Source organism: Fulmarus glacialis, unplaced genomic scaffold (assembly GCF_000690835.1).
Source record: "Fulmarus glacialis isolate BGI_N327 unplaced genomic scaffold, ASM69083v1 scaffold4143, whole genome shotgun sequence".
Classification (NCBI taxonomy): domain Eukaryota; kingdom Metazoa; phylum Chordata; class Aves; order Procellariiformes; family Procellariidae; genus Fulmarus; species Fulmarus glacialis.
Window position 1 is genome coordinate 1 of NW_009204847.1, and position 70278 is coordinate 70278.

The 70278-nt window shown below is 38.2% G+C and overlaps 1 protein-coding gene across 1 annotated transcript; it reads right to left on the minus strand.

Annotated features, from left to right (window-relative positions):
• Positions 1-9308: 9308 nt before the first annotated feature.
• On the minus strand, positions 9309-49973 carry LOC104072350 (regulating synaptic membrane exocytosis protein 1-like; the record flags this gene model as incomplete). The annotated part of the gene is made up of 6 exons (XM_009575150.1): positions 49920-49973; positions 49634-49734; positions 45850-46063; positions 44215-44226; positions 13138-13481; positions 9309-10180 (listed from the first exon to the last, which is right to left on the minus strand). Coding segments are annotated over exons 1-6 (1597 nt in total), but the record flags the coding sequence as incomplete, so codon positions are not given.
• Between the last annotated feature and the right edge of the window lie 20305 nt (positions 49974-70278).

Here is a 70278-nt window from a genome sequence, read left to right on the forward strand (position 1 = left end):
AAATGATTCTATGATTCTATGAATCTATATTTTTAAGAAGCAAACATGTACAAATGCAGAGATTGCAAGCATCTCAAAAGTAACTAATTCAACTCTGTTTCTTAACATTTAGAGCAGTTGGGTGTCTGCAGAGGGAGTGAACTTATTAACAGTTAGGCTAGCAGTATGTAGGTCCTAGCTGTCTACTACATGCGTTAGCCCAACAGATAATCACTGTTGCCTTACATTTTGCGTATCCTGCTTGCAGACTTTCTATTCTCACAGCGAACTTATGCAGAAAACACAAAAACAACTATCAAACTGAAAATAAAACTGTAAAATTCTGCCCTGTCCTTATGTGTTTTCAAGCTGAGGGGCAAGCCAAAACAAAACCCCTGCCTCCCTTTGAACTAAAACCTTAGAAGAGTCCTCTACTTGGACCAGAAGAGCAACATGATCAGTTATCAGAACCATTATATTAAGGTCTTAAAAACTGGGGGGGGGAGGGAGGGAGGCAGTAACTAATGAAAAATTAATAGACTAGCAAGGTCCCATGCACACAACCATCAAGCTGTCATATCCTTTAGTGGTGGCTCCATCAGTCAAAAAAAAACCCCACCACCATAAAACAAAATCCAAACCGAAAAAATCCCAACCCAAAGGCTGAAAAAGGCTGTAAGATCTGGAAATCTGATCTGTTTATATGAAAGAAATAGCTGCACAATGTCTTCATAAGCAGTAGGAGTATACATACACGAACCACTTTGTTACTTGATAGGAAAAGCAAGCAGGCAAACAAAAGAGTAATTTAGCTGATTAACAGCAAATTAATAGGTAATGAGAACAGGAATCTAGGCTCAACTGAAACCCTCATGGTAGGCAACTCGCAGTTAGCCACAAGAGAATGCAAGTGTGCCGAGGACTCTTGACAGTAATCTGGAATTCTGCTGGATAACAATAAATGGAAGAAAAAGGTACCTAATAATAATATGTCCTTGTATTAAATAAGCATACTATTTTATTATCATCAAGGCAAGTTGGAGTCTCAGTCATGGACTGAAATCTCACCAAGTCAGGCACTGTACAAACACAAAAAGAAACCCCAGACCCCACTGAACTTGCAATTTAAATGCAAGGCAAGAAAACAGGCAGACAAACAAATAAGAAACAATGACTACATTTATACCAGTGTATTAGTGCCAAGTGGATTATCTTTCTTGCTTTATCGTTACAGTAACCCCTGGAACAGTTGTGCCCTGGGTCAGTTAGCACTCTCCCATTTATTTCTAGGCAGGAGACAGGCCAAGAATAAATCCTAATAGACAGCTTCCATGCAGCCTTTCCCTTGAGGAACGCAAGAGCTTCATCATATGGAAATGCGCCGTGTTCCGTTACTTGGCCAAAGATGTCAAAGAATGGCTCTTTAATTTACTAGTACAGCAAATATAGCCAATGAGACCATATGAGATGTGTGCATTTGAAAATATAACTCTTTTGCTTGGTATCACAGGTGAAATAGAGACAAGAATCAACTTCAGTGATTCCAAAGTGTAGGTGGGGAGCTCCTGATTGTGAAGTTCATATATTGTACAGAAGGAGAAAGAACGAAGGAAGAAAGCGCTAGAGCAATGCAAAAACACACGAGCAAAGATGGGAAAACAGTTTTCAGGGGGACATTCGGAATGGACAGGAACAGGATGAAACCATGCATATTTAGTCAAAGGAAACACAGACATTTCGTAATTATTAACCTTCCTTCTGACACAATCAAGTTTTTCCTAGAAGCCATTTATTAGCACACTGATTTTAGAAAGCTCAAATACGCCAGTCTATCTACTCAAAGTTGTGCTGAAAGAAAGAAACTGGAATGGTTCCTGTGTATTACAGTAATTAAGTGCATTATTATAAGCAAAAAAAGATATCAAAGATATCAGAGAAATATTAACACAAAATATTAACCAATAATACTCAGTACCATACGATATAACCCCTATGTTTGGACTCAATATGATTTAGGATGATGAGAATGAATACACTGAATCCCTGTAACTAAGAAAAGGAAACAGAATGAACTTTTTCAGAAAATAACAGAATCAGATGCTTGTTTGTTCTTAGTTAACTCTACAATTAACTAAAATTAACTCTGAAATTAATAAAAGTGTATGTATTATTCTATAATAAGCCAATAATTAATTTACCTTTTTCTTTCACAGGCTTTCATTTTTCACCCAAAGGGAGGCAGCTTCCCCATACAGGTGGAAAAAAGCAAAAGGTTTGGATTTCAGTCCCAAGACCTAAACTCATCCTTCAATACAGTGCACAGACCATCCACAGTTATGCAACTTTACCAAACACAGTTTGGTTCGTCCTTCACAGCTCACCTTTTCCTCTAAGCTCACAGGTCAAAAGAATAACAATAAATCCTGAGTAGCAGTTCACATAACTTTTATGGTATACCAAAAATATATGCATATACAGAATACTCAACAGTAGGACAGAGTGGGGGAAAGGGTCATCCTCCGGCTATAACACCATGCCATGCCATGCTTCAGGCTAGCTAAGTTTTAACTCCAGTTCACTGCATAGCTGCATTTTAATAAGTGCTCAGCAGCTAAAATTAGGGCAAGTTTTTCAAAAGCTCTCAGCTCCCTCTTAGACCCTTAAAAAGTGTTCCACGACCCACAGCTCCCACTGCTCTTCCCGCACCTGCTACCTCCAGTGGTTTCTGTATGCAAAAAAAAATGAATGCTGAATGTTCTTGAGAATTGGTCTTTCATGGAGAAACCTAGAAAAGTCCTGGGTTTCTCTACAGGTTCAAACACTGTCACAGCTCCTGAAATTAAAGCTACGCAGTTTGTCAGGTGTTAAGTCTCTTTGAACATATGACCCTAATTCCTCAATGCTTTAGTATCCCCCTTTATGTAATGACAATGCTTATCTTACTGCTGGACAAATCACTATTAGGACAAATTCATTGCTATTTTATGAATTAGAAGTGCAGGAGAAAGGTAAGCAACAAAGAACAAACAATTAATAAAATAATAATGAACGTGAAAAATCAAGCAACACAGAAGACAGAGCACATTAATAGTAATGAAACATAATGCCTTGCCAACTGCCAGAGATGTAAGAAAGAACTGAAGATTTAACAGTTTGTGACATCCTTTTCTTCCATGTCTCTTGATAAGTCAAAATGTACATTTATTGTTTCCTTTTCAAGAAACAGATTGTTATTACATAAATTTGTACTGGAAATGGCTATCAAATATCATTACTTAAAGGGTGACAAAAAAAGATAAGCTACAGTCAGAAGTACTGTGGATTTAGCCCCAGATTTCCCCACCTTGGCCCAGAGCCTGCCAGAGGAACAACAGCAGTATTTCTAACATAGAGCAATTTCAGTGCAGGCTATGAAGAAATCGATTTTTATTTCCAGGAATCCTCTATTTCAACTGAGTAAGAAATTATGATTTCAATTATCCTTAATTTTGCTTATCTGTCCTCAGAGTTGACACAGTTTCTGGCACCGAGCTTCAACATCCCTAGCAGTAACTTAACCCTCCAGGGGAAAAGAGAAGCACTCACTCAATCTCTTTCCCCCTCCAGTTTCTTCTTTCCCATTTAAAACCCAGTCCTTCCTCCCTGCCCTTTCTTTTTTTTTTTTTCTTCAGTTTTTTTCTTTTTTCTTTTTTTTTCCCCTTTCTTACTTTCTTTTCTAGACTATTCAACCCCAGTCAATCCCACCTCTTCTCACATATCATGTTTTATAGACCCCGGTCAATCTTGCTGCTCTTCTGCGAACTCCCTCCAGCATGTTCACAACCTTTTTAAGGTAAACTAGAGAAAGGGCTTTATTAGGATTTTAAAGGAGAATTCAGCCACATATCTTCCGCGACATCCCCATTTATCCGGTTATATATCTCCGTGAAGTGTTGGATTTCTTGGCAACAGCATGATTTTTTCCTACTCATGCTCAGCTTATTTCATTTGCATATGCATGTATGCACTTTACATAATTCCATATACACAAAACAGACTTCTTACTGCCCAACGCTAATTTAACAAGCACTTATTTACAACTCCATAAGCACTGTAAATAATTTCAGCTACTCAAAAGCATTGGATATTGACAGCATTGAATAATGTTAGCACTGACCAAAATTCTGAAACTAGAGCCATTTTAGATTCTATTTTCATTAAAGTAGATCTAAATTATTGCACAAGGACTAGAAGATAAATTGGAACTAATTTCTAAGAACTAACAATCTTCCTAGCAAAGGTATTTTATTTTACACTAAGTTAAATCTCAGTCACATTTCTAAACAAATTTAGCTCTTTTTAAAACTCCGTGCCCAACTCTCCACGCGAACAGATGTTAAAATATGCTAGCAGATGTTACAGTATAACTTGACTTGCCTACACTCCAGATTTAAAATACCTCAGTGAAAAAGCTTAGCTAAAAACATTTAAAACTAGCCTCCTCTTCTCTACAGCCTTTTTCTGATGTTTTCTTTTGGTCCATTTATACACCCTGCTGCACAGGTGTGGTTTCTCTCTTACCCCACAAGCTACCTTCCTTGCCAATAATGCTACAGCACTTGGAAGAAATCACTGGGGCCGGGATTTAATTTATGCTCTCCTTCCCCCGGGAGCACCCCTAAGCACAAGCACCCAAAGCGGCACTCAAAACACCAGAGGAAGATGGAGGAAGGGGTCAGATCCTCTCCTCCTGGAGCCGAGCCAGCACCGACACATTCGTCTGCAAACCACAGCATCCCTTTCTCCTTCTGACCTCCAGGTCCTTTCCTCGAGGTCGCAACCCCCCTGCCTCACACCTGGCACATACACCAAGATCCCAGCAAGATAGGGGCAGGGGCCCCTAACACTTTCTAACCAGAAGGGTAATGTCATAAGAATGAAATGAAATTGGGTCACTCTGTTCCTCCTGGTACTGTAAGAAAGGCATTATGAATGAAAAAATCACATCTTCACTGAAAGTAACTGGAATGTCATCTCAGGAGGTTTTTTCCAAACAAGACTCCAACTCTATCATGCTCTCCTCACTCCCGATTAAATCCATTAGCAAGTATACAAAGGAGTTTTACTTAGCTTTTCACCATTTTGCTGACAATATGCGAGTATTAGGCATATTTTCAAGCCTAAATGGTGTGAACAAAATACACATTTAGGTAAATACAAACAATGCAAAATGTAAAACCATTAGCACATCTATTTACATAAAAGTACATGAGCAGTTTTCAGTACCTCCTCACATTGTTCCAATTTCCAACACTATTTTATCTTCCAGTTTCAAAGACTGAATGACAGAAGTCTAGAATATCTCTTGTATCTATCACGGGATAAAAGAAGTTACATACAACCTCGTCTGGACACAAATCTACTAGTTCTACACAAATCATTGATTTTAAACTTTAAAGAAAATATTTTTTTCTCAAACTTACTCAAAATCTAATTTGCATTCTTCATTGGATGGCGGTAGGTAGAAGCTGTTCTTAGTTTTAAAATGAGGTCTGGATTTCATTTGTAATAGTCTGGTTTATGTTATTCTAGCAAGTCTTTGAAGCGAGTACGAATGCAATTTATGCCTTCTTATAGGACTCCTTTTGCCTTGCCAGGACAGTGTTGTCATTGGAAACTCAGTCCACCTAATGTTCAACTATTATGGATTTCAGAATAAGGAGTCTCCTACAGCCTGTATTAATAATAGGATGAAAATTATTATCAGCAATCAGTAATAGCGTCCTGTAAAGGGTGCAGATTTTTTTTAAAAAGAAATTTGAGATGACCTTTTTGGAAACTGCTAAACAATTCTTTCTCTAGATTTACTCCAACATGGAAACAACTCGACATAAATCTTTGGGTCCTCTGCCGAAGAGGCAAAATCCCACTGGATTGCAAAAGACATTTATTTTTTGGAAAGAAAGTATCTCCAGTGCTTGTGAATTATTTTGTTAATAATTTTGAAGAAATACATACTAAATGGTTACAGTAAATAGCAGGGGATGTCCTAGCTAAATTAGCTTGCTTTGTATTTAAAAACATCACTTTTAGAAGGTTTTTTGTGCTCAGAAGACAGGGTAATGCAATCCTAAACAGCGTTTCTAGGAAATGCAAATGTTAAAAACTAACTTTTGCACAGTATCTACTTTATATGTCGTTTTTGGCTATTGATTTTCAATACAGTCTTACCCACTCTACCCATACCTTACATTTCTATGGGGCATCATTTTCTTTTAAACATCTCTGTAAGCTGTTTTCCATAGAAAACTTCTATTTTAGTTGTTCAATATAGAATTGAAGATAGTACATCTTTATTACTCAGTTGCTGATTGCTTTATATTGGCACTCACCAAATGTGAACATTAACTTTAAGATCTTGGTTTTTCTTGGTAAGGCTATTCAAAGTTAAAAATTTTATTTGCTATAATTCTATCTTTCTTGCTCCATTTTTATTACTTCGGCACCAGATTTCTGACTGAGCTGATATTTAGATAAGAGAGGATGGATTCCAGGCCGTCCCGGGCTTATAAACTAAAGCACTATAACTAGGGACCTGTGCAGTATCTCTCCCAAATTACAAGCAAAGCACTGAAGGAATGGTAGGTGAAATTCTGTTTGTAATGATGCTGCTAAATTGCAAAGAATGGGATTCTGACCTCGGTTACAATAGGGGCATTTTTTAATTATTTGTATCAATTTTTTAACACTAAACCCTTTTACTGTGGCATTTTTTCTTTTAAAATATTGAAGGATTTCTAAAAGATTTTCTTAGGTAATAAAATTTCCTGCCTTTCCATCTATTCTTATGAAACACTGCAGATTTTTTCAGCTACTGATGAAAATTTAATTCTAGAAGTACTTGGATACTTTACTACCAAAAATGCTTCTGCTTTCTCATTTGTATTCACATTTCCCAGCTCTTTTTCTGTACTATACCCCCAGCTTCAAAGGCTTTCCACTTCTTTTCCCATGACAAGGATTGTAAAAGTCATATCAAGATCAGGCAAAAAAACCATTAACAGCTACATCTCACAGCTATTAAATTAACAAATGTATTTCTGTAATTAATGTATTGCATACCCATACACACACATATATATACATATATACACATATATATGTGTGTGTATATAAATTCTGATTAATAACACGGTGCTAGCTTACTGACAAGTAGAGATAAGGTCTCAAGGAATGCTCAACAATGTTAACCAAGTACTGAGTTGGCAGTGGTCAGACAGGTCCCTAACATACTCCTATTTATAATTTTTATTTAAATACAGTGAGGTAGCACTGTGATACGATACAGACCAAGGCCTCCACTGTCTAAAGGGGGAGCCTAAATATCTGTCTTGGAGGTAACCAAGAACTTGATTCAGTTATCGAGAACATAAGCATTTAGCGACATTTTAAATCCTCTGGGATTCGTAACACTGAAGGTAAAAAATCCAGCCCTTAATGGTTTAACAATACAATGGGAAATTGGTCAAAAGCTGAGACCAGCGTCATGAGCCTGGAAGCAACCGTCGAAAACTTTTATTTACAAAGGACCATTATAGAGCAAATTACATCAACATATTGGTATCAGTATCAATGACTTTCAGCCTGGACTTGACTTTCACATCAATGACCTTCCAGTTTATAATGATACCCCTCACTGAATATGGGAAATCCTTTCTACTTCATAAGCAACCTCAAATTGATGCACATAAATGAAAGCAAATAACAAAGATGGAAAGGAAATGCTGTATTACAGATCGCTACTACCAACAGAGGAAGTCAAGGAAAATTACACAAATCCAAATGTCAGCATAAAACATTGTCACAAAATAAGGGAAAGACATGTGTTCTCTTAGAAAGACAGAATAGTTGAGACTGGAAGGGACCTCTGTAGGTCCCTAGTTCAAACTCCCTTGCTCAAACGCAGGGTCAGCTAGAGCAGATTGCTCAGGGCCTTCTCCATTTGGGTTTTTAGCATCTCCAAGGACGGAGACTGTACAATGTCTCTGTGTGGTATGTTCCAGTGTTTGACAACCCCCACAGTCAAAAAAGTGAGGGTTTTTTTATGTCTAAGTGGAATCTGGATTAAGATTTCAGGGGCATGATCATCATCCCTCCTTAAAAATGAGCAGAAAAGCAAGCTTCCATATTTTGAATGGAAAAGTTCATGCTTAGAAAGTTAAAACAAGCAGTTATTCAGAGGGGATAAGAGAGAAATGTTGTCGCTTTTTATATGTACACCTGGAGCTTTAGGGGATGTCAGGAGACCACAACATCAGATAAAGACAGACAGACAGGCTAGCATATGTGAATTAAAGACATGTCAGGAAACAGTGCCAGGAACTAAAAGGCAATGCAGACAAGCCGTTGGCATTTTGATTATGAACACCAGCAGAAAACTTTCAAGTTTCACACATAGATAATTAAACTAAAGAGCTAAAAGCTAATTCCAAAGACACAAAAAGCCTTGAGCTTACTGTAGTGTCACTTAAAGACAAATTAGGGTTATAAGACAGTTGGTAGGTTCTACCACAGTCTTTTCTGATGATGCTTATTTTAATCTGTTCACCATTCATGAATTTGATTAACTTCTTCAGCCAGAAGAAAGGCTTTGTTTAAAAGCACACAGAGTACTACACTTATTCCTTACTGCTGAGTGTTACCATCAGCAGATGAAGGCAAACTGAAATAAAAGATTTTAAACATACTTGTAAGCTTGGGAGCAAATTCATTTAGAAAACAAGTTAGGCAATTATCATTTCTTTCCCATATAACACTCCCTTTGCCCCATATCCTGTCCTTGTTAACAATGAACTCTGGCAGATCCTCGGTATTTTATTAAATGTAGTAAAATTTTGCGTATCTTAAGACTGAGGTGTCAGTAAGATTAGGATGCTTTATAATGCTCTTCTCAGATTGTTACAGAACTCACTTTCCATTTCAATTCATTCACAGAAAATTATTCTGCATACAGACAAAAGGATGAAGCAATGACCAAAGGAGTACAGATACCATCAAGAGAATAAACTGGAACCCTTAAATTCTGTCAGTTCTAGGTGAAAGAGGGAAGAGAATGAGAAAGAAAGTCATCAGTTGATGCTACCTGTAACCACCTCATCTAAGAATGCAAAAGGAAACATTGCAACCCAAATGTAAACAGGTATAAGACACTTCTCAGCTGGAAAAAAAAAGAAAGGTAAGGGGAAAAACAAAGGTGTATGTTCAAAAAAGAGGCAAAAGATAGAGAAAAATACAGATTTTTTTTTTTCCCCAACCATGGCCATGTGCATAATATACATAAAGGTCCTTACCTTTTTCACTGACACTTTCACTTTCTATCTCCACATCTTCACAGCTAGTATATTCTGGTGTTGATGCCCCTTCTTCCTCTGAGCTACTAACTGACATCTGCCTTTTCTTTCCGCCTCTTTTTGCTCTATGAGGCTTTGGAGGGGATGGCCGCACTGATTCCGATTGGTCAGAGCTAAGGGAATCATTCCTTAGCATGGTCTCCATTTTTTCCCGCTTTGCTTTTCGCATGAGAATAGCAGAGCTAGGATCAAGGCGGCTCTGTTTTTTAAAGGAATCGTGGTTCTTGTATTCTACGTGTTCTATAGGAACTGGACTATGCCTGGGAGTTGGTGGGCTATGATTAGTTAATTGTTTAGAAACAGAAATTCTTACATCACCTGTTCTGTCTATAGAGTACGACCTCTGAGTTTCCACAAGAGATTTTCTGTCCTGAGTTCCCTGTAATTGTGAGCGTTTTCCTAATTTATTCTCAGGTACCTCCGCTTCCTCCATTTCTGTATGTGGCAAAGCTACATCACTGTGTCTTCTCTCATGCCGTGCTTTAGAAACTTTTGCATGCATGCGCATCTGCTGTTCCTCAGGATGTGGTTTTACAGGATATCTTGCCAGATTGGGGTCACTCCTGTAACGGGTATGATACTCATCTTCCTTCCTCTGTTTTTCATCATCAGGCACATTGCCTTCCTCAAGTTTCTCTGGCAAGTCAGGGTAGTCCTGTGACTTGCCTTTCTCCAGCCTTCTACCTTCATGCCGTTCTTTACGCTCCCTGTCATCTGCTGGTCCTTCTTTCTGAAGTGAGGATTTTGGCACACGCTTACGTTCACTCTTTAAACCTTTGCCATTCTGGTCTGAAACCAATATTGTCTTCTTCCTACAATGAAAGGAGTACAATAATTTGAGGAATTGAAGCAAAATAAAAATACCTGTGTACACTGTTATGGTAAATAGATTGTAAACCAGGATAAGCTATGGCAAAACATATAAAAAGGTACTGGATCCATTAATATGAATCAAATCATATATTAATCCTTCCAGCAGTACTTTTATTTTCCAATAGCAAACAACTTCCAGAGTCCACAAAAACATAAATTACGGCTGGTCCAATTAATGTGTAAAATCACAAAGAATATTAACATGGATAAATGCAGATAAGAATAATTTACCCATGTAAGTAGGAAGACTCAGTCATCTTGGTAGTAACTGCAGCACTATGACAGAGTATTGAAGTATGTTCTCCATTTTTCTGCAGCAGTCATGAGGGTTACAGACTAACCACATATACACAATTCACTTCAAGCACCCTGACAGTATAAATATAAACACCACCAAATGGAGTATCTCCCACAATGACATTACAGAAAGAATTAATATGGATATAAAAAAATGCAAAAGAGAATATATCCAAAACCAATAATACTTGACCTAGTTTGCTTTATCTTATTAAAACTCTAAAAAGAAGTGCCCATTTCATAAGCACATAAAGAAAAGCAAATTGACTCCTTGAGCTAAATTAATGGCATTCCTTTCTCTGGTAATAAAAGAGGATGAAAAACGTAATTTATTTCTCTATACCACCAAAGCACAGAACAATGAATAATGAAGCTGCCTGAAAATCATGGTGTCTCCTCTTTCATCTTCTGCTTTGGGAGAATAAGCAAGCCGAAAAATCATAAAATCCCCTTTTACTGGATATTTTTATTTCTCTCATCATTCCAATTGTCCTTTTGTTTACCAGTTCACATATGAATCCATCGATTTTGAAGAAGGCTGAACACAGTTATACACCTGCACCAGGACAAAGTCACTAGGATTTTGTTTTAATTTTGAAGAAGGCTGAACACAGTTACACACCTGTACCAGGACAAAGTCACTAGGATTTTGTTTTGAATCTTCCCTTTCACAACTGATACGTCTTCAGATTACATATCACAGATTTTCACAGATGCATCTGACAGGCCAGGCAAAATTAGATATGATCCAAGTTAAGCTCCTGTCTCCTTTTTCTCCATCTCCTGAGTTTTTGGCAATAAATGGGACCTGAGCTTACCACAGATGTTCTCCATTCAGAACCCTTGGACTTCATTTGAAAGTCTCAGTGACAAGTAGAGAACATTATTATTGTATAATTAATATAACCATCTCACTTTTGGACAACAAAGCAGAAATAGAAAGCATATTGCTGCCCTAAAATTGTCCTTCAGCTGAGTGATGACTGCTCTGGGGGCCTTCCCAGTGCTGGGGCAAAAAAGTCAACAGAATCAGGGGAGGATACCATATAGAATCATAGAATGATAGAATCATTAAGGTTAGAAAAGACCTCTAAGATCATCAAGTCCAACCGTCAACCCAACACCACCATGCCCACTAAACCATGTCCCTAAGCGCCTCATCTACACGTCTTTTCAATACTTCCAGGGATGGTGACTCCACCACTTCCCTGGGCAGCCTGTTCCAAGGCCTGACCACTCTTTCAGTAAAGAAATTTTTCCTCATGTCCAGTCTAAACCTCCCTTGGCGCAACTTGAGGCCATTTCCTCTCGTCCTATCGCTAGTTACTTGGCAGAAGAGACCAACCCCCACCTCGCTACAACCTCCTTTCAGGTAGTTGTAGAGCGCGATGAGGTGTCCCCTCAGCCTCCTCTTCTCCAGGCTAAACAGCCCCAGTTCCCTCAGCCGCTCCTCATATGACTTGTGCTCCCGACCCTTCACCAACTTTGTTGCCCTTCTCTGGACACGCTCCAGCACCTCAATGTCCTTCTTGTAGTGAGGGGCCCAAAACTGAACACAGTATTCAAGGTGTGGCCTCACCAGTGCCGAGTACAGGGGCACAATCACCTCCCTACTCCTGCTGGCCACGCTATTTCTGATACAGAAATGTTCATGTACATCACACATATATATAACACTAACCTGAGTTTTGGTACAGTTAAACCCAGACAGACCTCACCCACGCAGTAAGTTACTGGCCACTGTTCATCATCCATTTTCAACTTCAATAGCTATGAAAAAAAATCATCAACCATTCTGGCCAAGGCAGAATCTTCTATGGCAGACTCTTGTTTTGTTGCCACAGGCTCCCTCCTCAACTGCTCTGCCGTCTACCAGGCAGCAGCCAAAAGAACAGCAACTGCTTCATCACATCAGCCTCTCTTGATTTGCTACTCCTCAACCCGTTCATCACAGTGAATTTCAGCTCAGGAATTTACTCATTTACTCACTTAAAATACAAAAGTTTGCTTCCGTTTGGCTTTAATCTTGCATACAACTTGCTCTGAATTCAAGATGGTACTATTGCTGATCTTCATGAATGTTTACTTTGCAGGTGTAAATGAGCTTTTTTAATAGTTCCTGGTTTATTATCAAAAATAATACAGTAATTGATAAAAGATAACACATAAGGATATCTGACAGAACTCCACAGGGTGGCGTTTTTGTTCATTTAGACAGGGGTCGGGGGGTGTTGTTTTTTTAAATACTAGTAAACTATTTCATCAAGTTAACGGTTTGCTCTTTGTTTAATAACTTTAAAACACCTGCCAAATTTAAAATTTAAAAGTAACCTACAATGCCATATTAAAAGTGTATACCAAAATGCATTCAAGTACATGGAAATATCCCTAAAATACAATTTTTTTTTTTTCCTCATTTCTGCTGCACATATCAAATCAGACAATGTATTTGCTAGTGAACACTTATCCTTCCCTGGTCAGTAAATCAACTTATTCTTTGTTTTTAGACAGTTCTAGACACACATAAGGGCCAGCTGACAGCCTTGTATAATATTATTGAACTAGCATTTATAATTGTGAGGCTTTATCAAGACATTACCTCTCTCTTGGAGGTTCACTTCTAGACCTTGATGAAACTTGCTTTTGGTCCAGGCCCATAGCTGGCTGCGATACTTCTGCTCCTTTCCTACGGTCGGACTGCACACTGGAAGAAGAGATTTCCTGTGATGAGGCAGTTGCTGTACTTAAAGGAGTCTGTGATCTCGATCGCTCTTGAAGTCTTGCTTTCTTTTCCCTTGGTGCATCCGAGCTTCCACCGGTCGCCGTATCACTCAGTGCTCCGTCCTGGCTGGGTGAGGGCTGTGGTCCACTTCCAAAAAACCATGCTCCGGATTTCGTTAGGATTTCTTGTTGCTTTCGACATAAATTGCATACCCACATAACCTAGTTGAAGACAACAAGAAGAGTCAGTGCAGCTACCCCTCAGACCTTGAAATGCATGCTCACTATCACAGAGCAGGTACGATCTCTCGCTCTCCTCTAAACTGGTGAGGTTGGTGCTCATGACAGGACCCAGAACATGCTTCTCCAAGCAGTGACTGCACTGGCTAGAGCCAAGCATCCTACAGGCACATGCTATGCGAGCTTCTCCAAAATGTGCTGTCAATATACGTCAGTTCTACCTGTAGCAATCCCCCCTCAGCCCAGCCCTAGGCTCTCTTTTGAATAAACACCAACAACACAACCAACGCTTGTTGCTGGTGTTGATGCAGTTGTGGGGGTGGGTTGGGTTGTTTTTGCTGGTGTGGATTGCTGCCAGGATAAGCCTACCAGACTGTAAACAGGACTTGTACCTTGGGTGGTGGAGTCCTGCCCAGCCTCCACCGCCCAACCTCCACCGCCACGGAAAACTCACATGGTATTTCCCTTTAATTAATTTTTCTCATATAACATAACTCAACATTATCCTACGAATAAATTCAGCACTTACTATGCATGGTTTTAGCTACATCCACAAGAACTACTTACCAGAGATGTAAGGTAAGACCTAAAGAAACCTACTAATAGAGAACTAAATGCACCAATGAAAAAAATGCAAAAGTACCATATTTTGTATTACTTGGAAATGATCATTTACCATCTCTCTGAGTTATGGCTGTAAATAATAAATAAATAAATTAAACATGTGTCCCTGGCAATCACAATTAAGCTATGTACATAAACGGTGCTTCTTAAGATTTTTTAACTTTTTTTTTATTTCAGATACACAGATAAACAGGAGCACACACAGTAAAGCGAGACTCTATGTTTCAAGTCTATATATAGTACAAGACAGTCTTATGTACAGGAGTAAATCACCAGAGAAAAATAAAAGGACTCTGAAGTGTGTGAATATTTAAGAAAAAATTGAGACAAAGTCAAAAGGAGTTTTGAGGCAGAAGAACAAAAAAGGCAAAATGCATGAAGAATATACAAGAGGTAGGAATTCTGTCAGAAATAAAAATAGAGAAGAGAGGAAACAAAGCTGACAGCTAATGAGGAAAATGGTGAAGAAAATCTTTTAGTTTAATGTGGAAAGAAGTAAAATATGGGTAAAATTGTAAAGTGGGTAAGAAGGATGACAAAAGTTGGAATGAAAAATATGCTTAAATTATTTTGTGTAAAAACAGGAATGATGCGACAGTCGCAAAATTATACAACACTTAAAATTAAAAGGAACAGAAAAAACAATCACTTTGGGGAAGAAATTGTAACAGGAGAAAGCTCTGGTACTGAGCTCTCTTATTGTCTGGCCTGGGGAGGAAGTGCATGGCTTACATGGTATGATGAAACTTTTAGGCATTTTACATACTTAACATAAATAAACGCCCTAGAATAGACTATCTGTTTAGGTCTGAAGACTACATCAGAACTTTCAATACCATTTCTGCACTGTTTGACCAAACCACGCTGAGAAGACGTCCAACTCTTTTCCCTGTATCTGGATTGTGCCTTTATCAAAACATGACTGTTATATTTCTTCTATTTAAGAAGGATAATAAAATACCTATTAAAATTTTAATTAATTAAAAAAAAACTTAATCAAAAGCTACAGTTATTGCAACAGTAGCATAAACATGTATTATGATAAAAACAGATAACCCCCAGTAGGATAATAGGAACAGCGACTTTGACAAAATAAATGCTAGTCCTTCAACAAAAAAATCCCTTGATTCCAAAATGTCTTATTTCTTTCATCTAGTATACCTCACAAAACAGAGATTCAGTTTATCAGACTATCTGTTCTAACAGAGTAGTTTTTTAGTCTATCTGGTTTTATTATTACAGGTATTTAAAAAACCAGCAAGACTAAAAGGAAAAAAACCCACATTTTTAAATGTCTTTATAGACTCTGACACAATTGTTAGCTCATTAGACAGCAAGAGTGTCCACACACGTGTCTGTATATAAAATCTATGTCAATGCTATAATGTCATTAATGAAAGTCATTAACGAAAAATATGTCATTGCCTGCATTTTATCAGTTCACAGGGAAAGTTGAAAAACATGTTAATAAAAAAATAAATCAGCTAGAGCTTGTTTAAAGGAAGGATAAGGAATACTAAAGTAAAATTTAAATATTCTAAATAAATTACATATGTGTGTATGTATGCAAGCACATTTAAATGTGTAAAGATAACAGACTTCATTTACAATGTAATGTATTTGATCATTTAAAATATGTATAAAGTATGTAATAAACTTCAAGAAATTACCATTAATTTACATAATCACCTTTGATACTGTAATTCATTTTATGCAAAACATTATGAGAACCAAACAAATAGGAATAGCTAATGCACAAATAGACACAGAAAAATACAGAATACAGAAAGAAGAAATACTATACATGTAAATACAAAACCATTTTCTTACAGCTGTCTTTAAACACTGCAGTTTGGACACAACACATACCAATCACCACAGATTACACATGTAGGAAATCTGCATTATACTCACATGAAAGCTACACTACCATCCCTGTTTAGGAATCTCTTCAGGACTTAATAAACGCTATGTTTGCCTTGAGATATATTCAGTCCAAAAGGAAAAATAATAAAAACTTTTCTTTAAGAGGGGAAAAAAAAACAAAACTTGAGGTGACAGAACAGTTTCAGTGACAAAACTGTATATTGAAAAACATTTTTAGAGAAGTATGTGGAGCAAGCAATTTAGCAGCATGCAGGAATTATATCCTGATTGAATATACTGGGATGTGGTCCAAACTGATCTAAACTAAAGCAGGTCTGTGTAATAACTTATCTTAACAATCCACAGATGTTAGGCAACCAAACAAATGCTCTGATGAAGGATTACAGTTCTCTAATGTGGCTTCTGGACCTCCATGTGATGCATCAGTAAAATAAGGAGTGTTAGACAATTTTACTCCGGTCTGTCACTTCAAAAATAGTTTCTGTTTACTCTTTTCTGGATGGTGAGCTCTGATGCAGTGCTACAGTAAGTCACCTAAGACATCCAGAGTCTGGTTTTTGTTGTTGGGTTTGTTTCTGGTTTATTGCATCCTTGCATAGGTCAATGCATATCCACACATGAAGCTATTAAAGAGAACCAGCAAAAGGGTGCTCCTCATTCAAAGGGTTCATATGCATGGCTCTGGAAAAATGTGCATTTTCACAGCATAGCAAAGGGTTCTGGGCTTTACTGCTACGTAACAAAAACAAAGTGGCACATAACAGGACTCAGCGGAGGTGCATCAACAGTTCCCACACAGATTCACGTGGAAACTTTACAGGCTGCGTGAAAACATGCTAGAAGGATACCGTGCTTGCCTTCATGTGGAATATGGGGTATTTCATTCAGAGAAAAAATATTCCTCAAACTTACTCTTACAGGTACTGTTGAATGCGATCCACAATGAGTAGGAACAGTATTCCTGTACTAACACAACATGAAATTCCAACTTGAAAGAGCCCATAGTAAACAATATATGCAACTATATACACAGAGAGAAAGAGCATTTTCATTTACAAAAATAAGAACACTTCTTCATGATTACATATTTCAAAACTGCATTTTAGAATGCAGAAAAAGGCTTTTTTCAAATTCAAATTTGGAGACTTCCAAACATGCACTGGGAGGCTAAAGTCACATTAGGGGGGACACAAGCTTTATACCAAATTTGTGTGACACATGCCAGGCAAACTCAGGCTAAGGTCAGAGCAAGTTCCCCAAATCCTTCACCCAAGCCCGGATTCTGAGGAGAGTCCACAAGGAGCACACTCCTTCACGCTTCATGAGTTTAGAAATGGCAAACCCACAGTTACACTGACTCCCACGCATCCCGCTTCATGTCTGTACAACAAATTAGGTAACAAGCGTTCTAATATAACAGGCCACAAGCTACTCCTTACTTAATCTTCATGCTATCCTAATTATTCCCCTTCTGAAGGGTGTATACACAACATCTTTTCAGTTTATTGCTTTTGTTAATGTTCCTTTAGCCACCTTCTTCTACGCACTTCTAGAAGACACTAGTTATTTCAGACAGATCTAATTAGGCAGACCCTCTTCTCTGCCTGAGGCACCATTAACTTCAACAGAGCTCTGCCACCATCCTACAAGTTATCTCTTGAAGTCAGAGGGAAGAAATGTTACCAATTTGCTCTTATGAAACTATTCATTCACAGAATTAAGTTAGACTATGTATCACTTAATGTTTCTGGAATAACATGAAACATGCAGCAAACCATGAAATTAGTATACAGCACTGCATTTATCTCTTTTGCTATATCAAAATGAATTCTGTAATAAAACCCAAGCTTAAGTGTCATGACGGCTTTACTCCATTAAAATATAAATAAATGAAGCTGAAAATCTACTTGAATCCTTACATTAGTCCAAAATCTAAATAAGTAAACAACTCTACCCTCCCAATGAAAATGTGCTTGTGAATCCAAGCTTTCATTAAACGTATTTTTCAAAATTTTACAGACAGCTGAGTTCATCCAATGGCTTCTGGTCACCAAAAGGGAAGGTCTTCTCCCCACCTCCCTCCTCTCTTGCTCTTCTTTCTCCCTATCCAGGTTTGTCCTCTCCCTTCTTTGTTCCCAGTTTCACCATACTGCATGTTCCCTTGTATCCCCTCCCTTGACTGTCAGGTCCTCCCAAGAGCCACTTGCATTTAAAAACATATTAGAAATTTATCTGTATTTTTAAATTCGATTCATTTTTTCTCACATCTATTTTTCTCATGGAGGGGTATGACGAGTAGTGAAATCATGTGGCCAGGAACGGAGGCAAATGTGGGGAAGAGGATGTTTTCTCTACGGCAGTGGCTCGCTGTCTCCTGTTAAACTACATCTTGAAATGACACCCATACTAGTACATTAAACTTGCACAGAAACATTTTTGAGCACTCATGCCGAATGACATGAAATAACTTGCACCTCTACTAGGATCTCTGCTTGACTTCAAAGCAAGGTGGCTGCATACAAACTGCCTCCTGGAGATAAGCCTCGGAGCACCCCAACTCCCAAACCACCAGGATAAACTGATGAGAAAGTGCTGGTGGGCAGAAGACCAAAAGCGTGCCAAGCAGCCTTCTGCTGTTTTATTACTTAGATACTCTAATGCCTAGGAACAGTCCCAGATTAGGTTTAATTTGTTAGTAAAGAAGTAGCCTAGGAGCCTAGGTTCTGCTTTTGCTGTAGCCTCTCCTCTAGATTGAAGGGTTCAAAAGGACAGTAACTCTGTCGGTTCTCTACTGTTCTGCCTCCAAGCAGGGAGAGGACTGCTTTGCCCACACTGATGTTCATCAGACATATGGGGCTCAGCCATTTCAGGACTGTGATATAAAGCCATTTTAGCACTCTGTGTTCTTCTATTCCTGTTCAGAGCAGTTTTTCTTCATAACTTAGGTTTTCAGCTTGATATTTTTATCCTGGTTTGGCAAGAAAATGAGGTTTATGCTGACAGCTGACGCGTTTCTTCCCTCTTTTCTCCCCACACCCTCCAATAGTGTTTTAACCCACTGGACAAATGCAGTAATATGCTGCACAGGCATGGAATTTTTCAAGGGATTATATTCTTAAAAGTTTCACGAAATAGGCAGTTCTATAAAATCCCTATAAATATTTCATTAGTGCAATCTTTTACTGGCATCACAGAATCTACACAGCAATTCAATCACAAGACATGTTCATAGGCAACAAGGCCCCACTGCTCCCAGAACTACATGTCATCTTAAAGTCTGTGGTGCCATTTACATGTTTGACTGAGAGGATCCAGGAGGGATGTTTAAAAGCCCTTATCAGAATTTTCCACTTGCACTAGAGAGCGCACTTCATACTCTTCCTGCTTGCCTTTCATAGTTAACTGAGATGTTAACTTTCCAAATCAGATCATATGTGTACGAATAAGGATGGGAGTAAGATGCTTAAGTTATTTCTGTCTATACAGAAATGCCTATAGGCATGGCAGGTATTTAAGTTTCCATCCAAAGAGAATCCATTTACTCTCGAGTAGACACAACAAAATAAAATCAAATCCTGTGCCTAATGATAGTGCCATTTGAGGTAAGTCAGCATATCCCACCTGGCTGCCACACGCCACTTAAGAGGGCATAAGCTTGCCACAAGAGTTATGACACATCAGCCAGCCATATGTATATGACCTACGTACTGTAGGGCATCAAAAATGGCATCAGATGCCTACTTTTAGGCAAGTGAACACACAGTTCACACATTGATCCTAATCTTATTCCTGGTCTAAGTTTCTAAACCCACAATTACAAACTGCCAATAGAAAAATGCAGAAAAGGTGCAGTGGAGCAATGATTCAAGGAGTTAACATCAAAAGGGTTTTTTATGCCAATTTTGTTGACACTGCTGCTAGCAACAGTGTTACTAGTCTTCTTCAGGTAAAAATAAAACAAAAAACAACTTTCTTCACATGCCCTTCTGCCAAAATCTCTCAGCTACAGCTGCCAATCTTTCAGAAAGCTCCCAACAACTTCCACAAAAATGAAACATTCTCTAGAATAATCCTGCAAGCAAACTAAGTGTTGGAAGTGATACATTCAGGCAACTATTAAGTTATCATACGACATAATATCTCTAAAACAGCACACAGCCAGGTTCCAGTCACCAATGTACTTCTCTGAGAATGCCTTTGGAGTCCAAGGAAGAAACAAAAATCACTAGCAGAGAAGTCTTTGTTCTTGTCTAAAAATTCACACTGGCACATTTACAAACAGTAATTTGAAATATTCTCCCCCTGCAAGTTTTTTTTCTAAATCTACTACACAAGTAAATTAATTAATACACACCACTAAAAACATACTACAAAAATTGTATTGCTTGTCTCAGTTACAGTTGTGACCTCCTAAAGCAGGACTATACCTTGGACAAATCTGTGAAACCTTGCACCTGAACTTCCTTGCAGCTCTGGTTTTAGGTCTACTACTAATTAAAATGAACCAAGTTTACAAACTTACGATTTGGAGGGAGACAGAAGAGACAATCACACCAAGAGAAAGGAGGGGTTAAAAAAATCAAAGAGACTCAGGAAGTATTAATTGTTTGGGCCGATTTGTCTGGGCTTGAGAATTTAATTTTTGGGAAAAAAGCAAACTCTCAAGAAAAGTTTATGGAGCATCAGACAGTACAGGCTTTATTTATCCACAGTTCATCATGATGAGGCTTAGACCACTTTTTTTGAAACTCAGCGATCCCAAATATCCCAATGGTTTGATTCCTCCACAGGCCCTGTATTTAAGCTTACCCCATTTAAATCCATTTTCCATATTGCTACGCTCACTCCCTCCTCACTCATCTTGTCCACTCTACCCAGTGTCACCCTCAGTATTTTCACTTCCTTGGCAGTGAAAATAGCAACAATCACAGCTTCAGAAAGCTCTGCTTTGGTTTCACTCTTTCAGTTTCTTTTTCAACTTTATTTATCTTGCCTGAATTTTCTTCAATTTCTTAATATATTTCTGATAATGTAGTAGCCATGAATTGCTAGTCACATTTTCTGTAACATCAATCTCCATTTTTCATAGACCATTAAGCTACATTAGAAATCATTATCTCATAGATCGTTTTTGTATATTCTTCTAACCTTCTTAAAAACAAAAAGTTTTGTCTAACTATTTGAACATTTGGCTGTCTTGATGAGCCACAGAAGCATCAACTGTACTCCTCTTAATCACTTCATGGTTTCCATAGTTACAGATATACATGGAACATAGAAATAGTTTTTTAAAAATGACAGAAGTCTAACAAAATAAGGTAAATGGCATGAAACAGCTTACAGTCAGGACTGATACAACATTTTAGTTGTCATTCAAAAAACAGACAGAACTCACCAGAAGCTTTCCACTCCATTTATCCACTTATACATTTACAAACTGTAGTAAAAATATACAAATGCTCAGAACAAGACTGTCTTTAATAGTGCATGCATGCGTACATCATCTCAGCATGAGCCTGCACTTCAACACCATTATTTATGTTTCTATACTATTTTCTTATGTAAATATTCTTTCATACAAACTGTGTCAAAAAAATGTAGTAGGAGAGGCAAGAGAGATTTTTTTGGTATAGGATGGAAAATAATTTATGACAAAAGAAATTGGAAAGTGTAGCTGTAGAGAAGTTGTAAAGAAGATTAGTCAAAATGGAAACACAGTTGAACTGCAGTCGAATTCCTGAAGTTAAAAAAAAAACTCATGGAAGGAAAAGTGAGTGGGTCAACTGATGGAGGTCATAGGGGACTTGATGGGCATGAACTAAATTCTGATTTCGTATTTTCAAACACAAAAAAAATAAAAATAGTGTTATGGACTCTCCATCCTTGGAGACATTCAAAACCCAACGAGACACGGGCCTGTCAACCTGATATACTTGGGCCTGCTCTGAGTAGGGATTCAGACTAGAGGATCTCCAGAGGCCCCTTCAAATCTCAACCATTCTGTGATTCTGTATAGAATAAAGCACTGAGAAATTTAAATATCTTGGCCTTATGGTTCTTCAGCTACATTAAGTATTACTATGCTTGCAATGCTTTACTGCTAGAAGGTCTACCTCTCTTTTGTCTCACTATCTACATAGGTTTCTGCCCTAAAGCAAAAAGTACATAAAATTTAAAAAGTTCTGAGTTGGAGAAGCACTGTACTGACACAAGGGACTATGGAAAGCCCACAGCATATTGACCTATTTTCTTCCAGGAGCATACAACAGTCTATAAACATAGCTACTTCCCTCAACTATCTGAGAGTTTAAGATTACTGCCACCAATGCTGGTGGAGTGACTTCGTGCTTGAAATCTTCCACTATGAGTAAGTGAGAACCAAGTTGTCTTATATTTATCATATATAAATGTACCTCCAGAGATTTCAGAGATTAAGTCTCTCTATCCTGTGTTGAAGTAAGGTGTTAACAGCTGATGGTGTTCCCTCTAGATTCGAAAGAGATTGCCTGCCTAAAACCTGTATTTGGGGTTCCCAACCTGTGAAATGCATGTCACTGCTGAGTTACTCAGGAGAACATACTGGCCTTGACAGACACTAGGATGGGATGACCAGGAGATCTGTTATGGGCGCTTCTGTCTGCAGAGACAATTCAGGAAGAGACAGTGGAGCTGAGCCTAACAGAGCACTATGCAGACATGATGCGGAAATCCAGGGGCTGTGAGGAAGAAGAGGATGATTACTGGCTCTGTAAATACGGATGGCTGGCAGTTCAGGAGTATTCCCAGTGGGAATGAGCTGAATATACAGCAGAGTGACAATCATGTTAGGACAAATATTTTTATGGATGACATAACTAGCTGCCCAGGGAACGTAAGGGAGCGTGTGCAGCACACTCAGATCTGTCAGTTCAAACAAATGCCCAAAAACACCCTGGCTGAGAGGAAAGAAAGCATATTTTTGACATATTGCAGGATAATCTCATTGCAGTGATCTCTGCTGTGCAGCTTGACAGAGGCCTTCTCTGACCACTTTGACCATCTTTCCACTTGTAGGGAATCATGCTGGATGACTATCAGCTCTGCCTACTCAGAATTTCCCCCTGTTCCCCACCAACTCGTATGCTAAGAAGTTCTGGCTGATGAGTTTTGCTTAGAGCTCTCACATCCCCGAATCCACACAAAGCCTAGAATAAGGCTGTCAGAGCCTTACAACCAGACTGTGAAATTAAGCATCTAATTTGCAAGTGATTCAGTGAGGGAGAGTGTGGCACCAAAAGTATGCTTCCTCCTGCACCTGGGCAGCCCCACACACAGGCCGGGCTCACCACCACTGCCAGGGACAGCCAGTGCCCTTGCCACTGTCCTTCTGAGGATGAGAGCAACGATGTGAAATGGTCTCTGATTGATCTGTTACAGATACTTTTTTTATATCACATACAGATACAATACTACACGCAATCCGGATAAATGGAAATGTAAGCTTAAATAAATCTTCCACAATCTGGAAATGTAAGCTTAAATAAATGCAATCATGACAAACCTCTACCAGCATGATCCTTCATGTTTCAACTTTTCTTAAGCAAGCAAGAGCAAATATTCTCAGTGAAAGAGTAAAATTTATATTATATGATTGCACATTACTTTCATATTATTAATATTTAGTTTTCAGATTAAAAAAAAAAAATCACCATGGTGGAAATACAGCTAGACAGAACTTTTCACACTTGGGGGATGTTAAGTATCATATGGTACCTATTTATAAATGAGTATTTTGCAACAGTTAGTACTGCCCAGTAAGGGTTTTGATAAAGCACCAAGTAGGATTATGCCCTATACATGTTATACATATTCATGATTCACAATCTATCCCAGACTCACCCTTAAGTTTGTAGCTTTCTTCACACAATTAAAAATACTTAAGCTTGATTTTTTGTTAAGCATGTAAATGCATGGAATGCTTATAATTACAGAAGGCATATTCTTCCCACTTTGATATTATCACTGCAACTTAAATGTTTATAACAGCTATTTTTAAAACAAACACACGCTTTCTTCGTGCAACATTCTGCCTTACACAGAGCAGCAACCTGCCCTCCTTTTCTGAAAAAGCTGCCAGACTATCCTGAGAAACCACAACATACCATACAAGTTGGCTCAACATCTTATCTGCAGTTACTCCCTGGATGACAAAGTTTTTTGACTTTTTGGTTTTTTTACATTTCATCTTTGTTGATCCTACCTTCTGAGATGTCCATGGTCCTTTCTCTTAATTCTCCCACCTCTCGCTCCAGGTGCAGAGTCTGAGGCTAAGTTGATTAAGTCTGTGCTATCTGTGCTATCAAGCTCGAGCACAAAGGAATCTCAGTAAATCTGGGATGGAAGATTTGAGGAAGGGGAAGAGAGAATATCAGTGTTCTACAACAAAGTTGAGTAGATATCTAAGATTTAAAAAAAAAAAAACAAAAAAACCTGGGGAAAACAATGTATTTCTGGTAAGGAAAAGTGTAGATTTTTAGGAGAGTAAAGACTACAGGGTGACTGAGAAAGGGATAAACAAGTGTCAGTTTGAATATGGAAGATTTAAAAGATAAGGAAAAGGAAAATGGGGCAGGAAAATGCAGTAGGAGTTTCGTGCCAGCGTAAGAATATTATACATTTTTTAACTGATTTAAACAGCGCACTGTTGACAGCCAATTCACAGACCATCCCTGGTATCAGTTTCAGAAGTCTACTGTCCTGAATTTACAATACTGCTGGCAGACCACGCAGGGAAAGACGAGAGTTTCAATAAGGTAAGAAGATGTAAAGCAGATGTAATGCAGAATATTACAATTGGGAAATTCAAACCGTAACGATATTTCATTATCCGATGAAGCTACTGTTACAAAAACAGGTTCAAAAATTGAGATCAGAACTTTGCTAGATGATGAGACAATCATTCTGATCTTCTGCACTTACCTGCATATTCACAGATATCTAATGAGGCTTTGTATTTCCTAAACAAATAAAAGGTATATAGTGCAGTGATGACTTAAGAGTATGGGGAAAGAGGCAACAGTTAAGGATATCCTGCCTCTTTATTATCAGAAATAGAGGGATGCATACTCCATAGTGGTACAAATATAGGGACCATGAGCCCTCAGTCCACATTTATACATTGGTGAAGACTTTTTGTGCTCACATGTACAGTCTGTTCAACAGAAGCAAGCAATCTTTTTAGCCAGGTAACTGATTTGTATGTCACAGGTTTCTGTGTGTATCAGGAGCTAGAAGAAATTTAATGGCCAGCTAGATCCCTCTTAAATGCTCACTCCCCAGGCACTTGCACCTTATATAGAGGAAGGAGACCCGTGTCAGCAACTAAGGAGAGAACTTCCTTATTTCCTGCTGGGTAGAAGGTAGCCTTCCATAGCAACAGCTTCCAGAGCTGGTGGGGTCCATCTACTGTTGCCTAAACTTGAATCACCTTTCCTGCATACAGATGTTAGCTGTATTTAATGTTCAGTATTCAGGCATATTTGAAGTAGCTGAACACTAAACACAACCACAGGGTTTGCAGGAAGCAGGAGTATTTCTGATCATGTGGCACCTCTGGAAAAAAAAAACTTTCAGATGCACCAGCCTTTTGCCAGGTCCAAAAAGCTTGACCATCTTTTGAACTGAAAAGATCATTTTGACCAGCCCATCTGATAATCTTTCTATGCACACTACCGTTCCTCTCAGTTTTTATTTGATCTCGTGAATCCATCTTTGAACTTCTTTCATTTTTTAATTCAGATTACGTAATATAGTCGCCAGAATCATACCAGCCAAACAAATCAACTTTGGTTATTTAAATCCAAAACAGACATAATAAACAAATCAGACAATTCCACCCTCATCCATAGCCACGGGGTTTTATGAAAGGTTTTCTAGAAGGTTTTATTTCAGTAATATCTGTTGTTTCTAGAATGAGAGTTTAATCATTCATTTGTATTTCTCTCTAGTTTACAATTAATTTTAACTCTATACTGAAATACTTCAATCAGGTCAGTAGACTACATATTAATAAGGTTAGCACTGTGCTACTCTGGTTGTCTCTGTAAGTTTTAGATGATTATACTAAAACCAGCGGTTTATCCCAGCTTAAATACGACTGGTTTACTGGAGGTCAGACTCTTCTGGCCCTGTTGTCTTTAATAACTTTCTCTTAACCACTTCAGGTCTTTATTGTCTCTAGGCAAAAGAATACAGGGTAAGAGGGAAGACTTGTGGGATGAGGTGGCCAAGAAGAAAGAACGTCCAAGAGGACATGGACAAACAGGTAGAAAGGTTCAAAGTAGGATGAAGAGAAAAGTTAAAGAGGCAACAACAAGTGGAGGAGAAAATCTCAGACAGAGGCAATAGGGAGAAAGTAGGACAAATACCAGGAATTAAGAGGAAACAAGTGTGCTGGAAAGGCAACAAAATTGGGTTGTCTTGTTGTCACATATCAAAGATTATTGCATTTGGAACAGAGATGATGCACGGACAAATAAAACTTACTTCAGAGGAAACTCTACTTCCTTTCCTCAGTTTGGGTTTTTTTCTTTGGGCTTGGGATTTTTTCTTCAGGTTTGGGATTTTTTCTTCAGAAAAGAAAGCAGGCATTTGGGGATTCAGGGTTATCTTTCTCTTAAGAAAAATGCTTTTTGGCAACCTTTACATCTCTTCAGGCAAAATCAGCATCAGACATTAACAAGCCTACACACACGTGTGCACTGCGACAAACCACCTAAGAAATGAGCTTACTAGGACTCTCAGTACACAGCAGAAAACTGTGGCAGATTGAATGCGAGACACTAAAGCTCTAAATGGAAACAAAGCACATCCAGCAGCTTTTGTGATAATCATGCGGCATTGCAATCTTTTATTTGCAAATCCTTTACTTTTTTTTTTTTGTGTCCTGCCTATTTTAAGGAAACAAGTACTGTTCTGAAGTTTAACATTCAACCACTAGAAGAAACTTTTTGTTTTCCCTGAGCACCAGTGATAAGAGTATTGCTAGCCTGATAAGCATTTGCTGCTTGCAGAATATGACAGAACTGAAAGGTTTAAGATCTGCACTGAACATCACGCTTTGCATAAGTCAGACTATAGTACCAAGTTTTTTGTATGATTTTAATGGCTGTCTTTCAAATTAAATCAAAGCAGAAGCGACTCTTCAGTTTCTAAATCTACATAGGTTTACTTATCCTCCATAAGAAATATTACTATATATAGGGATTTAAGCATTTTGTTTGAAAGAGTATGCCATGTCACTTGGTGTGCAAGCACAAGGAGCTTTTCTTTTTGAAACTTTTACGGTATTTGCTATACTTAGTCACCCCAAAGAGTTTACAAGATAGAAGCCTAAAAGTTGCTGTATAGTACATTAGTCTTGAACACTGCTCTCTTTCCTTGCTCTTTGAAGCACAGGAATCATAAGTTCTTTGCACTTGTTTAATACAATACTGTGTGACATTTAAATTGGAAAAGGAAATTACTGGGCAGCTAAAGTTAGCCATCCAGAAAGCTACTGGACATAAAGAACGCAAAAAGATTAAGAGAGTACATACCTTTCAGTTATTCAGTAAGATAAACTGCTAAGAAATAGTAATTACGGTTCAAATATATGCTGGGCAGGTTATATACATAAAAGGACAGAAAAATTAAACCAAGAATAGAAGCAAGGAGGAAACGGTCATTTCTCAGCCAGTAAACATTGTAGTAGTTAAATTTATAACATAGATATGGCCAAAAAATAGAGTTCTTAGTCGGCTATGAATAGCTCTAAAATAAAACACTAAAACGCAGATTGCTACCAAACAAATTGAAGGCCTTAACCAAGCGAAAGGGTAGACAGCACAATATGTGAGACAAGTTTTGAGAAAATGGCCAACTTACAAGCAATACAACGTGTTGTACATCAGGAAGCTCTTCTTGCCATAATTCAGCACTTCCAAAAAAGTGGCTTTGAAAAGCAAATGTTAAAGCAGTTAAACCCCAAATCTGATCCCTTTGGGGCTAAAATAGAGAGACAGTCATTTTACATTGATGATAGTTTAGAATTAGCTCTGTGATCATCATTTAACTCATTTTCATCTTTGTATACTTGGCGTTTATAAAGTTGTTTTTGCATTATTCTAATTTATTAAACAAGGTGTAATGTAACAGTGGGATGCTAAGTGCAGCATTATTATCTATTAAATTATTATTTAATTATGAATTAGCTTATAATGGAAATAAAGTCTGTAAGCAACACTGCCTCAAAACTTGCCATAATATAGTTTCAAAATTTGCAGGTAATCAGAAAAATAATCAAAAGTTGAGAACAAAATGAAAAATGAAAGCAACCTATAAGGATGTTGACAACCTGTGTGCCACTGACTGTATAAATGATCTACCTTTAAAAAAGGAGAGAAAATAAAAGAAGGAAAGTTTCAAAAATCTACATGCTTTACACTGAAAACAAGCTATTGTTTCATGCATCAAATCGAACTATTAAATCCAGTCAGTTCACTGAAAAGAGCAGTAACTACAGATATTTATGGTCAAAGAAAAGAAAGTAATTAAGCAGAACATGGTGACCTAATCCCATGACAGTCAGAGTGACAAAAAGAAGTGGCTAAGAAAGAAAGAGAAAATAGTATGAGGACTAAAAAGGACAGACCGTGCAAGCCAGCCTCCCTCAGGTTGCATTAGCACTGCCAGGGAGATGGTTGAAGATGTGCTGGGTGCAGGTGCCCAGGCGCTGGCAGGGGGCTGCAGGGCGGCCTCTGTGAGGAGAGGCCAGGGCTGCCCCGTGCCGGACACGGCCGGTTCCAACCGGCTCCAACCGACCCCCCGCAGGGCATGGCTGAGCCCAGCACTCAAGATGGTGGCGATTCTGGGACAGCGTGTGTAAGAAAGGGCAAAAGCATGACACAGGCAGTGAGGAGTGAGGAAAAAAGTGTGAGAAACAGCACTGTGAGCACTGAGGTGAGAGAATGAGGAGGGAAGGAGCTGCTCCAATCACCCAAGCAGAGAATCCCCTGCAGCCTGGGGAGAAGACCGTGCTGGAGCAGGTTTTCCTGACAGGAACTGCGGCCCCTGGAGAATCCACATGGGAACAGATTCTTTTCCTGAAGGACTGCAGCCCACGGAGGACCCCAAGCTGGAGCGGGGGAACAGCATGAGGAAGGAAGGAGCAGCAGAGAGCTGTTATGGACTGACCTCAACCCCCACTCCCCATTCCCTTGCGCCACTCACTCAGCGGGAGGAGGCAGAGTCTGGGATGAAGGGGTGGGGCGGGGAGGTGGTTTAGGCTTTGTCTTTTTTTCTCACCATCTAACTCTATTTTAGTTGGCAATAAATTAAATTAATCTTCCCCAAGTTGAGTCTGTTCTGCCCTTGACGGAAATTGGTGAACCAACTCCCTGGTTTTATGTCAACGCATGAGCTCCCCCTGTCCTGTGGAGGCATCTAGCAGCCAGTCAAAGTCAACCCACCACAGAAGCTTCTCTAACAAGACCTTCAAAATGAAGAAATGCAGCTGATTGGCATAAATCCTGTCTTTGTGAAACAAACTGCGTAACAACTTTACAAATGACTGGAAGCCCAGCTACAGTCTTTGGAGTCTTAACAGTCTCTCCCAGTCTTCAGTGGGAGAAAAAAAAAAAAAACTGGATGCATTTCAGATGCAGCTTGGATGGATTTAACAGCCTCCTTAATCAAACTTAACTCAGTCATTAACTTCCATATCAAGAGACTTATGAAACAAGTTACTTCTCACGTAATTACAGTCGCTGAAGTATTCATTTCTATTTATCATTGGGTCTTGCTATCTGTCAAGCTTTCAGCTCTCTTCCCAATGGGTAACTTGGGAATTTAAGTCAGGAGTCTGGAGAGAACTGTACCTAACAGTTTGCAACACATGTTGAGACTCCACAAAGCTTTTCCTACAGTAACTTTTGATAGTATGTACCTCTGGCATTACAGAAAGAGCACGGTTTCTGAGAAACACATAATATATTAGCTAAGCCTGCCTGAATCTTCTGTAGCTTGAAGCATTAGGCTTGCTCCTTAGTTTTGACTTGGGAGAGACAGCCTGCATGGCTTATAGCACCTCTCTTTTGTATCCCAAATCTGTCAGTCAGCTTCTTTTTACGAAAACAAGCAGTTTCTCCTAAATCAACCAGACCACCTTAGATTTTCTCCAATCACCATCGTAGCCTCAAGAAGACTAAAACATTCTAGCCTAAATTAATCTAGTTAAGGAACTCTTCCCATAGCTGACCACTGATCTTTATGAAGCTGAATACTCATAGTCAGTTGAACTATGCCATTCTCATTACCTGAAGATTGTGTATAGCAAATTTTCAAGAAGAGTTTTTGAGTGTATAATTGCATGGCCATAGGGTTGAAAAAAGATTTTGGTTTTCACAGGTCTATGAATTATACTCAAGAAATGGAAAAAGAATTTTCTAACACTAATAATTTATATCCTAACTAAAATATTGAAAATTGAACTGTGGGTTAGTACAATTTCAGTAACATACAACATTTTCTTGTCAATGTTTGTCTTTAATGGGGGAAAAAAACCAAATTGAACTCTCCATAGCGGAATATATTCACAACTTTCCACACATCACAGACTGCATAAGACCATAAATACCCGCTTTGAAGAAGGTCAATTTATGTAGGAGACAAAAGGCTAAAAAAAAAAAAATCTGCTGCTATACGAATTGTCAGGTTGCCTGTAGGAGAGAGAAGGCGTAGGTTTGCACGGAAGATTCAGATCAAGTGTGTAGAGATGAATTTGTGATAAGACTAAATATAGGTTTCTGAATGTGTCTATAGGCCATCACTGGTGTTTCATTTCCTACTGTAACTAATGAAAATCTATAGTAGGATTCAACTGCCTCAACACTGGCATTCAATTCTATCTGTAATACCCTAACATATCCAAAATACGAGTGTGGAGCCGTCATGTATGACATGGGAACCACCTGAGAGCCACCCTCATCTGCAGTAGCTGCTGGAAACTACAGTAAAAGTCTGCAGTACCTTATATGACACTAGGTGCCTGTTTTGGCAAGCAGAGCCCCTAGTCAGTACAGCTGAGAAAGACTCAGAGCAGATTCAGCCTAGTTCAGGGCAAGGTGAATCACCCTGAGGCACACTAACCTCCTCCAGTAAGTATAATGAAAGCATAAACACAGTTCATATACAATGTAGGGGTTTTCATCTGGAACCGATTCCTACTAAGGTAAACGTGTTGACTTAATCTCTCTTGGACACCTCATCAGCCTTCTCTTTAGTAGTCTATAGAAGTGACCAAGAGGGCAGCTCCTCTAACATGAACAACAGGCTCTACTAAACACTCACCTGCTGGCTGATCATAAAAACGTATACTTAGGTGTATACAGCAAAGGGGTATAACCTGCAACATAGGATATTTACAGATATGCAAGAGTAAGGTTATATCTATGCTGAAAGCATAGGGGCAAAACCTAGAATAATACAGGAAGTGAATGAAATCTTCCTCCATTTAATTCCCTACTCCACCTTGTTGCTTTTCCTGCTGCATTGCACTTACATGGGCAAGAAGTTGTCTCTGTGGTCTCTTTAACCTACCCACAAAGACAGTCAGGTCAGTCCCTGAAACAGGCAAGAAAAGCAGGTTTCTCTACAGCTAAAAGGACTGATCCAAATGATTCTAAAGGGTAAAGCTGTCAGGCTGACAAAGGTCTTCAGAGCAGTTTGCTGGATGGAACTTCAACTGCCCTCTCTCCATTTGTGGAAGCTATTTGGCCAGAGAAGTTACAGAAGAGAAAAATTAACTTCACCGATGCATGCATAGGTAAGTAATAGAATACAAGAATTTTGATCACTTACCACAGGTTGCAGAGATGCAAGTTACACTACCATGAGTAACATCCCAGCAACATATAAAGAATTCCTCCAGTCATGACAACACAAGCATCACGTACATGCTTATCTATTTAGAGAGTCCTAGCAACATCTGGCCATCTCTGCAATTAATCTGTGTTTCTCACTAATACTCAAACTTTTTACAATGTAATATCCCCAATCATTTTCCCAAAACTCACCAATACAAAGGTTTTGCTATGGGAGTCTGCTTTTTATGAGCAAGTTAATTACAAATCTAATAAATTATTGAGAAAAAAACATTTAATTGCAAAATTGTCTGTAAACCTGTTGCACATAAGTTACTTGACAGGTGTTTTAGCTGTGTGCTGGTTTCGGCTGGGATAGAGTTAATTTTCTTCATAGTAGCTAGTATGGGGCTATGTTTTGGATTTGTGCTGAAAACAGGGTTGATAATAGAGATATTTTTGTTATTGCTGAGCAGTGCTTACACAGAGTCAAGCCCTCTTCTGCTTCTCACACCACCCCACCAGCAAGTAGGCTGGGGGTGCACAAGAAGTTAGGGCAGGACACAGCCGGGACAGCTGACCCCAACTGACTAAAAGGATATTCCATACTGTATGACATCATGCTCAGCATATAAAGCTGGGGGAAGAAGAAGGAAGGGGGGGGACATTCGGAGTGATGGCGTTTGTCTTCCCAAGTAACTGCTACGCATGATGGAGCCCTGCTTTTCTGGAGATGGCTGAACACCTGCCTGACAATGAGAAGTAGTGAATGAATTCCTTGTTTTGCTTTGCTTGTGGCACGGCTTTTGCTTTCCCTATTAAACTGTCTTTATCTCAATCCATGAGTTTTTTCACTTTTACTCTTCCAATTCTCTCCCCCATCCCACCGGGGGGGAGTGAGCAAGCAGCTGTGTGGTCCTTAGTTGACGGCTGGCGTTAAACCACGACAAGCTGGCATAATGAAATTGCCCAGTAAGTGATTAAACTGCAGCCTAAATAACTTGCAGCTCTTTGGAAATCTCAGTCTGGATTTAAAAAATTATTAGGTTTTATCTGCTCCTTAAGGAAATGCAGGTTACATTTTGTGCAGATTTTCACTTTATCTCTTACCAGTCATTAAACAACCAGTAACAGATATTTTATACCATTTTATAATCACAGTTTTGGCGAGGGGGTTAATTTATCTTCATAGGAAGGCTGAGTTGCAAATGGGTCCCTATATTAATGGAATTTTTAAAAACCCCATAAAATATTACAGAAACTTTGTCTATAGATTTGCTTGCTTGACATACATTGTTCTATCCTCAAACTCACGTATCATATTTAATGAAATCATGTATCTCAGGTACATCTACGACAAACTATCCTAAACCCTCACTAATTGCAGCACTGGAGAGATATAGATGGAAGTATCCATCTGTTAAGTAAAATCACAAAATGCTCCAGAATGCAAAAGATATAAAAGAGAGAAAAACATAGATGGAAGTATCTTTTATCTAGGACATCGCATTGCTAAAAATACACTGAATTTTAATCCTGGATGAGGATTAACGTTATTTATAATAAAAAGAGAAAGAGAGAGCAAGAGAGAGCACAGCTCTAGTCCTCATAATTGCTTTGTTCTCTGGAAATTTTTTCTGCTATTTGTCGGTTTCTCATAATACTTACTAGGTCATAAATCTTATCAAATCTCTCTTTGCAGCAAGATGTTTTTTTAGCTCAAATCTCTCTGGTTTTAGGGTGACAAAATAGCCCCAGAATTCAGTTTGCTAAATGTAGTTCTATTTAGCATCTCCACATTATTTTGTAACTACTAAAAACAAAGAATTGTGCCTCAGCGCTGTACATAACCATGGAAATTTTAAATTAATATTAGAAGTCATATTTAGTCCAAAACCCTATATATCACGTTAAAAATCCCATCACATGAAAGAATCTTGCATGAATGAGGGCCATAATGATTCAAGCTGAAAGATACAAATTCCAAGAAGAAATAAATTGATCAAGAGAAGAATTTGTTGGGGGTAAGGGGCACTCTGGAGTGTCGAATCTGCCTGTGTTTAAGTGAGAGCACTCTCACGTGCCCGGGAGCTGGCAGCATACAACTGGTTTTGTTGTGACCACAAGGAACAGAGGTAGCCAGAGGCTGAACAAGGAGATTCAGTTCAGTTACCAAAACCTAAAGTCTTTTACAGAAGGATGGTGCGTGACAAGAAGAAATCTTCCACTTTACTGAATACTTTTAAAGAACTGTTCACAGATACCGCAGCTAGGCACAATTTGAACTGAGGGACAGGCTAGCTTGTCTCATAGCAATAAAAAAAAAGTATTTCTAGAAAACAGACCACTGCTGGAAAAACTGAAGGCATATTGCTCAGATGAAAAACACTTCCATCCTGCGCTGCCAACAGGACCAATAGCTCTGACTGAGCTCTTTGTTTGGACATCAGCAGTCAGCTCTGCTGGTGTACCATATCCCCTCAGGTGTCCCCCTGAGTAACACACTCCTTCCAGCCTCCTGAGCCTGAAGAAAGGCTAAGCATTTCCCTGGAGGTCTCCTGCATGTTTGCTATTCAGTTCTCCCTCAACAATGCTGAGGGAGAAAAAAAAGGACCGACAGTGTCTCCGGTCTGTAGGGTTAAGCTTTCATTAGAATATCAACCAGAAGAGATATCAAGGTTCATATCTTCTGGGTGAATTAGATTAAAATTCAGAAGGTTTGAAATGTTGTTTGCCCAGTATGTCTTTGCAAAGTAATCCCTTCCCTTCAGCTGTGTCCTACGTGCAGCAGTTTCCATGGCTTCCCTGAAACCACTTCTGCACAGTCACCCACTGGAGTTTTTTCCCATCCCTGTGGCTTTTTCCCATCCCTGTGGCACCTCCACACTTTCTCATTATGCTGAGGCCTCCCTGGGGAATCCTGCCAGCTCCACCCTATGCTCCTGAACAGCCCCCACCTGGGTGCACTCAGTCTCCTCTTTGATTTACTTAGATTTATTTTTTTTGCATCCCAACTGAAGCTGTGGAGGACAGAACACAAAAACAACCTCCCTTGGTTTGCCAATAGAGGGCACATTGCATATGTGGCCTTATATTCATAAATACGTGTGTGAATTTTGGATACATTTATGTGAAGAAATCAAGAAATAGCTCAAACCGATGAATATCTAGGATTCTGATTGCCAGTCGTCTCCTTGATTGACAGGCTACCTCTGACATGAACAAATGCTGGGTAAGTATCCTAGCAATCTGACACAGCACAAGTATATACATAACATGCTTGTCAACAGCAATAATGGCACTTCTACTTCATTTCTATTTTCAAAGCATTGCACAATATGAATTCATTTCCAGAGAACAGACTCACCATACAGAGGCACAGTGGGAAAGTGGGTTATATCCAGCCTCGCCCCACTCTCACGCAGGTAGAGCACAATGGCTTCCACGTTGTCCTCCACCTAACCTTGTAGATCAATAATTTCAAAAAGCTGTAAATCCATCTAATTAAATTAACTTATTCCCTAACGTTTTTATACAATAAATATGTACAAGCCAGATTTCAGAGAAGTTAGGCGTGGACAAATTAAAGTCACCTATACCATTCACGATCTCTGGATTAGCCACCTCTTTATTCCAAACTCCTGGTTTTTATACTCCAAGATGACTTCTTTACAAACTGAGATTCAGACTGGAAAGATTAGATGCAGTGCAACTGACACAGCTAAATGTTATATGAAAACACATTTTAAACTTCCCAATTTTAAACCTAATATTATGAATATACGTCTTCTACATCTTTTTTATTAACATAGTGGTTTTGCTCATTAGTTCTATATTCTACAGCAGAGAGAAAAATAGTAGTATGTTTATTATATATGGTACATAGTGGTTTAGAAATCTCTAATGATACCAATCGTTTCTGTACGGCTGACAACTAACACGTTATTCCATTACAGAAATGAAGATAAAAGAAACATAGTAAATACACAATATCTTGCAAAGAAAATTGTTGGCTTAGTTTGAAATGCAATAGGGCAAACAGTATTGAGAAGTAAATTTGATATGGCAATGCAAATGCCAGTGCAGTTTGGGATTTTAAGATACCATAAAGGTAATGGTCTGTTACTAATAGTAGTGAGATTGGACTTGCCTTGTTATCAAAAGGTAATGATAAATTCAAAGCAATTCATACAATGAATTAAAGGACTTGAAAAAGTAGTACATTGGAGAAAAATAAGACAATTAAATGTGCATAACGTACTGAAAGGACGCAAGAACAGTTCCAAATAAGTATGGTGACCTCACAGCTGAAAATGCAGCTTGCTATATATTGGTTTGCATGCATTTAAGGCTGATTTTTGCTTCCAGTAAGATTACTGGAAAGATGTGAATGAAGAACTGGAGGAGCCAGAAACAGATTCCTGGGGTGACCATGCTTTGAAAATGATCATCTATACAGACCAATGGTTCAAAACCATCTACACAGACACCCTAACAGCAGCTAACCAACCCTACTCCCCAAAACACCAGGAAGAGATATAAGCCCGAAGTATTTACTGCATAAGCCTAAATTATTTGTTATAAGTATACACCTTAGTATTTACTGAGACTGTTGATAATGAGTCAGCAATAATAATTCTCAGTACAGGAAAGACATGGACCTGTTAGAACAAGTCCAGAGAAGGGCCACAAAAATGATCAGAGGGCTGGAACACCTCTCCTATGAGGAAAGGCTCGAGAAGAGAAGACTCCGGGGAGACCTTATTGCAGCCTATCAGTACTTAAAGGGGGCGTGTAAGAAAGATGGGGATAAACTTTTTAGTTGGGCTTGTAGCAATAGGACAAGGGACAATGGTTTTAAACTAAAAGAAGGTAGATTTAGACTAGATAGAAGGGAGAAATTTTTTACAATGAGGGTGATGAAACACTGGGACAGGTTGCCCAGAGAGGTGGTAGATGCCCCATCCCTGGAAACATTCAAGGTCAGGTTGGACAGGGCTCTGAGCAACCTGACTGAGTTGAAGATGGCCCTGCCCACAGCAGGGGGGGTTGGACTAGATGACCTTTAAAGGTCCCTTCCAACCCAAACTATACTATGATTCTACGGTTTGTTTCTAAAAGGTTCCTGTAACTGAAGAAATCCCCATTAAAGAAGAAATGCTCTATTTAAAATTAGGATTTTAATCATATGTATCACTATTATTATAGCTATCTGCAAATCTTTTTGATGGCACATTCACTAGCAAAAGGGTGATCAAATACTATTAATGTATTTCCAACCTATCATAATACGTATAAGCAATGAGATGTAGAAAGAAAATTTGATTTCATGCATATGAACACATAATTGTAGCAATTTTTTAAATGGGTTGACTGTTTTGTTGTAATTTTATAAAATTACATACATATAATCTAATCTAGAATGATCAGAATTGTGTGTGATTCAAACTGCTTATGCTGTTTCCTTTTACCTTACACCAGATATGCGTACATTATCATATTAAATCTATAAGGTCATACTTGTTCATTTTCAGAACTGCAGTGCACTGAATAGACAGGGATCAGAACCTACAATAAAGTTACAGTTCATAGGATAATGTTGATTATATTAAGGTACATGAACACATGAAACAGAAAACAGGCCCTTCTCATGACTTCTTAATATTGTGTTTCACTGCTAATATTTTCTTTCTTTACCCTCTTTCTTCGTAAAATGCAATGCATAGAAGAAATCTCAGATTTCAATTGTTGGAACTTATTTCCTTTACTCTTCTTTTCAACATGTATCTGCAGTTGAAACTAATTGACTAAAAATATTTTCCTTTACACAAAACCCTCATCCCACCTCTTTACTTATAGAGATTTAGGGAATAGAGTAACAATTTTTTTACATAAAAGCAAACAAAAATATTTCTATATTTTGCATTTTCTGAAACCAGAATTATTTCTCAAATCCCTAATATCATCTTTAGAATTTTCAAATTTTCATGGATTAACAGATGCAAGAGCCCAGTCAACAGTGTTTATTACTCAATAACGTAACAAAAGTATAAAAAGGGCAATACCTGCTGACACACAAGCAAGTAGAAATTTAAGAAATAAAAAAATCAAGAAGCTACAAAATTTTATTTTACTCCCAGGATGAGGAATCAAAAATTAAGAATACACTAAAAAATGAGTTCTCTTAACCCTTTATTACTATGAAATAGCACACACTGGGGACAATAGCATCAGCCTGGGAAAAAGTGTTCTTTTGTTCAATTGAAAACACCATGTAAAACAGACATTGAAAAATTAAGATAAACTGAAAGTCTTCTCCCAGGAGACATAGTAAATAATATCAGTGTTGTAGAAGGAGTTCATACAGAACATAATTATAAGACAACTACCATGCAACACAGTAGAGCAGCCACTGTTATCAGGTATCTGTAGCATTTCTGTTTAATGCAATAAAAATGCTGGTAGCTGGTTTTGTGTGGGGTTTCTCTCCTTTAACTGATTAAACTTTTCTTATGTATTCAGCATATGTGATTTTCTTTTAAACAACAATTTTAAAAAATCACACAGCCTTGACTCACTGGAAAAAAAAATTAGTTCTTTCCCATTACTTTTAAAGTAGCCATTTAAGCAGATCTAGCTTATAAGGTGTGGAATGTCAGAACTAAATTTGCTAGTATCTTTTACTGTGAAACTACACCTTTAAAAGTAAAATAGAGTAACTTATTTTAAAAAGTGCAATAAATACATTTTTAGTGAAGTCAAATCCAAATACTAACTCAATGTGTACTTTTGGACAAAAAGAAAACCAGAAAAATCATTTCAACATTTTCGATTCTAACTTTTTAGTGAGACTGACCCAAGTCAGACAGGAAGATGTTCCTCTCTACTTCAGGACCGACAGCACTATATTCCCATCTGGGAAAGCAAGCTTTAATCACTGTGGAGTTCAGCACTGATCTCCCATGCCTCAGACAATGTCTGAGCCCCCAGGATAGACAGCATTGCTGGGAGAATCACTCGAAGGCTCTCCTGTTCCTGCTCTTCGGCTTTATACCACCAGCTTAATTGGACCAAACAGAATGTGACGTTGTTAGTGTTAAAATGATAAAAATACTACACTGAAGGAAACAAAAAGATTAAAGTTAATCCGGTCGCTTTTTTTTTTTTCCCCTTTCTCTCTGTTTGAACACTGAGCTGAAGGATTCTGTGAAATTCTGGAATGCATTTGTCCGAAGTTGTAAGTCACAGAATCATTCCCTAGCAGAACTTAAGGAACTTATAACGTGTGTAGTTACAATGAGGAAACAAGTAACAAAAATGGCATGAAAGATCCTTGACTCTTTCATTGTTCACCATGCAAGTCAAAAGATACATGGATATGCCAAGCTGTGAGGAGCAAGTTCCTCTTGGCCCTCTTGAGCGGGTTGGTTGGATCAGGTGACCTCCAGAGGTTCCCTCCAACCTCAACCATTCTGGGATTCTGTGACTGCTATGGCATACCATATTTTTTGTCACGATAAATGGGCCACATAAATAATAATTCCTCAACTGATTGAAATACCTTGAATGATTTATAGATTTCAAAGGTCAAAAAGGTATATATATGTATCTATCTATCTCCAATATATGAGATTAGGCAAGAGGAGGTGGAATAAAGCTCTTTTTGAAAAGCCTTATTGACCTTTGAGATCTTATCAATATTCAATTTTTTTTAAACACAAGTTTTTGCAATGGAAAGAATTATTACACTCAAGGGTATTGCTGACATTAACTAAAAAAAAAAAAAATTCAAAATAATTCCCACATTTTTGAATCAGTTCAATTGAAACAAAGGTACTGAAAATACAAGACTAAAAATAGGATAACATGTCCAGTAGTAACACTGCAGGGGATTAAAAGTTTGGGGTTTTTTTTATTTAGGCTCCATTATACTACATAGAGTTTCCAATATTGTTTATGTAGGGTCTCCACAGACCACTGTTAATCAGCTTGCATGCTAACAGCAAAAACAGCCATGAAAGATTCAGGAGCCCTGTATCACGGGTTAAGAAAGGAGGTTGCAGTAGCAACATTTTCTTGGTCATCAACTGTAGAATCACATGACAAGTAGTTTCAGCATTTGGCTAACAGGTAAACTAAACCTGGATAAACCAAGGAGCATAACCAAATGGTTACTGATTTAATGCTGATCTAAAGCTAGAGGGAAAAAAAAAACCAAACCAGCTGTCTAGTGACTCTTCTACAGTCCCACCATTAAAGCTCTGATCTGGTTAACTTCAGAGCGTGAGCATCAGCTGCCTGCTTTTTTTTTGTGTACAAGAAGTAACCGATCATTTTGCTAACAGGTGTTAAAGTCAAACACGTTGCTTCAACAAACTTGGTGAAGATCAAGCTAATTTTAAGGATTTAATCAAAAAATTTTAACACTCTGATTTGTTTGACAGTGAACTAACTTCCCAGAAAGCAGAGGAAAGTGCTCTACATCTTACTTGAGATAGAATTCCTCAGTTTCTTGCTGAATTTCTTTTTTTTTTTTTCTTTTTCTTCTTTTATCTGCTGGAAGCAGCAGTTCTAGGGAGCTATTACTGAAAAGTGGTGCTTCTTTCCTGATGCGTACAAACCCCAAATCTTTTAGGAAACAAATTATGTTGAATGCTACAGAGAGAGAGAGAATTTATCTGCTATCACTTTGCAATTTGCTATGTAATTTTACCTCCTTCTGATGATTTTTTCTGGTTCTACAGCTGTATTAGTCAGAACTTACATAAATTAGCCTTTTAATGGACAATTTGACATAAGAGTTCTATGAAAAGCATGTAGAAACACTCCTGACAATCCAGACACTCTGTTCTGACAATATTAACAACTTCTGTTAAAACCATTAGTACACAGCTGAATTGCACAGCATATGTGCTCAAGTTGTTAAGGCTTAAATTAGCAAGCCATTATGTAAGCAAATTTTAAGCATAATTTAAAGGAACTACATGACAAACACCCTATAAAAACACCTGACATACAATTAGGGAAATGTTTCTAAGGTGTCTTTCTCTCAGGGTATAAATCACTGATATTATACTAAAATGAAAATAATTTCAGTGAAAGCCAGAGCAGAAATGTGAATCTCTAGTATTTCAGCACTGATAATCAACATTACTTTCTGCAATCACATACTACTAAGTTCAGTGAAATCAATTCTCCTATATCTATCATGTATTTCCTCCCCGGTGTCCTTTACGTATGTAAACAGAAAAATGAGTAAGCAAACTGCTCTATTCTACACAACCGACATTTCTGGAAAACACGGGAAAATGGTGACAGAACTATTTTTCATGATTTGCTCTCAATTCTTTTCACTTGAAATTCGATCAAAAATTGTAATCCTAATGAAATCTGTAGAATGGTAAACCGATTACGAGGATAAATATATGGCTTAATCTGGAACATGGATCTTCCACTTAATTCTGTCATACAAATGTCATACAAATTTCACTTACTTCAATATACCCACAGCACCTCAGAAAATACTTTAATTTTGATTCAAAGAAACTGCATTCGCTTATTCAAGACTAGTTTTGTACCCTAAAATGTATCTTCTTTTCTCTAAGGAGAAAGAAACAGCCATAAGACTTCATGTATCAGGTGTTTACACAGGAAATGCATCTTTTTGCATTACCTAACCAAATATTAGGAAGAAGTTTTACAGAAATGATGCAAGGAAAAAACTCATATTTTTAGGTGTTTTTTGCTCTACAAGGCTGTGGTACCACTGGAGGGAAGAACAGAGCAAGCAGTGGCAGCCATGCCGTCGGGAGGACTGAGCCAGGGCTCTGCCCACTCCTTGCCAAACCATGGAGAAGCGCCAGCCGGACATTTTGCTGGCTTCTCCACTGTCCTAACAACCCCAATAGTTCGTATCAGAGGGAAGAGTGAATGGAATGAAGCAACTTAAACCCGTTACCATTTTGGCAATTAAAATGCTGGTACACGGAACAGAGCTAGAAGGATCCAGAGCAAAAGTGTAGACACTCTATAAGGAACTGGTAACATCTAGAAAACATTGTGCCTATTTAAAAGCAAGCGGTCACTCCCACCAGCTTTTCTCTAAGCACCTACATGACTTCCTTCTGAAATGCTGTCTCACATAAAATCCTGTACTAATAATATCCTGCTTTCTTTAAAAGTACATACAAATACTCAGTGAATAGGTTGCCACATTCACATAACATTGTTTCTGAATACCAAGGTAATATGAAGGAAGAAAAAGCACGTGTACTTTTTCTGTACATCATACAACTGCCAACTGTTTTCAAACTCAATGATACTACTACTAACATTATTAACACTGAACACTCTCACTGCACAACTACATTTAAGCCTGATTTGAATAACCAAACCAGCTAACAGTCCTCTTATCTGACAACACTCCCATTAAATGTGGTCTGCCTGCAACCATATGAAAGAAGAGCAGGCTCAGGTGAGAAGTATGAAGAGCTGACTAATACTCAAGGAACATGGAAGAAGTTAAGACACATATTTAGGTATGTGTTTTGACATATTAGAATAAGAAACATTGAAAGTTATGTGCTTCATTAGCCACTAGGATGTACCAGTTATTGCCAAATAATTTTCGAAGTGTACTGGAATCATTCCTTGATCCAACCGAGGATGCCTACTGACTCGCACTACAAGGAATCAGTGTTTTGGGATGCCCTTTATTATTTTAAATGAGGAGAGAAAATATTAAGTTCTACTCTATATTTTTGAAACAGTCCCTAAAATATATTTGGTACTTACTTGGAAAGGTCCAGAACAGCTTCAAAGTATTACATTATCTATACCCCATTTTAAAAATATTTAGCTAGAAGCAACAGTTGCAAGGGACCTGTTAAGGACCTAGGCTACAGCCACAAGCAACCACATCACATAAATCCTCTCCCCAACTTACCAAATTTAACCTTTAAAATTTTTCCTTATTATTAGGGTTATTTTTCCTTCCAGTAAGTCACATTAAAAAATTTCCCAAGGCTTTACTCTACTGACTGCAAAAATCTTTTTCCAAGCCAAGAACATTTATGGCCAAGTCACACCCATTCAGTCTTACGTATTGACCATCGTCTAGTTTGAAAGTTATCCTTATTGTTTAAAATTACTATAGTTCTAGATATCAATCATATTTGCTCTAGCTTTTGTCCCCCTAATCTCTCTAGTCTCTCATATGAGCAGCTCTCCATTTCTTTGATCATCTCTGTATGACTTTCTTTGTGCCTATCACAGTTTGTATTTGTTTGAACAGGTATACCTTTATAAATTAGCTAACTCTAGGCCTTTCATTTAGCTTTGGTACCATATTCATATGCATATATATATGTATTGATTGATCTAGATCTTTTTGCGCGCTTATTTGTACAGTTACTAACAAGTATAATCTGTAGTTAAGCTGTTTTAGTATTTGTAGTAACTTGACTAATCCTTTGTATAGCTGTCAAATTGATTAATGCTTAAGTATTGTTGGACTCTAAGTTGCTGCTAAACACCCTTAATCTTTAGTCATAAACCACTGCCCAGGTCTGAGACGAAGGGTAGATCCAGCCGCACCTAGGCTCCTCTCTGAGAAGGAGTCTAGAAAGCAAGGGGAGTCTACTCTGAACCTCGTGACTCAACGGGAGGGTTTTCTTATCCCTTTTTGTATTACACATAAACCGTTGTCCAAGTCTGAGACTAAGATTGGGTCCAGTCGGATCTTCTCTGAACCTCATGACTCAACGGGAGGGTCCCCCTTACCCTTTTATCCTCAGTCTCTGTACAAATCATTCCAACACAACTCTGATACGATTTTCCCCTGTGTATACTTAATCCATGTAATAAGTAATAGAGTGAACCTTGCCATCAAATTCTGCTAAGTCATGTTTCTATAAATTTCTATTAAAATCACCCTTTGCCAATACCTTTGCCAGTGATTCTTTACGCGGCCTTAAAACCACCCATTCGTGACAAAAGTCAAATTGTTAACCAAAGACATTTTTATGAAATAAAGCTTTATTATACTTTATTACCTCCTCTACTTTTTCAGCTATTAGTAATTCTCAGTTCTTAATTAATTTCTTTTATTGTCTTAATTTTGACAACAGTCTTGGGTTTCCTTGCTGGGCTATCTTTGAAGCGTATGTTCAGCTAGGGGATGGGCAGGGCCTGGGTGTTAGGATTCCTGTTCTTCCCCCCTCCCCTTTGGATGATTTCAAAATTTCAGTGCAGTTTTTTACATTAATATGTTTCCCAGTTAACTAACAACATTATAATAATAAATGATAAAAAGCATGGATTCTAACCACTTTGTCCTCCTTTGGGAAAGCATCCAAGGAAGCAGAATAAAAAGAGAAAAGAAAAAAAGAAGAGAAAAAGAATAAAATAGGCAAGTATTAATAGACAGATTTCAAAGAAATACAATTCTAATAACTCTCTACAAAGAGATAAAAACATAAAATTTCAAAAAAAAAGAAAAAGAGCTTTAAATAAAAAGATGACATTACTGCATATGTAGAAAACATGTTTTCCCACCCTAACCCACAGAAGCATAAACAATATAACAAACAAAAGTCAAGTTATAAATGAATGGACACTTTTCCATTTCTGTGATTTGAAACAGTGGGTGAAAAATAATTAAAATATATTCAATTTTCTTCTGAGTAAAGATATTAATTAAAATATGCATTTTAATTAATAGTATAACGTAACATATCAAAGTAAACTATATTTTCATAGACTTGCTCTAATGACACCACCTGCAGGTGATGCAATGTAATGCATCTATTTATATTAAAATATGAATATATGAAAAATTTTGTCCAATACACCTACATAATTTTTTCAGAATGTGAATTTATTTTAATGGACTCACAAGTACTTTAGAACTACGGAAAAATAAAGATGAAAAGCATTTTTTTCTGAGGTTTTTTTTTGGTTTACATGAAATTTCAGAAGCCCTATTCAGTTGATGTTTAGCTCAAAGAAAGTGAAAAGGCCATGCGCTCGTTCCATTGAGAACATGATTATCTGCTATAAAATTCGTGACCACTTTTAACTGAATTTGTATTGATAGAAGGAGCATTGATGCATTTCCCCTACAAATGACTGGCACCTTAAAGCCATATGAGAAAGTTATCTCATCTCATGATAGATAACAAAACCATTCATGCAATAAAAGCATATTTGTAAAATGTTTTATAACACACCACAGTCCTAGATGATCAGCCAAAAATAATCACTGGATAAGGGTCTTCCAAATACAGATCCTACCGCTCATGTACAAGTGAGTAGCCAGTTCCTTGTAAGGGACTGACTGAACAGAGGGTATATTCGGATATCCTTCAGTTTTGTGGACAGCTACTGCAGCTAACTGCATGCGGATCAGAGGGAGAAAGACTTATCTGACCTGCCTGAAAGTAGGACACCTAATCCAGATTAATCTATAGTTTTACTTTTTAAAATAAATTTAAAACAAATTAACATAATACTCTCGCTGTGGTAAGAAAAGTGGTTGGGCTTTTTTTTTAACCAAAAAAATGACTGATTATGTAAGAGAAAACTATAAATGTATATGAAGAGGTCTATAAAAAAAGAAATCTACAATGAAATAAGAGTTCAATAAAAATGTATCAATGTGGAGTTGTACCTGAGCAAAAGGGCTTCTTCTTTTATTCTATGAAAAACAAGTATGTTTTCTTCAAGCCATCCCTCAGTAGAACTATACACTATGTATTCTATTTTTTTAATTAACTCTGTGAATCCTAAGTATCTCCACAATCATTAAATACATTATTCATCTTTATAAACACCTCATAACAAACTGATGAATGAGACACTTAAGTAAAATAAGCATGAAATGCCAAACTTAAGGTGAACAATCTGCAGCGTGACAATGTCAAGGAGGCTTTTTCTTAAAGAGTACACATCAGAAAACTTACATTGTTTGATCGCAGAGAGACACGACCTCCACATCGAGCACAAAACTTGGTCCGGCAATAAGAGCATAAATGGCCACAACCATCTGCAAACTTTGTTTTATGACAGATTCCACATGTTGGAGCATCATCCTTGTGCTCTCCCTGGTAACGGCGGGCTTCTTCCCCTATCTTTCTTACTTGCTCTTTATAGCTTTCAAATTGTTGATGCAACCTCCTGCATAGATGAGAAAAAAGTTTATATAGCAAGAATAGGAGGAAATACTACTACTGTGTATTTCTTTCTTTCAATTTATAACTCTACCTAATATTCTTGGCATGTTCACAATAATAAATGTACCTTATATCAAATACACACTGCCCATGGAAGACTGTATAGGAGAATGTAAAGGAAAAAATAACAGACATATGTATCCCTATTAGGTTTACTTCAAAGCTCATGAGCAAATCATTTGACTTCACCAGAAATTGATCCAAATACAAAAAGATGGCAAAAAATGCATAGTCTTAAACAGAAGTATCTACAGAATAAAAGCAGAAATACAATTGCCTGAGCAAATTTGCATTGCTTTTTAATCATTATTTATACAGCAGGTGTAATAAAAAAAAAAAAAAATCTATCTTCAGTTACAGTGTCACACTTCTGTTTTCAAAATCTAAATCACTAACACATGTAACTTAAAGATTTCAACAGGCACTCTACAATCACACTGGCCCTACAAGAATCTGAGAACAATTTTCTATGTCAAATCTATATATTAACGATCTGTAGTATTCTCTCTTGGTGCATGTGAGAGACTACGTAAGGTTTGCTGTCCCTCATTACAGACATTTCTTCCAGCTTAGCTGTAGGGGTATATAGGAGTATTAGGAGGTATATAGACTTCTAAGATAAAGACTGGTGTTCAAAGAAGTAACACTTCTTCTCCAGCTGCCCCAAATAACCAACAGCCTGCCACTATGCCCACCAGCTGGCTAAGCGTCCTGCTACCCAAAAGACCCAGCTTCTGATCACGAGCGCAGGGAAGAGCACTAAGCCCTCTAGCCTTCACTTCTCCTTCTGTAAGTCAGGAATAATAATAATTAAATATTTAGTGATAAAATCTTTCTTATCATTATGATATTATCTCTGAGGAAAAAGATGTTCTCCTATTAGTCTCTATGAGATTTTGTTGGCAAGGATGAAGTTTCAGAGGGGAACCAGCTAAAGGTCCAGGCACTTCCAAAAAGGGCAATCCAGCTCCTCTCCTGCTCCTGGCTGCAAGCTCTTACTGCTCCTTAGGCACTGATTTTGACATTCACCAGATCCCTGTCAGTGAGCTAACCCATGGACCTGAACCAACAGAAAATTAATTCTCTTACAAAAAAAAAAAAAAAATTTGTTTTCCCATCATTTTGCTTCCTGAATCACTCTGCTCTGAGCAGGGCACTGGAGACCTGGGAGGAAGGTAGGACATGAGCTCCTGAAGCCAGAAATGAAAAGGACCAGTGGACAGCAGGATCACCCTTTTTGCAGCACTGAGCAATGAGCTCAGCTCTCATGTGAAACCCCACTCTGAAGCTTAATTAAAACGATCATATTTCAATTCTGTTAACTATCTTCCTATTCATCAAATCATACAAGAAAGAAAAATTTCTGCAGGTGCACCAGGACAGCACTGCAACTTCTGACCTTTATTTTCATGAGCTTGAGCAAACACCTCAGACGGCCTCAGTGGGAGAGTCCAGTAGGGCACATTTAACAACTCAGTCTTTTCACCATGCTATGTGGAACCTACAGGCTCCTCACCCACATTTGCAGATGTTGCTTCAAATCTACATCTCCACCGATAACATTAAAAAAATCATGAACAGATAAGTAGATCATTAATAGAAACAGGGAATCTTGAGTTTAATAAATTATAACAGTAAGTGTGTTGTCTATCGAGGTCTTGATATCATAGAATTATAGACTCCTTAAGGTTGGGAAAGACCTCTAAGATCATCAAGTCCAACCGTTAACCCAACACTACCATGCCCACTAAACCATGTCCCTAAGCACCTCATCTACACGTCTTTTAAATACCTCCGTGTATGGTGACTACCACTTCCCTGGGCAGCCTGTTCCAAGGCCTGACCACTCTTTCAGTAAAGAAATTTTTCCTAATGTCCAGTCTAAACCTCCCCTGGCACAACTTGAGGCCATTTCCTCTCGTCCTATGGCTAGATACTTGGCAGAAGAGACCAACCCCCACCTCGCTACAACCTCCTTTCACATAATGGTAGAGTGTGATGAGGTCTCCCCTCAGCCTCCTCTTCTCCAGGCTAAACAACCCCAGTTCTCTCAGCCGCTCCTCCTCCTCCCCTTCACCAGCTTCGTTGCCCTTCTCTGGACACGCTCCAGCACCTCAATGTCCTTCTTGTAGTGAGGGGCCCAAAACTGAACACAGTATTCGAGGTGCGGCCTCACCAGGGCCGAGTACAGGGGCACGATCACTCCCTACTCCTGCTGGCCACACTACTTCTGATACAGGCCAGGATGCCATTGGCCTTCTTGGCCACCTGGCCATCCTTCATCTCCACCTGCTTTGAGCTACCTAATCGCTTAAATAGCATTGAGACTCACACCATTTAAGTAATGTGTTTCTAGTGAGACAATTCTGTGTTTCTGTGGGATTTTTTGTGTGTGTGTGTGTATGTGGTGAACTTGTTGTGACTTTTAGGATATAAGTAATCAGTGTTATTTGTATGAAATGCTGTTTTGGTGAACTGGATATTTTTCCTTTAAGATTATATTCAAGCCTAGAAAATGATAATTCAACCTAACTAAGAGGAATCATGGTAAAATACACATATTCCATTTGGACAGGAATGTCACCGCTCGTAACTACATAAATCAACCAACTCCCACAGTGACCATACAGGCACATTCTAGTGAGGATGCAGCAACAGCAAAAGCTAAGAAGCCGAATAATCTATTCTCCCTCGCTACAAACATGATGCATTTATTTAATGCTTTATGCTAATGAAAAACTTGGCAGAAGTAGCAAACGGGTTTTTTTGTTTTGTTTTTATTTTTTGCTAACCTGCTTAAAAAAACTTTGCAGTATTGAATGAGAAACGTGGGTCAAAAGAATTAGGCAAAATACTCAAAAACCATAATACTTTTGCCACATTATTGCATTACACATATGATTTAACTTATCTTACAGAGCTGCTCACTTACAATGCATAAAAACAACTGAAGACATTCAGGAATTTGTATAATAACCAGCTTAAAGAACGCAATTAAAAAATTGAGAGGTCTATAGGTAAATTTCTTATTACATCAAATATACTATTAAAAAATGGAACCATGGAAACTAAATTCAGTTCTCCTCCACTACAGCAAGACTTAAAGCTCTGGATCTTTACTAATGGGGAAAGGGAAGATAACAGCAAGCACTGCACCTCTTCCTGTTCTTTTCCAATTATACAGCCTACATGTGAATTTTTTTGATCTTGTATGAAGCTTATGAAGTGTATTAATACAATGATGTTTTGCCCTTCCGTGTGCACCAAGAGGCAGATGAACGTACTAGCAACTAAGCAAAACTTAAGTCAGAGGAGATTTCATTTATTTATAAATATGTAGCACTTATTTATAGACTTGTTATTTTCTGCACCAGTGTAAGACTGGCCTTTTTACCACAAGGGATTCAAAACCAAGCGCTTATCTTGCATGTCATACTCCGCATTACTGGAGAAATCCTCACATTTTATCTACAGCAGGAAGGTTGCAGAATTCACAGAGCAGAAAGAACCTTACCCAGCCCATGGCAGGTCTGGTTCAATTACTTCTTTTGCAAAGTTTGAACCATCTTTCCCACCTTTCTGAGGAACGACAGGATCTCTGTATCTCCGGCTATTCTACAACGGCAGCAGCAAATCCCTCTCAACAGTTTTGCCTTATACAGAAGTATTATTTGCCTTATACAGAAGTATATTAAGTAAATTACTGACGGGCAATTCTGCAAAGCTTTATTTATGTCTTCATGTACTTTTTAATAAGTGTAAGCCTTGGAGGACACTCATGTCATAAGTATCTTACACACCTCAAACTTTTCAGACAGCTCACCGATATCATTAGTAGGACAGACAATGGACATTGAGGTAATCTGTAATATTGACTGACCAGAAAGTGGCATATCAAACCACACAGAAGTTATCATTTATGTTGTTGGGGTTTTTTTGAGCTGGCCCAAGATGTATATTTATACGGCTACAATCATCTCCACTAAGAAGATATTACAATTACGATCCAAGAATGTAATTTTTGATTAACAGACTATGTTATGGCTTTGTTGCTGGTTTACTTTTAAATTCCTACAGTGTATACCTATCTGAAATATCTGCATATATACACTGAAGATTAAAAAGTGACAAAATTATGCACTTGCATATGTATGCTCTGTCTGTACCGATTTTTGAAAAATGCCACAGGTTTGAGTCACCTTTATGCAGAGTTACATTTTAAATGATTTTTAAATGTAGTATGAAACTATTTTTTTTTACTTACTTAAAAATCCAGCAGATGGCACTACAGATTGCCTTTTCACTCTCCCAGCTCAACTCAGCTTATTCAAATCTCTGAATCTTTAACACCTGATTTAACATTATAAAAATATTACGCTCTGTCATGAGTTCAAGTTGGTAGAAAAAGTGCCACCTTCTAAGAGACACAGCTGTAAGTAACTATCCACCGACGGCTACCGCATATATGAAAAAAGCTCTTAGGAAAATGCAGTACTTTGCCCTGTTCACCCATGCCACGCAAACACATAATCACACAGAGCATAGACTTTTTTCTTCTTTTTTTCATAAAATCAGTGGGACTTTAACCTAAAGTTCTGTTCTTCAAAAAAAATAGTTCAAGAATGCAAACTCAGATTTGTTTCCACACATTTTCTTCTGCTGTAGGAGATGTACAAAAGACTAGTACTTCATTAACATGCTGGTAGGGTAATGTGTTTGCACAAAACAGCAAGACTTCTAGCACTCATGGACATTTAATACGGCTAGATCTAAAAACCTGTAGACAAACTTCAAGAGGCTACATTGAAGCTGTGATCTGAAAACCACTGTTCAGCAGCTCCGCAAAGCTGGAAGTACCTCAACCTCACCGGGTGCCTCGCTGCTCTGCCAGATTTGGGGGTACTCATCTCACGCAGATGTTCCCAGCGGGAGCAGCACGGCACCTAGCTTTCGTCTCAGCCCCACTAGCACCTTAGCTGGGAAAAGCTGTCAACTTGACATGGGTTTGGGGAATACACGCTTTAAACAACAAAGCCAAGACAGGCAACCTTAGAAAGATGCTATGGATCGTTTTGCCTGAATAAAGGGAAACGAGGAGCTTAGGGGGAATCTAGCATGTGTTGACTGGAAGAACAGCTCAAGTTCAGTGAAGAAGTCTAGATATATTTGCTGGTTACTTCATGCATCATCACATCACATATAAATCTGTTATAAAAATTTATACCCTCTGCACAAGTAGGACAAATTAAGGTTGAATAATAAATCACATATCTAACTCTTCCAGCTCCCAAGTGCTTGACGTAGCAATGTTAATGTGTTAGCATATTTGAAGTCCAGGGTATTTTTGAATGTTTAGGGTGTGTTGCTTTTTAGCACGGATGATACCTGGTTTGGTTGTTTTGTGAAGATCAAATAACTGCTGAATGTACTCATATTGCAAAATATTGTACTTCTGAGTGAATTTGGATGTTACGTTAATATTCCTTTACTCTTGCTATTGCTGTACTTTTTTATTCAGTGTGAACTGTCATTTTAAGAGCAGGGTATAGGATTTGTCTGTAAAAAACGCTCACCGAAGGCAAGCAAGACATAGATCTGTGTAAGTTGTGAAACAGGTAGGAACCCGATTGATCAACTAATCTTTAGAGCAAAAAAAGGCCATGTTTGTGTAAGTGTAATACAAGCATTAATCAAAGGACTGCAAATGGAAAAGTTAACGGCTTCCATATCTTGAGGGTGTTGGGTTTTTCTCCTCCACAAACTGGCTGCTTCTAGCCCCTTTGCTGTTACCTACTGTCCGACCTCTCACTTTTCTGTGACTTTACTTACCACCCATTTGACCTTTCTCTATTCACATTTCCTGTAGGTCTCATCTCTCCTTCCTACACATTTTTTAAATAAATATATCACAATAATTATTATATACGACATCTATTATAGCACATTCTATATCCTATAATAAAAACAACAAATATTCCTCAAAATCTCAGATTTTACCTGGCCTGAAGGTTTCTGAAGGCTCAACGCACAACTATGGATCAACTCTATTGTTCTCTCACTTGGTCTTCACCTGCCGCCCATGACATTTTTCACCTCACCAGCAATCACCTGAATCCTGCTGGGCATCAGCCCTTTCTCCTCCACATGCCAAGATCTCTTCTTCCTCCCTGTTTTATTGGTGCAAACTCCAATTTGACCATGCTTGTAACTCACAGGTCTGTTTCTCTACCTAACATTTGTTGTCTTCTTTATAAACCAAAGTGTTTGGCTTAGATTACCAACTCCCATCATGGGTAACCTGTACATCAAACTCCATAAACTGAAATAGAGATCTCCTTGTACCTCCAGCAAACCCTAACCACCACCTCCATTCTGCTTGCCACTCAGGACCAATAACTACTCTGCTACGCTGGACTCACACCTATTTAGACCTTCACCTCAAAATGCTATACAAGCCTCAGAGATTAATTTTGCAAATTAAAAAAAAACCAAACACCAAAGTTTAGCTAATTTCATATCCGTCCAGCTTAAACATTCAGCTATCATCAGCTCATCCCTCAATTCCTTTTCTCACCATCGCAAGCCTGTCCTGCTGTTAGTCTAATCACAATCCTGCAACAAATATAATTTAATTTATTTTACCTCTCTTTGCATTCCTCCAATGAGCCCCCTTTTCTACTGCCTAAAAAACAAATGGCTTATCTTCACCTTCAAAGACTTTCACAGCCTATTTCCACCTTGCCTATCATTTCTCATTCAGTACTGAGACGCTTCTGCTGGAGTTAAACTTTCAAGCAAGAATCTTTACGGTTTTCCTCGTGTTGCCCCTAATGTGGGATAATTAGCAACAACACCATCCCATTATCTTCCTTCAAACGCTCCTTTGCCTTGATGCCTACAAGGATCCGGACAAAAATTAAGTTACTGGTATGTTAAAACTTTTACTTATCAGGCCAGACAATACAGACTCCCCTGTCTGCTCCTATTATTTTATTATTTGCTTAATACTTACAATGCAGGCTGCCCCTGTGGCAAAGACGGCCTGCCTTTCTTCGACCGTAAAAACCTCACTCACAAGGGTTATAGTCCATGACAAGTGCTTCCAGGCAATATGGTAATAATACAAATCTCCAACATGATTCAGAAACTCATGAAGTCACATTTTTTATTTCTTTTAATCATTTTAGGATTCTAGTCATTTACTTTTTGGTTTCCGACCCTCAGGCAATATACTCATACCTTCCCCACGTCCATGAGGGACAAAGTGTTTTTAATGAATGTTGGTATTTTCCTGTACACCCATGACGCTAGGAACCAGGAGCAGCATAACCATAAAGCATTTCATTATGAGACTCATGATAAAGTTCAGACTTGGCCAAGACGAAGGCTTCACTTATAGACCTCACACGGTAGTTTAGACCTGGCCTGGCCACCACCGCTGGAATTAAAAGTTGTTCACATGCAACAGATACTTTTTCCCTCTATACAAGTTATCTTAATTCCAATTCCCTCATATAATCTCTTATCGAGCACATACTACCTGGCAGCATCCTAACAAGACTCTACAGGCTGAGGCAAAAAAGTCCCACACCTTGGTCAGAAAGTCCCCCTCCTCACCACCTCGGAGCAGAGGCACACCAGCAAAGTGGCGTGGACTGCGGCTTTATTCCCGGGGCTCTTATCTGGTGCCTTTTCACCTGCAGTAACAGTCATTGTCAAGCTAACATTTTACTAAGGGCAGGTTTTCTGCAAGCATATAAATGAGCTCATTAAATAACTCGCATAAAATGTCATTTTTCAACTTCCTGGAAGTTTCCTAATGTAGGTTACTGGAAAACTTTATTATCGTATACTTCTACTTGTTTTTTAAAAATAACCACAGCCCACAAGCCCACAAGTGAAGAACTGTGAGTCAGAAATGTGCAATATCCACAACAAGGAATTTACATTCCAGCTTCCCACAGTTCCTCCGAAATGACCGTTACCCTTTCTGAGGTATAAAAGAGAAACCAGATAACTAAGCAAACAACACATAACAGTACTAAAAAAGGCATAGCTGAGGAATTCAGGAAGAAACCGTGTATGTCTTGTATTAAAAAGCACTTACACGCTGAGATATATTTAGTACTGAAGGAATCAATGCCTTCTGCGGAAAAAATAATTCACGATTATCCCTTCTTTGTTTAAAAACATACATTCTTATGTCACGGCTTTTATGAAAAATGCAAATAATTTAAATCAACAGGTTTTTTCTTTTTTTTTTAATTCTGAGTTCATAAAAATATGAAAACCGATACCATTGCTAAAAAGATGTTCCATTCTCCTCACGTGACTATTTCCACTACCTTAAGTAAGAGTAGAGCTCCTATGCTTGAAGGTAACTGTGTGCAGAAAAGCTTATGTTCCAAAAATTAAAGTCTTATTTTTCATTAAAAGTGTCAGTAGCAGGAGCGGTTTTGTAGGTTTTTTTGGAGTGAAAATTGTTACATTTAAACAGTGAAGAATTATTTGGAATTTGAAGGTTTTAACACGCCAAAAAAATTGAAGCAAGACTGAGAGGAGAGGGAGACAAGACCTTTCCACCCAGTACTGCTCCGTCCCAAGTATACCTCAGGACCTAGAGCCCTTGCACTTTTGGGAACCTCTGTGCCTCCTTACTTGGCCTTTTTAAGGAGGTATAAGCCCTTCCACCCAATTGCTGTTATGAGCTGGGATCTGGAAACACATTCTTCTAGGGCAGGGCATGAGCCTTATTCACGATGCCCCAGTTGGCTTGCACAAAAATAAGGAAGAAGACCTCCAGGTCACAGCACAAGCATGGAAAACACTGAAAGGGCAACACAAATCCAGAGTATAAGAAAAACAGATGAAAGATATGATCCATCCCTCTGAGGTGGAGAGGGACCTGTAAGTGATGGAGATTACAGCGGGATGGAAGAGTCTCCAGCTGACTGTCTTAGAGAACGAGAGCCTTGTCAGAAGAGGTCACAGCAACAGCAGTCCAGCATTTTAGACCAGCCATGATACCAGGTTTCACATAAAGCCCCTCGAGTAAGCTTGTGATGTAAGTACAAGCAAAAGAGTTAGTATTAATGACTTTGAAAATGTTAATGAGTTAAAAGAATAGAAATAGGATGGTGAGTGGGAAATGGTAGCCAGGAGCTATCCACTCCCCTATCTTCCACGGACAGGGAAAGGATATAGCCCCACTAATCTAACAATTTTTTAGTATTAGCCAAGTAAAATTTGTAATTACATTGACCACAAATAATTACACTGACCACAAATAATTGCACTGCCCAAATTCAGTAACACAAGGCTTAATAAAATATGAAGTCTCATCAGGTGAGTGAGCTTGCACATAGTTCCACACCAAAGTAATATTCATAAATGTTTGTCCCTAAGCCCATTAGAAACAGCTGTTTTAAAAACTGCAAGCCACAACCATAATCCTCAATGGTTTCTTCACTCACATCTGAACATCAAATTCAACAAAACATTCTTTTTTGAAAACACGGAAATGACAAGTTGTGGTACAACACACATTATCTTTGGTCTCCTGGAACAGAGTCCAGCATGCTTCTAACACGCAGACCGCCTCTGTGCTGTAGGGCAGCAACTGACTCGGGACCCCACTGCAGAAACCACGCTGTATTTGCTAAATGTGCAACCTTCTAACTTCTTTTAGCATCCTATTTTAACTATAGCATCTGCCCTTCCAGCTATTGTTTGAACTTCACTTACTCATCATCAGTCCCACAGGTTAGATTCTGCTCTCATCCCACCACTGCCAGCTTCCCAGGCGAGCGGACTCCTGTGCCCTAATACAGTCAATTCAGTGCTTTGCTAGAATATAAAGGTACATGAAGTGGTATCATGCAGCAAGGAGACATGTCTACCCACTTGCCTTATACTTTTACACTTCCCTGAGCAGCCCCAATAGGCCACTGTTGGTTCTCCAGCCTTAACGAGACCTGAGGAAGGGGGATGGAGCTAAACACTTTCAACACCACCACGAAACTGGGAAAACAATCATGGGAGTCAAAGAATTTAAAAAAAAAAAAAAAAAGAAGGTTAATTTGCCTTTTTTCTTTCAGTGAAATGTTTTCATTCTCTGTGTTTTCTTTATATAGCGTAACAGATGAACTGGTTTAGTACAGGTGTATGGCAGAAAGCAAAGATCCCAGAGACACCCAGCCATGCTAGTACCATTTGCGAGATTACAGGGCATGTCCTTTTACATTACTGTGTTTGCAAATACAAGTAATTTTCACACACGGTTCCTTATTTAAAAAACAAGACATAAATATGTTAGGCACAAGCTCCTTTTATAAAACCTTCCTAAAAAGACTGCTGGAAAGTTCCTTAAAGAAAGTTTCATCAAGATGCAGAAGGAACTAATTACTGTCTTCCCCAGCCAAATCAACAGCTTTGGATTTTCTCAGAGCAACATGTAACAACACCGTTCGTAAAGTAAGTGTGCTTCAACATGCTCGAGAATCTCGAGCACTGATTAGCAGGTGAGGAGGCAATGACCTCTAATGCAGAGAACAAGTACCAAATCACTCCGTGATTTTTTTTGTTGCTGATACTGAGTCCCACTGAACCAACAACTGTAAAAAAGTGGGAAAAGAATAACTGGAAGTACCAATAGAATATAACCAGTTTAAAAATAGGTATTAAAACTGTGCTATCTAATCCTGGGTGGGTTTTAGCTTTTTTTGTTTATTGTTGCTTTGCTAGCTAATAAGCAAGAAGTTTCCATCTCAAGTTTTATAACAGGCTGAAAAAAGTGGAATATTTCAGGTACTGGATCATGTTTTTTCCTTATCAACTGATTAAGTGATGTCTTTATTTTCCTTATTTACTTAAATATTACTGAATCTAACCCAGCACCACACTCTCTTCCACATGTTGTACAAAAGACACACAAAACGTGTCTCCTGAATGAGCTGACCTGTGTCAGCTCGTGATGGCATAACAATGCTTTAATGCCACTACTTCACTGAAAGAACCACAAAATGATCCTTGGAGCAGCAGCCTCTGAGCCCCATAGGAAATTTCTCCAGTAAAATACTATTTTGTGAAGTGGCTCTGCCAGCAAATGTCCCTTAAAATACATTAAATCAATGAGTAAAGAATAACTTGATTTATTTTCTCTTCAAAAACATCAGCTTCATTTCATTATGGAATACAAATATCATTTATTTAAGCTAAACTTCAACAAAATCATATTTTTGTGAACAAGCAAAACCTAATCTGTTTTCAGAGTGAAGCGAAAGAGAATTAAATGGTGTTCTCTTCAATTTATTGAATTAATTTATCGAATCACATAATATGCTGCCATGGGCATGGTTTTTTCTAAGAATGGTCATCACATCGTAACCAACCAGCCATAACATGGAGAATAACTGAAAGTCATGTAAAACAAAGTGCAAAAAGCCTGAAAGGGGAGGGGAGAGGAGGGAGCGTTACGGTAGAAAAGCTCAATTCAAGGACTGGAGAGGAGAAAAAGAAGATTAATGAAAATCTTAAGAAAGAGTTTTTAAAAGTAATAATTCACAAATTTGCACCTACACAAAACCACAAACACAGGTACCAGTATTTAGCTCTCTTATTCTGAATACAGAACCACTAACCACTAGACATATTAACGATGCAGTGCATGAGAGAAAAAATAAGAGAGAAGCCCATTTATCCAACTGAAGAATATTAATTAGTAGCATCGCTAAGTTCAGCTGGATGAACCACATAACCCAGGCAGAATTTGTCCTGATCAACCAAGCTACCTACAACAGAGACAATCCAAGCCAGCGGAGAGCAGAACAACCGCCCATCAGATGGGACCACCCGAAGTCTTAAGAGATCAGCTACCGTTTGCAGGCTTGCACTTTTAAGCTGTTAAGTCCGGTTGGAAACCCCATGCACAGCAATACCCTGGGAAGCTGGCAGAAGATGACCACAGAATTATACGGCTTCGCTATGAGTACGCAACTGTGAATTGCTATTCTTTGTCCCCATCAAGAAGCCATAGGAAACAGAGGCTTATGAGCACCTCTTCTAAAATTTAAGCTTATGAACACCTGGCAAGTCAAGATTTTTGCGTCTTAAAATACTACTGAATGAAAAATTCATCATGTCTAATACCTCAAATGCTGCCGCAGTCTCCTCTACCTCTAATTCAGTGATACAATCATTCTTCATACTACCTGTTCCCCTGCCCCCCAAATTTAATTACGTCGTGACAGTTGGTGAAGTGATTTTTTTGGTGTCGATACGTCGAGAGATTGAAATGCTGGATTAAAATGGCAGCAGCCATCACTAATGCCAACACTTACAAATCATGATCTATTTTATCTGTCAAACCAGTTTCAAAAACAGTTACTTAGTGCAACCCTAGTAAAGTTGCAATTAGCAACCAGGGAAAGAATAGACCCTGCTATACTCTGAGAATATTGGGTTTTTTACAGTCACGCAGTGGGAAAAGATGCGTAAAGACATTATGGTCTGCTACTAACAGTGCAATGCACACAAGCCAAAAAAAAAAAGAAAAAATCCCCAGTGCTGCAGTGTATCCCTTCAGTCAGCTGGCACCTGTTAAAAAGTTTGGAAAGTTGAGAGGTGTGGGTACTGGTTCAACAAAACAGGAAATTACTTTGGAGCAATGTTTATTAAAACAGCTTTCTGAAACAGTCTTTCTCACACATGCATTTGAAAAAAAAAAAATCTGAGTATTTTTGGCATCCAATGTGTTAAACAGATGATAGGTATCAGATGGCAATAGAGGGTGAGCAGCAAAAATATGACAAAGCACAGTGGTCTGTAAACAGAGCAAAGCTACTGAAATTCTAACTACCATATGGTGGTAACAAACAGGACACGTGCAAAACAGGAAAAGATCTCACAGTGAGGGGTGTGATAGGAGCCAGCAAGATGCAGAACTGAAAAAAATTACAATAGGACTGCAAGCACAACAGTGATAACGTTTCAAATTAATTATATTCAGCTGAGGCTTAGTGTGTACAGTATGTCTTCTACCTAAAAATAATTTAACAGCCTCGCTGAGAGCATCTCTAATTTATCATCCTGTTCACCTTCCTTTATAATTTCCATATTACAAGGAACAAAAAAGGCTCACACATCTATTTTAAATATACCATCAAAGTGCTTGAACACAACATAATGATTAAGCTTGTCTCCAGCATTATTTAATTCTCTTCATTCTTCTGGATGCCAAAGTAAACACAAATTAAAAGCATACGGCATTTTAGTGAATTAGAAAATTAGAAAAGGAGAACATTAACTGGTTTTATTTTATGCTCTAAGCACGGCACATGGTAAAATTAAAAATTTCAAGGCTTTTTATATTTGTGATTTATTTTATTTCCTTCTTTTAATGTACTCTGTACTGAAGTTAAATGTTCTCAAGAATACTGTTGGTGAAAGAAAACCCATAGCATGCTCTCTACATTTTTATTACCTATTTTTTCCCCAAAATATCACTGTTCATAACTGCTTTAAGAAAATTGTCTTGAGCTTGAAATTATTCTCAGTAGAAGAATGAAGCCTCTTCTGTGGTGAGCATCCTTGCTTCTTGATGCTCACTGAAATTGTACAAGCTAAGAATTAAATCACTGTTAACAAAGAATTTTTCTGCAAAACTCTCTTATCTGATGAAGTTGTTCAGTAGAAAGTATGAGCCCACAATTAGTATATACTATTTTTCCTTTGATCTAAACCTCCACAGCAAGGCCTATAGAAAACCATGACATCCAATTTCAGGTTCTCTTCTCCTTTCCTTCCTGTTTTCTATTTTTCTATTTTCTATATTTCTATTTTGTTTGATTAATTCCCAAGCTTACTGTTTATGCCCAGCCTCTTCCGAAAAGACATTCCCATAAAGAAATTTAGTCCACACAGTTCAGTACTGCTAATATATCAAAATATGGATTTTATTCCTGTAATAACGCATACTGGAAAATTGTCACACAGCAGAAGGACACTAAGAGGGATGCTTCAGTAACCACGTGCTCGTTAATCACATCTAGCAGACCCACTGGGGTTCTCTCCTGAGGAGCCATGCTAGTCATAGGTATGACTTTAAGAGAAGGAAAGCTTCTGCCAACACATTTCCCATTTAAGTCCTGACAGAAAACCCCTAGGGCTCGTTTTAAACCAATAATACCTTAAACAACAGGAGTGAATGTCCTTTGGGAAACACCGCACAAAGTCTACTAACCTGTTTTATGATTCTGCCTGCTACTCTGAAATACCCATAAATTTGGCAGAGACACATTTCTCCAAAGATTCTCCTTCGTTAATATTTTTCTGCTATTCTACAGTGGTTCTCACAACAGCTCATTAAACAACATGCACTCACAGAGCTTCAGGCTCCCTGATCATTTTTGACCGCCAGAGGAGTCCACAGGCTGGTGAGCCATCACGTGCAATAGGGTCAACCCTCCCGAAAATTTGGTCCAGTGCCACGGAAGGCTCCAGGTACAAATTTGACACTCCAGTGTAGTTGTGTCCATAGAAAAAGCACTGATAATTTTTCAAATCGGTATTTGTTCCAGAATACTTGGATCTAACCATAGCATTAGTCTCCAACCTATCATTCTCTAGCAGAAAAAGGTATTTCATTCCCCTTGGCTAGCCCTTTAGAGAGCCAAAAGCTGTAAGCATTTAGTTCCTGTCATAGTTCAGTATTTGCTTAACCCAAAAACAGATTTCCAGATGGAGCTAGATGTAAAGGAAGAATATCATTCTTCTACATCAGGATTTCTTATTGCTTGAGCCAGCAGCCTCTGCTCATCTAAGCAGAGTTGTTGTGGTTTTAATGATCACTGACTTGTGCTTCTGCCAAATTCATAGATTTTTCACAACCACACGGAACAGTCGTAGAACAGGACCACTATTTTGTAGCCTTGTTCTGCGCTATGTTTTTTAAAAGGCATTCCCTCCCTTTACTTGGGGTACATGATGTAAAATCCAAAGCTGTGTGTCAAGAGTGCTTAAGTGACATTTTTATCCAGCACATCGTACAATATTCTCTAAAAGCTGAACAGAACGACGAAGAGTGAAGCTGTATGGGTACCTAGAGTGAGATCCTTCAAAACAGAAGATGACGATTTCTTATCAGGTCTCTCCACCCAAGTGGAACAACTAAAAATTTCTTTCCTTCAGCTATAATCCGAACAGCCACCAGTGCATTTCTGAAGTAGAAGTGAAAATCTGGAGGCTTCAAGAAAATTCCTGGAGCTGGCTAACAGTACAAATACTGAGACTTTTTCTATGTTTCAAAGAAAACCACCTACCAAGCCATCTGTGCATTGCACCATGCCTTGGTCTAAAGCCAGAACAGCAAAGAGGTGAGCTGGGCCCAGAACACTGACATCATCCAACCGTGTCACTGATGTGACCTCATATCTGCCAGCTTCCCAAAAAGTAGGAAGCTAGGTACAATTTGCCAGACAAATTTGTGATGTTGAATGATGGCGCACAACAAATCTGGCTTGCTTGATGAAAGGTATTACTTTTCCCACCCGAAAACAGACACAGAATAAGTATCTCTGGGTAGCAGCAACTCTCACTTTTTCTTCCTCTTAATAAATTGCCAAGATTATCGAAATAATATCCTGGTATGTCCAATATGATGTGTATACTCAAAAAACAGGAGAGAGAAAACATCCTGCTAGGATCGCACTAGTGTGAAATGCTGTCTCTAACTCCACTTCAGGAGGACTTGACTTAGGATATGGTACACTGAAGGACAGACAGGATTTTTTTACTTCTGTGATGAGGATTGAGATGTAGGAGATTTTTTTTTGGTATAGATTATCTGCCTGTGCTCACTGCCGTTGCTACTGTAGTTCATTTATGTCACAGGTCATTAGAAGACCAAAATATATGTGAGGAAGACTGGAAGGAAGCAGAGCATTAGGAACTCAAACAATGGTGTCCCCAGATAAGAAATTTGAACCAAAATCCAGTAGATATCTTATTTTATGTCATTTTGTTAGGTCAAGTCACCTAGGGGATAATTTGGTGTTTCATATAGATTCTTCAGCAAAACTATTACACTGTTCGAAGACTGGAAAGATTACTATTTTAGCTTGGAGGCGTGTGGAAGCATGGCTTTACTTTGTATCAGTACCTAGTTGACTACCAGGGAGTTATGATTGGTGGTATGTACGACTGGTGAGTGAGAAAGAGTGGACTGCTTGCAACCATTATATTGGAAATATTATCAGCACGTACAATGAAATATATTAAAAGAGTAAGTCTAGATAAGTTGTCTTTACTACACCATAAAACATGTCAATTAGTTCCTTTAGGAAACCTGCTCCTAACTTACGACGATGTACAATATGAGCCCATTAACATCCTTGCAACATGTTGAGATCAAAAACTTCAGTTCTAGGTTTGAAAATGGCCCCTTCTGTCTTTCCGGGGGGGGAAGGGGGGAAGACCATAAAAAGAAAAGAAAAAGCAAATTATCTAAGTCCTGGAGTTCAGGAAATATGTAACATTGTGTTGATGGGATCTGAAGCTGTATAATGCATTAACTTTAAAATAAGAAGCAAGTCTTGTTCAGAGACTACTGAGAGAAGATCAGCACCTCCTAGGTGAACCACCCTCACCATTAAAAATGCATGCCCTGCTCCCAAGGACAGTCACTTCAACTCCCATCCCTCAGTGCTTATTCTGCCTTTCACCACTAGATTAAAAAGCTTTTAGTGGTGGATACTGTGTGTGTATGAAAGTGTTTACATTTTATAATCAAGTCACCTCTTGATCTCCTGTGTGATAAACTAAGCAGATTGAGATCTCTAAATCCTCCACTGCAAAGTAGTTTCTCCAGCATCTGAAACATTATTGTAGCTCTTAACTGAACCTTTTGCGACCTTTCAACAAGCTTTAAAAACATAATGCCCTAAGAATTGTGTCCCTCCTTTACTCATTTTCCAAATGCTGTATTACAAATGCCAAGGACGAACATCAGGCTTAACAGCCCAACAGCCTCTTTGGTCATCTGAATGAAGGTCATCAGCCTTTTGAATACTGGCTCTACGTCAGGAGTCTCATAAATTCACAGAATTTTCCTAATTTCCCAAGTTTAACAAAGAAAAAAAAAAGCATCAGTCAACCAGAGACTTCTGCAGCCAAGTCTTTCAGTCTTCTTCTGCACAAGTAACTAAGGCCTACTTCTTTTAAAATATTTATCCAAAGCAGGTGCTGTCTCAAGTTTTCTTTGGTTACTATCGAAGTGGGAAATGACTTCTTGTCCTCATAGGATGCAAATATACTTCTCCATTTTTTCCCATGTACAAACAGAAATACTTAGCTAATGCTCTCACTTTTTGTACATACTAGCAGTGCTAGTATGTCCACCAGAAAATGGGCCAGCATCTTCCTTAGGGTATCTTCTGTCTAAAATACATTTCCTGAACAACCTCTTACTGCCTGCAGATCTGGATTTTTTCCTCATTTCTTTGGTATCCCTTACCAACTCTCTGTACTTCATAGCTTATCATTCTAAACAGTTTGTATCTGGGTTTATAAGGAGTAAAGACAGATGAGTAAAGGCAACTGGAGCTGTATCATTCCCATGTTACTCAGGTAGATTAGCCAGCTAGAATATCACCTTCCCTGGAAGATTTTCCATATTAAACTTGACAGGGTACTGTTGAATGTAAGCAAATTAAAGTTTCAAAGTATTACATTAGTCTTTTCATCTCTGAAAAATACTAAAAATATTGCCCTGTTTTCTTCTTTGTAGTGTCTACAAAGAATTACTTAAAATCTTTCCTGCAGTTCTTAGTAAGCATGTTTGAAATTTTTAAGAGTACAAAAATTAACTTGCATTTTTATGACACCCAGGATTTACAGATGAAGAGTCCTACATGAGTATTTAATATTAATCACAATGAAAAAATGGCAATCAATTTCTTAAGAAAAAAAAAGAATTCATTCTCTTGGCCATTCAGATGTATGCTTTTCATTTGATCATTTGTACTACTGAAAACTTTTCGAATTCATAGAAAATAGCTTCTTGTCATGAAAAAAAAAAAAATCAGCTGTCCCTCCTTTAAGAAAGAAGGCTCTCACTATTCTAACGTAACAATTCTCCACCCCTCCTGTCAAAAACTCTAGCTAATGTGAATCACAGTAGAATTTAAAAAACTAAGCCTTATCTTACTTCCACAAAAAAAAAAAAAAAAGGTCAATTAATTGCAGCAAAATGCTTCTGAGTGTTGTATCCTTATTTTCTTCTACTAATGTCCCTTAGCTAAATCCCAAAGTCTTCAGTCAGGGGAAATTCCTTAGAAACAATTCTGAAATCCCTTCTTCACTCTACTTCCTATTTTTAGCTTTCAGATGTTGGCAGGTAGGAAAGTTGGTTGCTTGCAAATCCTGAATTTCAGCAGAGCTCCTTTGATTTCCTTCTTCGAGGATGCAACAGACAATTAGTATGTCCCTGCTGTCAGAAAAGTTTCTTAATTAAGTTCATGAAAAGGCTTTTGAATTCTTGACTGAAGTGGAACACTCTTGTTTATTGTTCGTGGTGTCATTGCTGCCAACGCTATGAATAGCTCTCCCACTTCTCCTTGTGCGTGCTCTTCAGCAGCAGTGAGGCATTGTGGCCACTGTCCTCGACGCTGCTATCGCGACTGGCATCACCGACAAACTCTCCATACGCCTTGCAGAGCTCACCCTGCCTCTGTTGGCATTCTCCACTGGTTTTGACCCTTCATCTTAAATCACAAATATTCAACTCCTACAAATTCCAACATGTTAGCATAAAAAAAAAAAAAAATATCCTGAGTATCTGCTGTTCAATTCCTCTCGTCATCTTCTGTGACCTGAAACGACCACTACAAAAAGCATCTAAAAAGCCTAATTCAGAAAATGGATATTTCTTTGAGCTGAAATTCTGACATTTTTATATACATTTTTAGAGCCAAAAAGTAATGTGGCATTCTGTGATTTTTTCAAATAGAAAATGAATCTCAGTTTTAACCTTCAAGTATTTATTCTGATTTCACTTAGATAGGTGTTTAGCTCTGGCAAGGATATGATTTGCATTTTATTTGTAAGGAGAGCAAAGATGGATTCACACAACAAGACACATTTAGAGTGACAAGAGTTGAGAGACAAAAGATAAAATTTCCAGCTTAAATCTTTGCAGGTGCTGAAAACAAAGGGAATAGGACATGACAATACAAATGCCGCTCTAGGAAAAAAGCAAAAAATTTAAAGTACAATTTCAGACAACTTTTGTCATGTATTCATTTTTAGTACTTGCAGAATCTTGCAAATATACTGATCTACTGTTTAATTTTCTTCTTCTCTATTTGAAAAATATTAAATGCATTAGCAGGCTTCCACTATGGCAAGCCAATATTGCTCTAGTTTACTTCCTTCCTTATTCATTAGCTGAAATGATTAAGTCAAGAGGATTAATAACTAAGAAATTTTCTGTTTCTAGATCTGACAGTGCAGCAGTCTATAATGAATTAGATCCTTCAGAGACACAGTTATTTAAAACAGTTTTTTTGAGAGTGGCGGCTGTATAAACAAACAAAATCATACCTGCTTAACACTGCATCTTAAAACCATGAGCCCCATACACACAGATGCTCCCAAATAAGAAGTCCCAAAGAGCATCTCAAATAGGTGCACTAGATGCCCACAGTCAGGCAACTGAATCCTGGCCCTAGTTACAGTCAATGGAGTCTATAGTGTGACTACCTCATACTAAAGTAGAAATCTGCTTTTGATTGCCTGAATTAGCTCCCTATTTACTCTACATTTCCGTCTTTTTTTTTTTTTTTTAATTTATTTGAGAGAATAAGCAGTTGTTCATTCTGTAAATATAATTGCAAAATTATAAAATAATATTAATTCATTTGGTAATCAGGCTTCTCAATTAGACCCAGATACTCTAGAATAAAATTTCTTTCAGGGGTGCCTCTAACACATTAACCCACTTCTAATAATTAGCCTTTTAAGCCCAGTTACCTTTCAATTGAAGCCAATGGAAATTCTGCTATTGACTTAAAAAGAGACAGGTATTTCATTGGTGGTCTCGTTTAATGGAGGTTTGGGTCATAGGCAACTGTAAAGTATTACTTCTTCCTTAATGGCGCATCATTTAAAAAGGGCAGCATAAGTCAGCTTTTAAATTGCGTGGATTCTCATTTTCACTTGCAGAGCAGGAGTAGGACCACATCTGTTGATACTTCCTCTACAATACTTAACACATAAATAGGTAACTAAATTTTGAATACTTTTGCAGTAGAATGACACAACTTAGAAAATTCTAATGAAGAGTTTAAGAAAGAGCTCAGGTGCCTAGATGATTCAAGATAATCTCTGTCCCCAACTCTACTGCCCCCAGTTCGGACTGGTGCTTTCTTGGGTTCCTTTGAACTTCAGAGCATGCAGAGGTGGCTGAACAGTTTGTAGGGCTAGAAGAAGAGATGCTCCAAAAGTTGGCTCAATCACACCATGTGTTTAATCGCCTCAACATGGTATCGCATAAAGGGGAAGAAACTGGGGGGCTGCTTGTTTTTAAGATAACAGATAAGCTTTTATAATATGTGGAGTAGATAATCATCTGACTGGAACTGAGAAAGATTTCCAGAGCTCATTTCAGTAATGACCTTAACTGGACTCCACTGACAAAGCAACTTCTTTGGTGTTATTACCCAAAACTTAGAAACCTATTTTAAAAACACCAAGGGAAGTCCTACCCAATTTGAAGTTACTTTTGTTCTGCAAATGAAAATAAGAGTCTAGGCAATAAAACTGTTGATCTTCGCTTGTTGAATTCAAATGAAAGGATGTGGGGAATGAAAGAAACATTGATGTTTTCAAGAAACCCAAATTCCATGGCCCAAAGCCACTGATAAAGTGGTCAACTCCCCATGTTAATAGCAGAACTCCCATTCTCCCTTTGGAAAATACTAGGATGAAAAGGTTGATTTACTAAAACTCGCTTTTGTAAGCTAGAAAAAATACTATACTATATTAAAGGTAAGCCACGTCTCCATATAAAACCATGACAGGTATAGAATAGTTCATTCTACGTGTCAGTTGCATATAAAGGGAAGTCCAGTGAGCATGTATTTAGGCCTTTTCACATGGAATGAAAGCAATCAAGATACCAATTACTTCAAAGACCTTAAAACAGTTAAAAAAGAAGCTAAATATTTAGCTGAAAAGAATGCTCTGCAGACATGATAATGTTTAAATATTTAATTTATTAATTTGGACTTGGGTTTGTCTTGGCTCTGCCTGAGCTGATTTAGTTTTAGCTCTGAAAGCAGTTGTCTAGCAGTCAAGGTAACTATTGTTTAAGGTTGTTTTGTTCAGCTTTAATTTATAGTAGTAATAAGCAGTTATCCTGTGTGGATTAAATTGCCTATGTGGTGTGGGAGAGTGCAGACCCAGGATGATACCAGAGGTCCCAGACTGTACACAGGAGTGACAGCTGTCAATCAGCGGTCTCTGCAGGAGTGCAACCTCATGATTCAGGAAAAAACAGCAATAAAGACAACAAAGAGGATGGAAAAACAGAGTAATTGGCGACCAACGAAAAAACAATTGACAAGACTGAGTTAAAAAAAAAAACAAACATACAAAAATAACCCATGCTGACCAAAACACCTAGGATGAGAGAGCATCAGCAGCATGCTTCCACCCAGCAAACAGCGGGGAGAAACCCCCCTCAGGAGCATCAGCTCCTCCTGGGGAAGACCTCAAGGTGCTGACAGTTTGTCATAACCTCCCTGCACCCATTCTGCTCAGGAAAAACCAAAGCTGCCAAGGGTAGGACCCTGAAGAACACTGGAAGGGCAAGCATAGCATCAGAGAAAAGAAGAGTGGTTTTGTGGCTTTTTTTCTGTGTAACAATATTACCTGTATTATATAGGTTCTTGGGTATTAATTTGGACTATAACTCCATATTATTATAACAGGATTAGTGATTTGAAGTATTAGGTTATTAAAACATTAATTGGACTAACAATACATTCTTAGTTCCATATATATGGTGTGTTCCTTTTCACCTGTAAGATTTGCAGTATAGCATCACATATGCTTCCTACGGGAACCTCAAATACAGAACTGACGGCAATTCTAGCATTTTAACTGGTATGAGAGAGACAAGGCAGAAGCCCGTTATGCCATTTTAGAAAGCCACAGGAGGAAGAAAACAAATACCCCTCTCATGCGCACACACACACACATAAAGAAGAAGGAAAAAAGGAAAACCCACACAACTAGAAGATGTCTCCAGTTTCAGCCCTGATGGACAATATTATGGAAGTGCCTTCAGGGAGAGATCTCCTCTTTTGAAAGGGAAAAGCATGGCAAGATGTTTAGACACTTAAATTGTGTCAGCACTTTTTAAAAAATCTTTTCTACACTTCAGAAAAGAAGAACCGCAGCAATAACATTTGTGCAACTGTAACCCGATCACAGTCTCTGTTACCAAATTTGTACTATTTTTCTGAAATAACCTGAATTCACGTTTATAAGCCACAAAACCACACTCAGTCTAAATATGATCTTTCTGGTTATGCTTTAATAACAATCATATGTCATGCCATCCTTCAAATTGAAAGGAATAAACCTTTTGATAGTAACTTTTAATAATAAAGGAGTGTCCTTTATCCATGTTGAAATAATTCTTCAGTCTAATATGTTTAATACGTTGAGTTAACAAAATGAAAAGATCTCTGCCGCTTTCAACTTTATAAATTCCGTGTGCTTACACTGTCTTTTAGGATGTTGTATGTGAAAATTTTATGCGACGTATGTACAGAACATATGCGTGTTCAACACATTCCAAGCACTCAATCATATAAATGAGTAAAACCATTCTGATCAGATATGGCTATATTTGTATGAACCAGACAATTACACAGTCCCCTCTTGGTATAAATGCTTTACTGTTCCCTCATTTGAGGTCTCACATATATGTACATCCTCAATAACAGAAATGCTTTGCAGATGAGCAAATTCTCTTTTTGGGATGCCAGAAAAGTAGCAATAAGTCAAGACGTAAAAACTCACAAAATACCTGATTCAGATGAGAAGGAAGACAGGGATCTCACAAATTCCTGAACTACAAAACCCAAGTATTTTCTTCTTCAAGATCTTTTGTCCTATTAATTTTCACTATGGTAGCGCGTGCTGAGGATTTAAAATTACAGTAGTTTCCTCACGTTCACATAGGATCTAGAGCGAAGACCAAGAATGCCATTTGGCATTGGTCTTACCACCACTCTTAACTGTTGCTCCAGCACAACTAGATCAAGGAATCCACAGCCTAGCAATCAGCTACCATATTTGTTCTTAACAATACAGCTAAGCATACTAAAAGCTGGAGGTGAAGAGGTGGCAGGTCTGTTCACAGTCAAGGGGAGGATGGTAAGAACAGCAGGTTTTTAGCTTGCTGCTGAGTCACACATAATACTAGTTGTGTCTTGTAGGTACAAGAAGAACAAGAAGTACCTACAAGACTAACTGTTGCACTGGATGGAGGAGGAGGGCAAAAGGACGACACAAGAGAGTTGATGAGTGAGGTTTTATTTCCTGAAACTTAGTTTGCAGTGAAAATGTTTTACTAATTTAAAGGCAAAAAAGACTGACCTAAATAGAAATGTATGTAGGAGACTTTTCTAGGATGAGGCAAGAAGCTGCACGTGATCGGCTAAATGGAGTTTAAAAGCAGGTAACTCCTGCAGCAGACTGGAACAGAATTATGCAATGGGCAAGGTGCCAAGACTTAGAAATGTAAGGAGGGACAAAAAAAAAAAAAGACATTGGTATAGAAATTGCTTTTCTTGCCTCCAGTATTACACACAGTATTAATGCCCCACTGAAAAAAAGCCAAGTAACTTCTTCCCTGTTTAATAAAACAACATTGGTAACAGTCTTTGAAAAGTTTTAATTTTTCTTTTCCATCTACATATCACTATTACCACAAACTACATGATTGGTTCGTTTTGAGGGCGCTCACAAGCCATGTGCGGGACAACCAGGGGATCAGGCCCAGCCAGCATGGGTTCATGGAAGGCAGGTCCTGCTTGACCAACCTGGTCTCCTTCTGTGTCCACATGACCCGCCTAGTGGATGAGGGAAAGG